General features: G+C 31.9%; 2 protein-coding genes across 2 annotated transcripts in view; both read right to left on the bottom strand.

The window, feature by feature from the left end:
- Positions 1-6,746, bottom strand: part of LOC132734494 (uncharacterized) — a 15,270-nt gene extending 8,524 nt beyond the window's left edge. Inside the window, exons 1-7 of the mRNA XM_060721237.1 lie at positions 6,612-6,746; positions 5,545-5,637; positions 3,963-4,057; positions 2,614-2,790; positions 1,898-2,041; positions 1,020-1,133; positions 232-489 (exon numbers count right to left, since the gene is read on the bottom strand). Of these exons, the coding sequence (XP_060577220.1) occupies positions 232-489; positions 1,020-1,133; positions 1,898-2,041; positions 2,614-2,790; positions 3,963-4,057; positions 5,545-5,637; positions 6,612-6,664 (934 nt within the window). The 5' untranslated portion in view covers positions 6,665-6,746. The remainder of the gene's footprint in view (positions 1-231; positions 490-1,019; positions 1,134-1,897; positions 2,042-2,613; positions 2,791-3,962; positions 4,058-5,544; positions 5,638-6,611) is intronic.
- Positions 6,747-18,777: 12,031 nt separating this feature from the next.
- On the bottom strand, positions 18,778-56,720 carry LOC132734493 (uncharacterized). Its single transcript, XM_060721236.1, has 53 exons — positions 56,609-56,720; positions 53,599-53,679; positions 52,878-52,933; positions 52,169-52,345; positions 51,111-51,254; positions 50,517-50,639; positions 47,963-48,211; positions 46,428-46,569; positions 45,770-45,986; positions 45,376-45,528; positions 44,688-45,036; positions 44,199-44,502; positions 43,809-43,935; positions 43,314-43,544; positions 42,760-42,960; positions 42,053-42,330; positions 41,754-41,910; positions 41,260-41,475; positions 40,549-40,714; positions 40,070-40,335; positions 39,582-39,782; positions 39,183-39,324; positions 38,750-38,781; positions 38,382-38,523; positions 37,809-38,032; positions 37,377-37,544; positions 36,911-37,094; positions 36,501-36,615; positions 35,850-35,980; positions 35,404-35,621; positions 34,811-34,916; positions 34,437-34,553; positions 34,022-34,157; positions 33,627-33,807; positions 32,357-32,630; positions 31,887-32,094; positions 31,220-31,245; positions 30,578-30,807; positions 30,319-30,381; positions 29,260-29,400; positions 28,614-28,782; positions 28,184-28,328; positions 24,820-24,941; positions 24,213-24,491; positions 23,790-23,993; positions 23,099-23,302; positions 22,538-22,877; positions 21,988-22,373; positions 21,325-21,543; positions 20,927-21,022; positions 20,406-20,731; positions 19,936-20,137; positions 18,778-19,692 (listed from the first exon to the last, which is right to left on the bottom strand). The coding sequence occupies exons 1-53, from the start codon at positions 56,659-56,661 to the stop codon at positions 19,403-19,405; spliced, it is 9,711 nt and encodes a 3,236-aa protein (XP_060577219.1). The 5' UTR covers positions 56,662-56,720; the 3' UTR covers positions 18,778-19,402.
- Between the last annotated feature and the right edge of the window lie 4,042 nt (positions 56,721-60,762).

Below are 60,762 nucleotides of genomic sequence, written 5' to 3'. Positions count from 1 at the left end.
CATACGTTCAATCTCTGATTTGTATTATTGAATCCATAGTTAAGATAGATATTATGTTTTAATATTTATGTTTTTGCTATTCCAGCCGAATATGGTATTGATTTTAATAGTATCATAGTTGTACAAAATAGATACTTTTGATCAGGCGTTTAAGCGCAGTATGATCATATAAGAAAAGCAATATAAAATATGTTAGCTACAGTTTCGCAATTTGCTCAAAATATGCATTACCTCTCACCAACGTCAAATGAATTGACATGTCCTTTATTCCAAATAAATAATTCTTTATGTAATTCGGAATAGCCGATGGATCAAAGTGTTTGATGGCATAATTTGACGAGGCATTTATCACTATGTCAGACCAAAACCCATCATTTGTCCACTTTACCGGAGAAGACGGAATTCTTTTTTCAACAAAAACAGCCGGTTTATTAGAGCCTCTCAAAGTCAAAACTTGTTTTAATATTTCTGGAGCCTGCTTTGATGTAGCTGGAACATATTTTAAAAAGTTGATGGATATATTATGAATATATATCTTTTGCAAACTGGTTACATTACTTTGATACAGCAAAAGCGCAACATACTGTTAAAAATCCTAGATCTTATGTCTTTCTTAGCAAAACAGATCAGATGCTGGCAATGTGGTTATTAAGTCGACTTGTTTAAATTAATATGATATATATTAATTAAACACACTTTCTGGCTTAGCATGTACTAATATAGTTTATCTGTAATACCATTTAAACATAATATTTCCATTCATTTATATAAGAATATATATTTTGTTATTGTTAAGAACATAGATATCAGTCTTTATTATATTTATTTTTAAAGTACTAGACTAAATGTCTGATACGAAACGTATTTGGTAAGTTTACTTTGAGAAATTGACAGAGAACTTGTTAAAATGCTATGCATTAAGACAATGTAACATTTGCTCATTGTGTTTGGCCTGTATCCTGTATTGAATCAAATAACTTCAATTGTTGTTCTAAGTTCAAATAATATTACACATATACCTTCTGCACAATCTGAACCAGTGAAGCCTTCAGTGCAATTGCAATTGTCTAAATGCATATAACCTGTACATTTCCCCGGAAAGCATCGAGCACCTGGCACCCAAGAACACGCTTCTGTTAAATGAAAATTGCTTTTGCATTTAATTATAACATTTGTCACCCTGTTTTATGTTAAGAGATTATGTTTTGACGTTAGAGATGAAATAAATCTTTTATTTCATTGACAACATCTTCAATATGTCTTTTTCATATGTTCACGCCCCTTGTACCGTCTTCAACAGAACATGAGTATTTTGATGCCAAAGTAAAAGATTACGTGTGCTCTAAACGAGTAATGAATGGGTACCCTAAATAAAATGTTATTTTAAAAAGGGTAAGAGGTCTAAAATACAATAAAATGGCATCTATTATGGACCTTTACGCTAGCCTTTACCTTTTATTTATCAGACATTCATGATTACTGGATAAATTTCAAATTGTGGTTTCATGTTCTGTTAAAACATAGCCTTTTTTAAATCAACAGAATAAATTGGCGATGAAAAGCGAATTATTAAAATTATTATGAAATATGATTCACGAATGAGAATAATACTACAGCAACTGTGACATTGTTGTCGCAGCGGAAACATCAATTTACAAAATGCAAAATTATTTTTAAGTGCAAACTGTCTTCTTTACATGCCAAAATCTATTATCGAAATCCTTTAAAAGGACTCCATGTCGGGTTTTTGACAATACGGGACAGGAAATCATTTTTGGACATTTCCCCTGGTTTTAACGTTACTGGAATTTTAGTCGCCGTAAATTCATAAGTCAAATAAATAATAATGGTTGTTACTTAAAACATATGCTACAAGTGTAAGTAAAAGCAATTTTACTTCGACAGCGCGTATTATCTGGCTTTGATGTGTAAATATTAAACCCAGGTTTTTCTGGGACGTACTCTCCCTCGCAATATTTGCATATCACATGTGTTGGTGAATTACACGATTGATGTTTGCAATGGTCTGGTTTTCGACACTCTGAAATATTATTTATAATTGTTAAAAAGATAAATTTTAACCTCAAAGAAAGACGTTAAAAATAACTGACGTTTTTCAGTTTATTCTTTATAGTGTCTAGAAATATGATTTTCATTTACTGAATTAACTTCCGTAAAATTAATAAAAATTCTAAAAACTGAGAAATATGATACTAAAAGACACAAATAAAACAAAAATAAGATGTTTAAACGAAATTATAGAACAACATGCATATTCAAATTCCTGTGAAAATTAAGAAGATAAATATAATATATTATTTCGAAGTAAATGTGAAGTTTTATAATTTCAAATAATATTGAACATTGCTTCAATTAACAGACTTTAAGATATGATCACAATGAAGAAGTTTTAAATAATATATATATTTTTTGTCGTTAAATAAACATATTCTATCTATGCTAGATGTATTCGTTTGAATAAGATACACTCTTTTATTGTAAGTTAATTAATTCTCAGAACTACTCAAGTTTTGTAACAGAGATTATCCAAAAATAAAACAAAAAAAAGTAAAGATTGAAATAACTGTTGTAAGTTTAACTATCACATTCTACCTTTGCAATAGCCACCATGTTCCGTTACAGGATAGTACCCATCATTGCAAAATTTGCACACAGAAGGCGCAGTACAAATTCCACCGCTGTCCCTTTCAATATAGCCTGACCTGTGTTCAACATGCCCAATATTGCGGACGTTGCATGGTGAACCAAAATGTCCGTAGCGGCATAAGGCTTAAAGAAACGAAAGTGGAATGAGATAAAGTAAGAATATATATAAAACTTTTTAATATGCTTTTAAAGAAGATAACATTGTTATGTAAAAAAGATATTGAAATAATGCGATTTGTAATATCAAGTAATAACCATATAGTTTCATTAAAATGAAGAACCTGATAGAATTTATTTATTCATGTTCCAGAAATATCTTCTGCATTTTGTCTTATAACAAAAACAACTCATTATCGCATAGTATGAATAGTAGTTACTTTTTGTAATGCATGTTATTTGCTTAATCATTATAGGTATATCATTTAATTATTATACAAGAAAATGCTTGTGGCCAGTCATTTAAGATAAATGAAATTGAACATTTTTCCTTTTAATCTTAGAAATTTTGTCAACGTTAAGATATGAAATAAAAAATAAATGAGAAAACATCCTCTGTATCAGATCATTCATTATTTTATATATCAAGAAAATAATTATACATGACGTTTTTGTTTGTTGCGTTGAATTTAGATGCATGACATAAAGTATACTCATTATGTTTTTTTACTTGTAATTCTTCTACTTTGTTTTTCAACGTTTACCAAGAGCTGGCTATTTGCATGATCTAACCAATATAATATAACTAATATATATTAGTAATACCAATATAACTGGTAGTTCATGTAGTTCATAAACTGAAATAGTTCATTGACAGTATCAATGAATGTTTTATCAAATTCCGCCTGATTAAAAGACAAGCTATAAAGAATTTCGATAATTTTCCTTTGTGTTTACCTGACTTGTTATCTCTTGAATAATATTTGTGTAAATATTGAACATATGAACATTTTAACATTATTTCAAGAAACTAAGGGTTTCAATGCTTTAAAATATATATAACTTTAAAATATGTTTTAATTTTGCAAATTCAGGTGCATACATTTGTAATCTTAAACTAAAGAGTTACACTGCCCTCCGAATTGACTTGGCCGATGCTAATCTAAACATTCAGATAGAAATCAAACACAATTGTATCGGGTCTTCATCAGACATATACTTTAACCTCTTTTTCAGAAAAGCATTAAACCTTTTAACTTTGGCATATACTTTTAACAGTATGTCTCAGAACAGAAGTCGCTTAAAAGCTATAACAATAATAACGAATTACATTTGATTACAAGAAAAGATACACATACGTCTTTTGCAGCCGTAGGGAAGTTTATTGACTGGATTCTTGGGTCCAATATCATCTCCATAATATCCATCACAACAACGATCGTGTTCTGTGTTTCTTAATTCAGAATAAATGAACATTTTAAAACGTTCGTTGATGTGCTAGAACAATAAGGTAAATGAAACAGAAACGAAACTACGAGGATTGATCAAAAAGTTCATGGCCCGATGTACTTGCGTAGTCAGAGAACCCATCTAATGGTCTTACTTTTCAATATAATCGCCCTTTACATCAATGCACGTTGCCCACCTGTGCTCCAACTTGTTTAATCCTTCAAAATAGAACTCTCTATTTTGGTCCTCAAAGAACTTATTGACCACCTAAATGACACCTTCATTGCTTCCAAAACGTCTACCACGAAGCTTGGTTTTCAGTTTCGGAAACAGGTAGAAGTCAGAGGGGGGCAAGTACGAATAATATGGGATATGGGGAAGAATTTCAAAACCAAAGTCATTTGCAACAGCCATCGCAACTTGAGATGTGTGAGCTTGCGCATTGTCGTGCAGGAACAGAACGCATTGAGTCAGTTTGACCCCCCTTTTACTCGCAATTTCATGACACAAACGTCTCAATTCGTCTGCATAGTACGTACCGTATATGGTACGACCTTGCTCAAGATCAATCATGATTATCCCCTGACTATCCCATAATATTGAAGCCACCATCTTCCCTGCTGATGGTACCCTTTTGAATTTCTTCGGAGGGGGTGAGCCAGGGTGCTTCAACTGCATGCTCTGTTTTTTGGATACTGGATTGAAGTGATGAACCCATGTACCATCCTGAGTTACGATCCGGTAGATAAAATCAGGTTCATCCTCGTAGCGAGACAAAAGATATATTGAAATTTTAACCTGGTCCGTTTCTGGTCGTCAGTCAACTGTCTGGGGACCCATCTGGCGGAATCCTTTGACATGCCATATACATCAGTCAGAATTGCATGAACTGAACCAAAGCTTTTACCCACTTCCCTAGCAATGCTTCGCAGGTCTCGCCTTCTGTCGCAGATGACCAGATCGTGCACAGCTTCGGCAGTTTCATCTTTGGTGGCCAGGCCGCTCACCATCTCCAATCTCCATGTCCCTCTTAAATTCTGCAGCCCATTTTTTTGACATTGCTATAGGAAGGGGACTCCTTCCCAAATGTATCCATGAAGTTTTCATGGATTTCCTTGGGGACATCCTTTTCTTACAGACGTACTTAATGACAGCTCTGATTTCAACTTTCTCCTTTTGGTCTAAATGACACACCCCTCTACTAATCAAAGTGTGTTTTATGATACTTACTCTGTGTAAAACCGCGTGTTACTCGGTCAGTAATCTTCAATCAGATATCGGTATCGACGTATCGTGTGTGACTGTCAGTGTAGTGGCTAGAAGTATATCGGGCCGAGAACTTTTTGATCATACCTCGTACATGTATAAATACAATCATGACTATTATACAATTTGTACAAATTTATGAATAAAACGCTGTCAAAATTACATAGTCTAGCCCGGTTATGAAGCATTTTGTTATAAACTGTAATACATTCAAACCATACTCACACTTTTCTGCAACTACCCCATCCAAACAAACCACCGCATGTTTTCCTTGTAGTGTTATACTTTGCAATGCATGGCTCGATATCATACGAATAACTAAAATAAAACAGTTCTTTCTCATATTCTTTAATTGCTTAATAGTCATTTGTTAACCATCGAAATATCTAATATGGTGGCACTGCGATGAATGTAATAGGAAAACATGATAAAACAAATATATGTTTGTGCCAACGTAAACGTGATTTGCCGTAAATTGTTATGCTTTTTGTAAGGTGATACTCGTATATCGGTAAAAGTGTACATAGCGAGTTTTCATCAAAGTCTTATGATATGATTACTATACGAGTACTTCCTCTGATATACATATTTTATTATTTTCCCATTCTACTTAATGCCAATTTTTCAGTGTATCAACTTCCAGTTTACTGATAATGATTGTAAATCATTATATTTTGTGACAAAACCATATGCTTAGGTAGCCTGCTATGCTATGCTCGACGTAATCATTCGACTATATAATTCATACATTTATACGTTTTCGTTAGATACAATTTGTTTAATATAAACACTTTTTAGTTTCGAAACGTCGTCTTCATCAGAAATTGACGTTTATAAAGTAACGAATGGCGTAACGTCCGTTGTGCTTTATCTTTCTCGAAAGAACATAAGACCTTTTCAAATCATTAACAAACTTTAAAGCAAGTAAACGTTCAGCGTATAAAGAACATATTGATAATCGTATTAATTCAGCGTCACGAGATTTTGTAAGATATTGTTATTCAATTGTCCTGTTTTTAAGTACATTATGATAATCATTTGTTTTCCTAATGTTTTCCTTTTTTGGTAAAAAATATTGAATGTCTAAGACTAATGTGGAAAAAAGGATCAGTACGAAAGGTAGTTTGTTAATGTTCAATTCTTGACAAATATCAGTCTGAATGTTTAGAGTCTTTTTCTCGTCATTCTTTGATACAATTGTATTTTATTAAAAATATCATACTATTGCTTTATAACAAGTTTTAAATTGTTTTTAAGTCATAAAGTTATTATTACTAAAAAATATATTTTACCTGAAACTAAATAGAATGGTTGAAAAGAAGAATCTTAGCACAGTAGGTCCCATATTTGATAAAGAGTTGTATGAAAAGAGCACCCAAGTTTCAAGTGTAGCGATTACATTTTATTGTCAATGTATCGTTACGCTGTTGATACCTATCAGCTGTATAAATAATAAAATTGATTTGATAATAACATCTGACCTATACACCGTAGGGAACGTGTTACAGTATCGCGTTTTTCGGTTACAGTATAGAATTTTCAAGATGGAGGATTATTTATGGGAAGAGAGGTAGGTGATTTTTATTCAGGTCCATACTACTAGTAGTGTAGTTTCTAAAAGATGTTTATGTGCTTTGCTTGTAAGGAACAAAATCCGGTATCTAGTCATATATTTCTTCCGACCCTGCACCGCAGATTTATCTCGATATGGTCTCCTAAATGTGCAGATTTGACGGTTTAAAAATTTGAATCGAGAGACCAACGCATTTTGATCCCATTCCGACATTTTTTAAGCATGCCTAGATGAAGTAAATCTACAAAACGTTAGTCCTTTATGTTTAAAAATGTTTATAAAAGTAAATGACCAGTTGAACCTATTTTCCTGTTGGTAAACTGCGCTTGAAAAAATAAACAATGTTACAGTTTAGAGCGAGGTTAATTTTGAATGGTTACAGCATAGACCTAGCGACTTTGATCCAATTTTGTTACAGTTTATACCCAGATTTCGGTTACAGTTTAGATACTTGCCAAATTTCAAACAAAGTTCGTGTATCCATTATTTTTATGAAATAACTCATACCTTTCTATTTAAAACATTCTTGAAAGGTTGTATTACTTTTTTTCAGCAGAAAAGTTATAGTTTGCTATTTTTCTTACTTTAAGTTTCAGATTGAGACTTTTTGCAGAATAAGTAATGTCCTAAGTAAGGACTGTTTTCACGACAACAACAGTAACTTTTATCGAATTGTAATGAGAGAAGAAAGATTATTGCTTGATTTCATTACACATTATAATAATGCCTATTAGTAATACAATAGAGAAAAAAGAATCCTTAACAGAAGTCCAACATGGAAAACATGAAAATGTTGCAGGCTCAGTTTGACTTAACCTGTTCATGGACGGTAGTGGTAACTGCAAGCTACCGTTCACGCCTCCTAGCACCGGCTTCAGCAGAATTCACATTAAACATGAACTGGTACACTTCAGAGTGTTTAACATCTGTGGATGTGTTCATATGGCGGTTATCATGGAACTATCAATGTGACACGTTATTGCTATTCTATGAAAAGCGGCATATTACCCCCCAGGTTAAAAATTGCGTGTGCCATAAACGAGAATTCAATGAGTGAAACTAAATAAAATGAAATTTTGAGAGGGGGTCGGAGGTTATGAAGCCTGCATACCATAGATAAGCTGTCAAAAGACACAATTAACAATCAGGCAATTCCCTAAGAATGATTAAAAAGTATTTAAGTGAGCAATACTGCAACCTTAAATTCTATTTTAAGTTGGAATTTCCATCTACCATAATGTATTTTGTAAGTATTTAAAAGGGTTTATGAACATTTTCAATTTTGTTGTATTAAAATTTCTTTAGGGATTCTGTTTAACTCTATTTTGTTACGTTTGGCTTTTTTGGATTTTAAGTTTCAACGATACTGAGGTCATGTGAAAACATTCCTGCTTTAGTGTAAAGAAAGACCCCAGATACCCTTTGTGAAACATTTCAGATAGAACCACCGACCTTCCGTAAATTAGCTTGATAGATTCCTCACATACAAAGAATCCAAAGTTATGATTGGATTTCAACTACAGCAGTAAATGAAAGATGATTTGAAGTCGACGGCCTGATCCCGACTCTGCCACTATTATGTAACACCATCAGGCTCACTAGAGAAGATATTGTAATTGTCTGACCTTAATTTATACTCTATAACTTTCAATATTATTTTCTTTTTCAGAAACATGAAAACTTTGAAACTTACTTTTACATTTATTTCCTCCAATATTTGAAGAGCTGAACAAACAATAACAGCAATTACATACAATGTACATGATGTAACAATATAAATATTCGTGACATTTAAATATGTGAAAAGAATTTATATTGCATACTTGTGAGTGACTGTAAAGCTTGTTAGAGTGCGAGTCCTAGACGAAACGAAACTCTAGAAACTTCTCTCTGGTAAATGAATGATATATAGTTCACTTGCCTATTATTCAAAAAGTTAGACAAGTTATCTGAATATAAGTGACAAAAAACTGTAATTATCAAAAAAAATAAATTATTATATGTTTAGCGAACAGTCACTCGACAGACGATCATGATCATGATTTGATTTGAATGCTTTTGGTTCGAGATGAGAAGTCTTTAAACATTGCCTTTTTTTCAAAATCTATGTTTTGGGCTTTCGTATACCCGATTGCAACCGAAACCATTTGAACAACTTAATTGGTAGAAAGTCATGTAAATTTCATCACATTAAGTCAAGTAGTTATACTGAGTGGATGAGATTGCACACACATGTGTACGACAGACGGACGAATAGCCATCGTGCCAATAAGCTCACAGAGATTTAAAAGTCTATGTAACATTCATACATTTTACCTAGCATAATTATATAGAAAATATCAAAGTCTAAACTGTAACCGAAATCTGGGTATAAACTGTAACGAAATCGGATACAAACCGCTAGGTCTATGCTGTAACCCTGCACAAATTACCTCGCTCTATACTGTAACATTGTTTATTTTTTCAAACGCATTTTACCAACAGGAAAATAGGTTCAACTGGTCATTTACTTTTATAAACGTTTCCTAACATAAAGGACTAACGTTTTGCAAATTTACTTTTTCTAGGCATGCATAAATAATGTCGAAATTGCAGAAAAATGCGTTGGTCTCTCGATTCAAATTTTCAAACTGTCAAATCTGCAAATTTATGAGACAATATAGCGATAAATCTGCGGTGCAGGGTCTGAAGAAATATATGACTAGATACCGGATTCTGTTCCTTACAAGCAAAGCACAAAAACATCTTTTAGAAACTAAACTACTTGTAGTATGGACCGGAATAAAAATCACCTACCTCTCTTTCCAACAAATAATCCTCCATCTTGAAAATTCTATACTGTAACCGAAAAACGCGATACTGTTACACGTTCCCTACGGTGCTATAGTAAGACATCACATTTACTTCCTGACGGTAGATTATTCAATATAAGCAATACGACATCGGAAGATGTGACAACACATTGGTAAGTTTTAATTTTATTTACTCTGTTTGGATTTTTTCAAATATTGATATTATAACTGTTTTCTTGTCACGTAACATACATGAGAATAATTAAGATTTAGTTAGTTATTGAATATACGAGACTATTAGATATGGTTACAACCATACACATCATCTTCATAATGTATTGCAATCTGTGCGGTCAGTTTTTTTCACTTTACCCACTAATGTATTACCTAAATTGCTTGATTTTTTTGTCATTTACATAAAACAATATATCATCATTTAGACCGTTATGATTCCATCTTTGATGCTTAAATGAGAAGCTTATTAACATGTCTACAGTTTATTGTAAATTCTTATCTGTAATGTTTCATTGTTTATATTTTTATAAATATTTACAACTGTTATGTAATAGCTGTGACGGACTGCATTCAATATAATTATAAACAATCATTCGTTATGCACTCTTTTGAAGAAAGAATGCCATACTAATTAGCAGACGGTCGATCTTTCGTCATAACATAACATTGGTTTCGCGCACAAACAAGCCATATTTGTGTTTTAAATTTATTCAAATTTATAGAATGTTTGTTGTTAAAACAATAATGTCTGTGTTTGATTTGCGTTGGAAAGATGTTTTTTGTGAAAAGTTAATTTCTGTATCAATTTGATTTGCGTAAGACATAGGATGTTTGTTGTTAAAACATCTTGATACCTAATATTGATTTGCGTGGGACAGATGATGTTTTTGTGAAAAGTTAATTTCTGTATTTGATTTACGTAAAACATAGGATTTTGATGTGAAAGCTTAATTTCCGTACTTGCGTGGGACATATGATATTGGTGTTAAAATTTAATTTCTGTATTTGATTTACGTAAAACATAGGATTTTGATGTGAAAGCTTAATTTCCGTACTTGCGTGGGACATATGATATTGGTGTTAAAATTTAATTTCTGTATTTGATTTGCGTGGGACAGATGATGGTTTTTCTTTATTTGATTTGCGTAAGACATAGAATGTTGCTGTGAAAACCTAATTTCTGTACTTGCGAGGGACATAGGATATTTCTGTTAAAACTTCATTGTTTGATTTGCAATGAACATTGGATGTTGTTGTGAAAACTTAAATTTACCATTCGTTACATTAATTTCTGAACTACTGGGATTTGCCAAGCAGACACTTGTTCGATGTTAAGACGTTTACTGTTGTCAAAAACTAAACATAATGACCTTTGATCCTACTTTTTCATTTACTGGAAAAAAAATACCCACAAAAACACACACACAAGTGACAAACAAAAAGGTCAATGTTTTAATATATTTAATCGTAAAATGTCTTTTATCTAATGTCGTTTAGTCATTATAAGTATGCCTAAAATACCTATGGCAACGCCACATCGGCTCAGATAATAAACGGTTTTAAGCTTCTCACAAGAATTGCATAATGTTAGAATAACCTTGAAGGTGATACTGGTCCTTGAAAAAATAGTAAAGAAGCGTAGAAAGTTAACGTTCTCTGTGACTAATGAGCTTGAAAAAAAGACCAACACGCGACTGTGGTGAGGAATGACCTAATCTTGTTTTTGGAAAGAAAATTTGGTTGCAAATCTAGGAATAGTTAACTATGGTTAGCGCAATCTATTAAAATTGAGTATGTTTGTTTTGGTACATATATTGTTCTACGATTAACAGTGTTTTTGGATATGCCTTAAGCACACCGTATTACCGGCGCCAGTGATGGCAGATCACTGCAGTGATGGCAGATACCCGAAATTTACTGCTCGGTACATGTAGATTATAAATTTGGTTGGTATTATTATATTACACAAATGCGGCCCATTCCATTGCTATGAAACTATTTTCCATTGACTGGAGATACTATTAGGTAATTTTGGACTCGTTTTTTCCTGTTTTTAGACTATTTTGAGCAGGTTAAAAGTGACAGCTTCGGAAAAATCCGTGAAAATGTCTGTTTTTTTGTTCAAAATATCTCTAGTTTTAACTAAATGGCAGGATTTCGTGTTATCAATATAGTCTTTCATCCATTGGGGTCACGCAAGCCAAATATCTACCCCGTGTGTTTTTTCTTGAAAGGTTTACAGACGTTCAATCTGTCAAGGGTATACGCATCATTTTTCCGCGTACCGCCGATAATTTATCATCCTGCGCGCAACACCGTATCATTCTTACGTAATCTTCTGAAAAGTGCAAGAGGTCAATTCAAAAATGACAAAATTTCTTACTTATATTGATTTTATTTTGAGAGTTTGCATACATCACGGAAGTTTTGAATTATTCATCTATGTGTGCAAAACATTTTGCAACAATATTTGTCTATTGTAACCTGAAACTAATGAAAACACTTTAATACATGTGAAACAATTGTGTTCTTGATGCGAACATTTTTCATCCTTTTCCGAAAGTAAAGCTGTCGGAAGAAGTATCATATGCCAAATTATCACAAAAAGCATTGACCCGAGCTGATAACATACCAATTTTATACAAATAATTCAAAATAATGTTGTAAAATCAAGAAAACGTTGATAAACATGGTACCGCATCATGCAGAACCATGGCACCGCTTCTTTTTGCGCGGTAATACTGCATACATGTACTCTAAAATATGTTTAACCAGTTTTTTGTTGTTGTTTGTGTGTGTGTGTGTGTGGGGGGGGGGGGGTATTGTTATTTTTTTAATGTAGGATTGACAAGAAGAGGTAGATGTTGGTTATCGGTTAGGGTAAGCGGGGCAGTGGATTACCTGGGCCTGGAAGCAATCTGAACCTATATAGTTTTTTAAAGATAATTTCTTGTTAAAATTCTTTGCTTTCGTAGCAGTTGCATTTTATGTCTGTATGAAGTTGAACTTTTCTTTGGACAACAGAATTGCATAATATTTGCAGATAACAGTCATTGAAATTTTTCTCAAATTTGTTAACCCATTACGCGATATAGACGCCTTTTAACGCCTTTTTCACCCGCCCCCTTTTTGTTGTCTCAAATGGTGAAAAAATGCCTTATTTAGGCCCCAACACTTGTTTTTGTTTGATAAATGTTGTTAAAAAATGGCCACTTTTTCGGCGCAGCCCCCAACCAAAAGAAACATCAGGGGGGAAGGGGGTGTGCCCCCTTATGTTTGGGGGTTTGAAGGGGGGGGCGGAGTCCCCCTCATCGCCAAGAAAATTTTGGACTTGTGAGAGGCCATAAATGACCCCAGATTGACATAAGGTAACGTGTAACGAATGCTGAAAAGCATCTGACTCTATCTCAATCCATTGAGAAGTTGCAGCACTTTGAAATCAATTTTGATGGAAAAAATCAACGCAAACTAGTGATTTTTGGCAATTTTGAGATGTCCCCTCGTTGCCATGGTAACAGAAAATTTAAGCCTGAGCATGTTGTTGCAAGGGCAATAGTCCAGTCAACATTTGAGCCAAGTTTGATTAGTGTTGAAGCAGTTTTTATAGTATTATAGCAATTTGAACTTGTAACGGGAGACTTTTCAATGAAAACAGCCATTTTTCACAAAATGCTCATGAAGTAATAGGTTAATACAACACACAAGCAAGTCAAAGCACAAATTTCTAAAATAGTATTTCTTTTTTACATTTGGATTTTAGTTACTTAACTAATTAACTGCGCACGTAACTTACGCATGTTACTGAATTTATGAAAGGTGGCAACTATGTATGGTGGCTGAATTGGTACATTGCGCGTTGCGTTGTCGATAGCGACGACGCAACCTATATCGTGATCGCCTTTTCGTCTTGTCGCTAGCGACAATACGACAAAGCACCAAACGGTGCGTTGTCGCGCTGTCGTCTTGTTGTCCTTTTTCTAGCGCGGCACAGCAAAACGGCGCGTTGTCGTGCGGCGTGTTGTCGCGATGTCACATTGTCGCTCGGTTCAAATTGAAGGATTGGCTTATCAGCCAGCGACAGGGTGACATCGCGCCGCACGAAAACGCACATTTTGGCGTGCCGCGCTAGAGACAGGACCACAAGACGACAGCGCGCCGTTTGGCGCTTTGTCGTGTTGTCGCTAGCGACAGGACCACAAGACGAAAGTAGGACAACGCGCTGTTTGGTGGTTTGTCGTGTTGTGTCTAGCGCAAACTAGACGCGCAATGCGTACCAAATCAGTCACCATAATGTGCTTGAGTTATCCTCCCTGTATTATTATACGACTATAACCCCCACCACCACCAGCAGAGCTATTCAAAAAGTGTATTCTCACGTCTGTAAGATATGGTGGCTGATTTGGTACAATGCGCGGTGCGTTGTCGAAAGCAACTTTTCGTCTTGTTGATAGCAACAACACGACAAAGCCCCAAATGGCGTGCTGTTGCGCTCTTGTCTTGTCGTCCAGTCTGTAACAAAGCGCTAGCCAAATGGCGCGTTGTCATGCAGCGTGTCATGCGGCGTGTTGTCGCCCTGTCCCTTGGCTTATTGACATGCTCGATTTTTTTCGTAAAGTTTTGTCCGCCTTTCTGCATTTTTATAGTAGCAAGATTTTACATTCTCACAAAATACTTTCGCGCTATTCAACATACAAGAGATTTAGTCAATCTTAACAGGCGATATTTCACTGCCTCAAACAGGACACTATAGAAACCGATGGAAAGTAGTGCGTATCTCATGAGAATATCTAGTTTATCGAGAAATTGGATGGCCATTTCCAAAACCAAAGTAACTTTTGATTTTAGTATTGACGAAACTAACATTGTTCGCTGGAAGATGGTACAACTCTAAGTGTTTTTTTATATCGTCTATAAAAAACAACATTAACTTGACCTTTACTGTACCCACATTCTGTTAATTGATGACAGCCATTTAAGCATTGTTTATCATAAATGAAAGTGAATTATGTCCGATTGACTAAGTGCACGAAAGTTCCGTGCGAATACAATTTACCTACACCTTTCACTGCCCAAAGCTTAAAAGCCTTGCAAATATTTTCTATAGTTTTATATTTTCAACGTGAACATACATAGATCTATTTATAATTAAATGTGTTTATTAATTTATCGGTTCTTTACAATTAAACGTCGTATAAGTCAGATACAGTTACTCGTATTTTCTTCAAAATTGTCTTCTTATGTCTGTAAGAAGACAATATTGAAGGAAAACGCGTACTGTATCCATTACATATTTGTGTCGGCATGCTTGTATTTCTCCTTTTCGTTCCAGTTATTCATAGACTATTATATAACTTTAACCACAACAATTTAAGATTCTTGCGCAAGGAAACATGGCGCCTCGACAAGCAATGCCATAATTCAAAGTCCACCGTTTCAGTCTAGAAGTCTCGGCTTCGATTCCTTACTCTTCCAATGTATTTACTCAAATTCTTAAGTTATAACAATATTTTATTTATGAACATTTCATTTACATGATAATTGACAAATATTAAATTGCACGGATTGAGTAGGAAGCTTGAATTTTTTTAGAAATCTCTCCGGAAGCACGATCTCAAAGAGTATGTATAAAATGGTAACAATTATATATGCATGTTTATTTTAAATATACATAACATTTTCACTATAAACTTGCTTCTTTACATGCATAATAAAGTCAGCAACTTGCAATCAAACCGATCTTAATAATAAAGTAGAGACTCAGATTCTTTCGAATGTGACATTGGTCCAATGTGTTTTCACCGGACACACACAGAACCAGGTTTGCTTCTAGAACTATGACTAGTATTTATGCATTTTCCTCCGGTTTGTAAATAATTAATGTACATCTACATGCTTCGCCCAGATGGGAAACAATAAATAAATACAAATTAAATTATTCACCATTAGGTTAATGATCATGATACGCTGCAAGTCTAGCGCAAATGTATACGGTGCCACAATTTTCGGTGCGGACCCATGATGCGGTACCAAGAACTCGGTCATTTGTCACGCTTTTATGACTTTTTTAAGAAATTAAATAAATTAAATGTGTGTGCAATATTTTTTGTATGCATATCTTTGATGATTACAGTTATATCAAATAAATATTTTGATTGACAATATAATTTTCTCCTTTTAAAAGTTTTCCAAATGGTCATTTTCCCCAAGCCAGCTCTAGCTGTTTTCATTAAAACAAAGAAATCGTACAAGTCTTTGATAAAAACTAGGTAAAGACATAAGCTTCAATGATCATGATATTCCGTAGACACACTTTTATGAATACACTTACTTCAAAAGTGTGACTTTCAGGTCGTTTTCTATCATGCATGTTGTGTTTCAGTGTTTGTTTTGTCTAAAATGATACGGTGCTGCACGCAGGATGATAAATTATCGACGGTACGCGGAAAAATGATGCGTATACCCTTGACACCGTGAATCTGGTCCGGTCGAAGAAAAAATGCTGCCGCTGTAGGCAGATACTCATTTTAAATGCTACCGTCGATGACAGAAATACCATGAAAGTGGCCAACATTCTGACAGAAAATCAAGGTCAATCTTTTATCAATTCCTCTATTCTTTGCGCCCTTTTGGTCGGAATTGAGACTTTAAACTACCATTTCTAATATTTTCTCAAGATAGAAAAGTTATTAATGCGATATGTGCATCGAAGAAGCTTTTTAGCAACACAGTTACATTTACAAAATGTGATGATTCAGTACGACCAAATTGCACTATAAATAGAGCAATTAACATGACGAAATTCATTTTTCTATATTCATGCATGTGTGCTTGATCTGTTGTGTCTGTCAGTTACATGCATACAATACCATATTTATCTTAAGTTTAGCAGCGCATAATTCACTCCCTTTTCAAGACATAACGCCAGTTTGCCTTTGAATTACATTTACTACAGTACTAACAGTAAGGTGGACATACAACGCGATTTCAAACATGAACATTTAAACAAATGAATCCACGTTGTCATGTTTTTCAAGAACTTGATAATATAGGAAAATATTTGAACTGTCGATAATATTCTCTTAATTTCCATTTTACATTAACATACATTGTTGTATGATACACTGATGTCCACAGATCTTGTCAGTTGCAAGGTTAATAATCTCCCTTTTATTACATCGATTAAGTATCTTATAATCAGCAGCATTAACGCCGACTAAGTAAATTTCAGCCTTTATATGTCATAAAGCGATGAACATTATTACCTCTAGAAAGTAATGTCATATGCTAGCGAATGAATATCCACTTACTGAAGTTACAGCTGTAATATGCAAATGGCGTTAACGTTATGTCTTGAAAAGGGAGTGAATTATGCGCTGCTAAACTTAAGATACATGTGGTATTGTATGCATGTAACTGACAGACACAACAGATCAAGCACACATGCATGAATATAGACATATGAATTTCGTCATGTTAATTGCTCTATTTATAGTGCAATTTGGTCGTATTGAATCATCACATTTTGTATTGTAACTGCGTGTTGCTAAAAAGCTTTTCCAATGCACATATCGCATTAATTACTTTTCTATCTTGAGAAAATATTAAAAATGATAGTTTAAAGTCTCAATTCAAACCAAAAGGGCGCAAAGTATAGAGAAATGGATAAAAGATTGACCTTGATTTTCTGTCAGAATGTTAGCCACTTTCATGGTATTTCTGCCATCGACGGCAGCATTTAAAATAAGTAACTGCCTACAACGGCAACATTTTTTCTTCGACCGGACCAGATTGAACGTCTGTAAAACTTTCAAGAAAAGACACACGGGGTAGATATTTGGCTTGCGTGACCCCAATGGATGAAAGTCTATATTGATAACACGAAATCCTGCCATTTAGTTAAAACTTGAGATATTTTGAACAAAAAACAGACATTTTCACGGATTTTTCCGAAGCTGTCACTTTTTACCTGCTCAAAATAGTCTAAAAACAGGAAAAAAACGAGTCCAAAATTACCTAATTGTATCTCCAGTCAATGGAAAATAGTTTCATAGCCATGAAATGGGTCGTATTTGTGTAATATAATAATACCAACCAAATTTATAATCTACCTGTACCGAGCGGTTAATTTCAGGTATCTGCCATCACTGCAGTGATCTGCCACCACTGGCGCCGGTAATACGGTGTATTAAGGATAATAACAAACGTTTTGAACAGAAGTGAATCACGAAACTTTTATGAACACTCAAGACAAATATCTCGGCTGTTTACTTACTTAAGATTTATATTGGTTTTAAATTGTGATTAAAGCACACACTGAATTTAATTTCTATGATTTGTATGCTGCCTGTAAAGTATTTCTATCGGTGTGATTTAGATAATCATATTAAACGTAACTGTAGATAAAGCATGTCTAGTTGAGAAAAAGATAATTAAAAAGGTTTAACACAATTTATATGAACATATGTAAAAATACATTGTCACAGGTACGGTTTGGATATGCCTACGTGTAGTATTATAACAATTCCCGTAGAATTTGACAATAATGATTAAAGAACTTATGATATTAAGAATAGAGCATAAACATTTAATTTCTGAATTTATAAAGAAACACGATTAAAGGAATATTCGTGAACGTGTTTTATCATCAAACGATTTATTTTTAACGGATTAGGTAAACATTATTGATGGCTATGATTACGTCATTTTATTTATCAAAATCTACTATATATCTATGAAATATATATCTTGTTCAAGCATTATTGATAACTTTGTTTATATAAAATTTAAGTTGTCAGGAAGACAAAATACTCTGATCATTTTTTACAAGAAGAAATGTCTTCCGCCTCTTGATAGTTGATAAGAAATTGAAAATATGATAATAATATACAAGTATAGTTTCATACCAAAGTAAAATATTTTATTTGCTGTTTTTTTTTCTTATTATACGCATAAAATCAAATTATATTCTTCTTGAAAAGTGTCAACATCAAACAAATGCATTTTGTACTATTTTCACGAACGAGTTTAACAGAAGATAGTCATATAGAGTTCAACATTTTATAGATCAAAAAACGAAAATTTATTATTATTTATTTATTATTATTAACTTATTCATTTGAATGAACACACATGAAAATGCTTCCGTTTTATGATCCCAAATACGAATTTGTGAAGAGAACAGATAGCATAGTAGACGTAATAGAAATTTTGATGTAAGTCTATTTATTTTGAATTTAAACATGTTTTAATTGCAGGAATAATGAATGGGATCTTTGTATATTTTTTTTTTTATTCAAAGGTAGTGATTCTTTTTTCTGATTTGATTGATACACTATACTACGTTGTTCTCATCTTTTCAAAATTATTAAGAAACAATTGGTAGGTCCAAAATTTATCTTTTTGATACATAAAATACTTGCTGATGGTCTATTTCAATATTATAAAAATCAAGAGAATACATTTATGTTGGTTTTAATTGAATAACAAATTTTGTTATTTTCATTGATAGGTCAATATCCTGTTTTAAAGAACTGTTAAAAGAGCACAAAACCAACAAGTCATAGACTAATAATCTCGTTGTTGGGATTTATAATGATCAGGAAGACAATAAATGTACTAAAACATAGATACATGTATAGTAGAATAATTGAAATCTTTACACATTAAGGTTGTGTCATGTCACTCATTATCCTATTCATCAAACTTAAGGCAATACAAAGAGATCGCCATATGCAGTGTTAAACAACCCAACAGGCGATATTGCTCTAACAGAAAAGCGGACGGTCACACCAGCAATAGGCATTTCCTTCGTGTCAAGAACTATTTCAATCCGCGTATCAACTGTTTCCTGCCATTGAACGAGATCTCCTTCTCCACCTTCTGTCAACCTTGCTGATACTTCAAAGTAAAGGGGATTACTTGAAGCAAATACGTTTTCCCATGATGCAAAAGCTATAGATGTCTGTTTTATCCAGTGGGTTTGAATTGGTGATCCTGAAGTCCACATGAATAAAATAATATAAATTGAGATAAAATGAAACAAAAATATCACGACACAGAAATTGAAATAAGACAATCGTTTATGCATAAAAACACATTGGTATAAAAGAAAGTTGATCAGTGCACTATTAGACATCAATATGAAAATGTAATACTGTCACTACTATGTGGGTGACATTGATTATTTTTAACGATACAAATCTTTAAGCTTTACAAATGTTGTAATTATCTACTGACCAGTGAGACTCGGTGGAATAGTGACTAAATCGAATACGCTGGACGTTTTCTGACTGTACATTTTCACTTCATTTATACCAGTTACTGATACAGTGTATTTTCCGTCCATCATGTTCAGTCCTGTAAAACTTCCGTAACTGTAGCCAGAAGATGAACTTTGAATAATATCTGACGCCGACACTTTAACTCCGTCAAGGGCAATCTAAAAAACCATAATACTATACTAAGATATACTATACTTTTGCGGATGTTTTGTTTTCTAAAGGTAAATATTAGCAATAATGTTTAACTTTCAATGAATTTTAAAAATTGCCTTGAATCAGATAAAGAAAATGCATTCGTGTCCCTGCCGATTCATTTGATGATTAAATCGAAACATTGTTTTTCTTCGTTTTGTAGGCAATACACTTTTAAAAACTTACATTAATCTTATTGTTATGAGATAATGAACTTGTTTTAAAGAAAGGTACCAAATAACTTTCAACGCCGTCATCAGACTTGAAGCCTGTCCATCGAAACCGTATTTCAGTCTTGTTGCCATGGTAATGACCTTTAGTCTCGTACTGGGTTTCCGAGGATGTCAGTAGCTCTAACATAACGTCATCAACAGATGGAGGTGACTGAATAATTTTCACCCCATCAGATGAACATGTGTGCGTTAATCCAGCGCCATTTGTACATTTTACAGTAGCATACACCTTTTCTTGAGGAATGCTGGTAAATAATTTGGTTGTATTCTTTTGGTCAGGTTTGATTATGACATAATTTTGAATAGTGGTATCACCCATTGAAGTTCCTACAGAAAAATGTGAAATAATTAATGTAAATTTTCTGATACCATTTGAAACAGTATCTGAATCAACAACAAATCTGCACCAAATATTAAGCAAGACTACCAACACTGTTTATTTTATAATGAAAAATGCAATACAGGGGGAAAGAAAACAATGCGGTTTAGATAACAAAAAATACAGTTTATACAAGAACTTACCTAATGCCCAGGAACACGTCTCTAGTCCAGACTCCGGATCAGATACATCCCAGTGGAAATCCAGTTTAAGCCCTCTAATGAAATCAAAATCTTGTCCTTCAAATACAAATATTTTCTACGAATATAATGCACGGCAGAATATCTTCAGAGGATTTGTATAATTATAATCTTCTACCTTATTTCGTGTTTTCGCAATAATTACATAACAATATTCAATTTGCTTGCTTAATTTTTCATTATTGAGGCATCACATCAAAATGTTAATTTCTTGAGAACATAAAAACCATCGAATATCAGGAAATATAATTCAATTAGAGTCAAATTATTTTTAATGTCCATTATTTTTAGACATGTTATATTTCTGTTTGAACCTACCATGTATTTCACTTCAAACTTACCAAGTACGGGGCCATCATTAACAAAATGACATTCCGGTTTTGTTAAGTCGATCATAATTGGATGTGAGTAGCTCACCGTACGTAGTCCCGCAGCATTGATTGCAATAACTGTTATATATACCACAGTGTCGTGTTCCAGTCTAAGTGTGTTGTTACTAGCAAACGTTTGTCGTCCAACATTGACAAATGTTTGTAACTGAGTACCAACCTTAACAGTGCCTGTTGCAAACATGATAACAATCAACAAAGATAAAACATATAACATCAGGATAATATATGAATGTATGAAAATGATATGCAGGCATATAGAATTACATATTTAAAAGAGGAATGTACTTTTCAATGTTATAATCACACATAGTAAAACTTATCTTAGTCATATTGTTAAATTGTCATTGATTCAACTTTATTCAATAGTTTGATATGAAACTCGTTAAAATTGTTTACTTCTTGAGGAACCAATATCTAAAAAATGTGATTCAAATCATCACATATTCATTAAAAAAATATGTGAAAATCAAGCCATGGAAGGTCGCTTATAAGACAGCAATTATTTGTGTTGTCCATAGACGGCAGTGGTCAATTTAAGTTGAAGCAACGGTGTGATCAGCATTCAACATTGACAATATTACTAGAGATATTCAAGTTACATCAAAACATTACCAATAGCCCACAGGTACTCAAGTATATCAGTTTCTGGATCAATGAAAGACCATTCAGCATGAATAGATGACCAATCGTGAACGAATACGGTATGGCTATGAACATGTCCGTCTGCCTCGTCTGTTTCATTTGCTGATACTTCACAAAGTTGAAATTCAATCCCGTCGATAGCAAACGCGGCATGCGATTTAACAGTGCCAAACTCTACTATGGATGTATTAGTATCCAAATGGAAATAGTAAATATGTTTCTGCCACGAGTACGTATCAGTGTTAGGCTTACTGTACATCATAAACACGTGTCTTTGATCATTTACCTGGGCGTATCCTTCAACAGCTGATAGGTGCAACACTTTTGATGGTATAGTTGATGTATGAAATATCAACCTGCAAGGAAATATTACAAGTATGATTTTGATAAAAATAATTTCATTACATCAGAAAGACTTTCAACCGAACAATTTAGGTTTACATTTGATATTTCTTAGATGCCACGGAGTTGAGAATTGAAGATTGTTGATTTCATAAATACAGTATGAAAACGAAATAACCTGTATTTGCTATGCATTTTGGTTTCAACTTTCTGTGAAATCGAACCCTGTAGATGTAGTTTTATAGAACCATGTTGTGCCATGTTTGACTTCTCGAGAGTAACGCAAGTATCTCGAGCCAAATCCCACTGTGATTCTGTTATATTATCACATATTGTAGAATTGTCCTCATGATTCATGATATTTTCAAAGGATGAGTCCGATAAGGAATTCGGTTGACATTCAATACGTTTTGCCCTGACAGGAGCTGTTGTATCAATTATAAGTCCATTTGAAGAAACAAGCTGAGACACGTGTCCTATCACATCCCGAGCCCTTACCTCCCCTCGAACAATGCCACCTGGATTATAAAAGTACTTCTATGATTTTAAGTATATTGAATGAAAGTTTCATACATAAGTGCATGCAGTAAAGTTTGGATATCAACTCTGAAAATATGTAGTTTTCATAAATATTTGAACATGTATATACAGTAGCTTTGAAGAAGCATTCGGAATTATGTAAATTTGCATGCAATTTTACATTATACATTGTAATTCCTGATAGATAATAAAATTTTACCATGTTCTAACGGACTTTCAGGATAAAACTTGATACTTGTGGCGATCCCAACCGGTGCAAGTGGTTTTATATCACATTCGCCAGGCATGTCCCCGGAGGAAATACAGTATTCATAGTTTTTGATACCAGATTCGGTATCAGAAAACCCATGCCAGAAGGACTGTACTCGGTCGGTGTCGCTTGTAGCGTGCTTGTCTAGCGAAACTAAAAATAACATTATTATTGAGATGGAAATATGAAACATGAAGAGATGATAATTTTGAGTTATAAATAATAATTAATAATGAACGTTTAAAGAAATAACTTTAAAACACAAATTACACAGTGGACCATAATGCAAGCCTATTAAATAAAAGCTTAAACCCGACGAAAAGCAATATGATAGTTAACCCTTACTTAAAATCACAGTTTTTTAACGTTTTTATTTTGTTAAATATATTACAAAACGTATGCCACCATTCATCACCATTTTCAATTTTTTAGATTTGTTATATTTCTTGTTTTTCACTTCTAGTCTTGATGAAAAATAGTAATGATGGTATGTCATTCTTGCATACGGTTTGTAAATTGCTTGAAGTGCAAATATAATTTATCAAATGATACTATTAAACGATGGTCAAGACCAAAGTAGCGAAACATTCCTATTATTTAACGCTAATATTTGCTATATAATTGGCAAAATATCATATACCAATTCCATCCATGACTATCCCTGGAGATGGTGGATCTACATCAAGCATAAATCCATCAGATACCTCCGTAGTATGTAGACCAGCTAGATTAAATGCTTGTACGACTGTGTAGTACCTGGTATTTTCTTCGTAATTTAATCCTGTTATGTTGTAGCTTGTAAAAGAGGGCTTCAAGTTTTTTGTTATTGCATGCAAATCATGACCTGTGAAAACATTTTCATGAATACTTCTTGAGGTCCAAAATAATTATCTTAATTTTTTTATCTGCAACATTATATATATGTGACATAAATGTGTATACCAGTGAGCAATAAACAGTTTTAATCACATAATATTATACAATTGAGAAACAATTCATTATCAAGCGTTTTAATTTATTCTATTTTATTTTTTTGAAGAAGTAATTATACAAATATATTTACCTCCAGGATGAGTACTTATGTACAAATGATACTTAGATATTTGGCCTACAAACTTTCCCGTCCAATCAGCACGGACTTGAGTTTTTCTTGTTATAAAATCAACGTCCCTTTTTGACTCTGTAGATAATTCCTTCACTGATCTTCCATTTGTAACAATCGACAAAGGGGGCGTGTGGGATATTGTTAGACCATCACTTTTAAATATAGCGTACGAATCACTGTTATACCAGGCTCGAACAAAGACAGAGTACGATGTATGTTCAAGAAGAACATGTTTGCCTGAAATATAAAAAACTAATTTTTTTTATACATTCAGATATATTAAACTAAACATACTGCTTTATTTGTATTTACTGTTAAAAACACAAGTTAATTTAATTAAAATGTTTCTTAGATCTCAAACTTTAACTTTAGCAATGTCCATTCATCTTTATTTAAGATTTTGATCAATATCTTTATTTAAGATATCAATAACAAATGTATATATATCTGAATGAATTCCAGTGATTGCATGAACAAGTTATTGAAGGAAGAAACAATTAATTGCATTATAAGAACTGTAAACATGATACTAGATTGATTGTATTGCAAAAATCAGCTGTTATACCTCTATCAACAGTGAATACGATATCATTGTCATGACCTATTTCGTGCCATACTTTGTCCTTAACTTTATCAAATACACCAATTGGATCGTCAAAGTCACTTTCACCTACACTCCACTCGTACCTTAACCAATTACAGTAATAAAGCATATTTTATCATCAATATCCTATAAATTCAGCTTCTTAGAATGAGTTAGTTTGATAATTTTATCTCCAGTACGTTATGCATCAATTAAACTTTACTGTAGCAATTTAGCATTGTATGCATAATATATAAAATAATATCGTTAACACTTTAATTCAAATACTAGATAGTCGGATGTGACAATTTACAAAATGTGTTACTTGACATTTTGAAAAATATTATTTCACATATTAAACTTACACTTTTATATTAAACTTGAAATGTTAAAGGGAAAGACAATGTTAGAATAAAAACTTGATATCAGAAATAGAATACTACAAATAGTAAATCTGCAAATTTTCTGCCTTTAAATAATAACATTAAACGAATGATAACAAAATTCAAATCGCTAAATCACCGATTTCTACAAATCAGTAGGTGCGGCCATGTTTGTGTATTGGCCGAATAAAAACAGGTGCGCGTGACGTCATTTCCCCACATCTGTAGATTTATGATAAATCTAGTAAAATCATAGCGAAATATAAAGAATTGACAAGACAAATTAATTTTAACAGGATGCTTAGAGAAGATTTTTTGTTCAAAATGCAATTATATATCCAAAAATAAAAAACAAAGAAACAAATAAAAAAATCAAGAAATCAACTGTCTACAAATAAGTCGCACCACTTCAGACCAGCGAAGCCTGTTACTCCAAACAATGATACGTTATTAAAGTCTCATCTTAATTTTCGAGAAGCATATTATACAGGAATATAAACAAATATAATTAATATGTTACATTACATTAAGCATAATTAAAATACAATAGAGATAGAATTCTAAACATTTATCAAAGAAATCAGAAAAAGATTATATATTTCAAAAACTATGTGATCCTCAAGCTTAATGATAACTGTGAAATACTATTTACCACGTGGTTGCGTCAGTGTGTTAGTATGTCATGAATGTGTCATCTGCTATTTTGTGTATATTTCATTGATAATTAAAGTTTGTGAATGACTGTTGAATATTACTATTGGCAACGTCGTTCTTTGTTATTGTGTAAATTCTATAGTGGATTTTTTCAGCTGAAATGTGAGTATTCTTAAGAATTTTTTTTTTTATGTAATTATACAATATTTCACAGATTTAATAAGTACACGTGTTATTATTTAACAAAGTTTCACAATTATGCAATTAAATAAACAAACACACCAACGCATAATATTGGCTGTTAATTATTGAACGGCGATAATTATCACTTTTATAGAAACCTACTAAAACGTGTTCTGAATAGTAATTGTATTTTTGCAGTTTGATTCTGACTTTCAAATAAAAAGGTGTGAACATAGATTATACTTGATTTACACATTTCAAAAATATAAGCAACTCTTTTGAAATCAAATGTCAACGTATGTTGCTGCGTGGTATTTATTTACATCGTTATCGTAGCCTAATATTAACTGCAGGCAAAACATTTTTATTGGCTGCTCAATAATCTAATTTGCATAATTCATTCACACAATTGCTGGTGTCTCATACTGTGCATTATCCATTTTAATTGTTCCTAATTTGCACCAAATGTCCATGTCACACTGTATACTGACGATTTTTATTGCTCCGTGTATGCCTCTGTGGAGAAAGCATACATCGACAGACCTTTTGATCATGAAAAAAGCCATGCACAATGTTTCCCTGATTGGTTAATCAACCTGTCAAATATTCTGATGACGAATTAGACATCTATTTTTTTTTACATTTCATCAGTGATTTGAGTGACCTTAGGGGAAATCAAGCTGCACATATTATACTGTAAATTACAGCATTTCTTAGTATAGCACATTTTTTCAGTTTTAAATATAAAGTAGATTTATGATTTTTTTTGTTTTATTGAATAAAATTTACGGTTATAGAAGTGCGTATCTGTGTGGGAAAGGGATTACGTGGAATAAAGCTATAGAGAAATGGATAAACTCGAGAATATGCGTAATTACAGGGGAATCTATTGGTACCAGTTTTGACTGGATGACTAAAAAATTCTGGAAACAAAGTGATCCCCTGGAAGCATTAATCACAACAAAATAACATAAGAATTGCAGACTCGGTTTGATTGAGTCTGTACATGAGGGATAATGAATAAGTGCAACATCCCTCACGCCCCCAGCACCGGCCCGAGCGGCACTCAATTCTCAACACTTTATAGTGCTGGCACCAATGATCCCGAAGGACCAGAAAATATAACAACACTGAAGTGAAGTACGGGGCAACTTTTTACGGCTGCCACACAGCACTTGACACCTGCTGTTGTGAAGTACAAAATTCTGGAAACAAAGTGATCCCCCGGAAGCATTAATCACACCAAAATAACATAAGAATTGCAGACTCGGTTTGATTGAGTCTGTACATGAGGGATAATGAATAAGTGCAACATCCCTCACGCCCCCCCAGCACCGGCCCGAGCGGCACTCAATTCTCAACACTTTATAGTGCTGGCACCAATGATCCCGAAGGACCAGAAAATATAACAACACTGAAGTGAAGTACGGGGCAACTTTTTACGGCTGCCACACAGCACTTGACACCTGCTGTTGTGAACCCAACGGACAGTTTTGTTTTCATACGATATTAGTCTGGCTGCCGATTTTCCTGCGCCATTCTCATTTTTTAGTGCCAATGGCGCAAAATCGCGTCCTCATCAGATCTCTGCATATTAGATTTTACTGAAAAAAGATACATGAACGGCGATGTACCCGATTCACACATACAAAGGACAGCTTGTCTAGCGAAAATTAAGTACAAAATAAAAGGATTTATTGGCAATTTGAAGGAGCTTCTCATTCAAATTAAATTTACCAAATGAATTAAGCAGTCATTGCTTAAATCATGTGGTCAGGGATCACCAGCAAGCTTGATCATCGAACAAATGTTAATTAATGTCGCGGCGTATTAAAGCAATTCAGTTCAATACGATGTTTTTATAAACTTGATTGATTATAACATATAAATAAAAACTTGAATTGAAGATGATGATAATTATTAAGTTAACGGACATGTAACAACCATCCATAAACACGAATTTCTCAGTTATACGGTTGATTTCAACAGAAAAACTGTCATGGTACCTTTTTTAAATGATAAATATTTATATAAGACAGACATCACTCTATCCATTCCTATTCCTTTAAAGCTGAAATATATCAGATAAGTGCTCAATTGTTCCAATGTAAGGTTAAGCGTCATACCAAAGGGGACTGTTTCCCACTAGATGTGTCAGTCTCCATTTTGCAGCAAGAATACTATTAAATGGTGAATGAAGAGGATGTGCGTAATTGTCTGGAAATCGTAGATCTAGGTAGTCTTCAATCTCAATAAAAGTACTGTTTTTACCTGTGGAAAAAGACGGTTTGCAAACATATAGTCATTATCAACGTAGGTGGTTGTCCTGATAATTATGAAAGCATTCCTTTAGAAAATACCACTGCTAAGTTTGAACATCTATAACTCAAGATATGTGCATGTAGACAATACACAATAAAACAGAAAGGTATATGACCACTGTTTCTCTTTTTTATTAAATGATATTCTTCAAATGAGCATAAAACATTTAACTCTAAAATAAATACCAACTAAAATAAATACCAATATAACTCAAAAAAGAGTGCTATCACTTACTGGAACCACTTATATCGTTACACCGCTTGTTACTGTGGCACATCTTACCATGTGGAGCACACACGCAATGACCTTCACATGAATAGCTTTCGCATCTGCGAATAAGCTCCATTATGCCCCCGAATAGCAAGTTAAATTGAGAATGGACAATGTCACTGGTGAGTCCAACCTGTCAAAAATCAGTTAATAAATATTGATATATATTAAATGATATATTGACAATACCATTGTTTTTCATTTATTTAATATTCAAAATGAATGTGATACTTTTGACTGCATACACCTCGTATTATTATTGTACATCCAGTATATGTTATAGAAAAAGTTTCAAGAAAACAAAAATCACTTTCTTTTAAATGCCATGAATTTTGTGCAGTTCCTATAAGAACTGCCTTATAAATATCTGGAAAAAAGTGATCCATTGGAAGCATAAAAACAGCAAAATTACATGAATATTGCAGACTATAAGTTCATTTCATAAAGCAACATAATCATACTTTATATGTACATAAATCTTATGCAATTATCTAAATCATATTATGCAATATTAAAATCTAAATCCTTACAAAGATAATTTTATCATTAAGAAACCTGTTTATTCACATCTTTAAAAGTGTTAGAATTCTTAAATGATTTAAGTCATTACATGATTATTGGCAGTAACACTTATGAAAACTGTCATGTTTTCTCGCAGCTTTTGTGTATGGAATTTGAACGTTTGAACTTTTCCATCTTCGTGAAACGTTGCATTAACATCGTGTTTTATAGTCATTGGTGTGTAAGGCACCTATGGATTTATATACAAATAAAGAATCGTTATAATAATGTATCAAAGTTAAATGAAAACGAAGAAAACGTATGAGATGTATACATGAACACAAAGGTATATGTAAGTATTACTACAAACAGTGCATAAAAGCATAAACTCAACATGAAACACAATAAACACAATTACTTGGACATTTAAATGAGGTCATCTAAATATTTGTTTAAAAATGTGTTCTATAAATGACCTTTAAAGTGTGTTTGTAATGACCGTCGCCATAAATTTAAAATAGAATTCATTAACCCGCATTTATCACGGCAATATATTACTACCGGGTTTCTCCACTTATTATTGGTTATTGGTCGGCCTAAAAAAAAAAATCCAATAATAAAAATTTTTAAAAAACCCTCAAAAAATATCATTAAAATCATTGCCAAAACTGACTCCCCAAAGTTAAGTTATATGAATAAATTTGAGTGAAACCCCAAAAAGACCCAACCCAGATTAAATTTGATATGGGTTCCACTTCACCCAATCTTAGGTTGTTGCTAAAGTGTGCGTGTGTATTGATGAAATTTTTCCTGAAATCAATATGAATTTTATTTAAAACAGTTACTTTGAAGGTGAAATAAAAACATTTTTGAATATTTTAAAAGGAGAGGAGTCTTTTAAAAAATTTTTTATGTGTATAAAAAAATAAAAAATTTTTATGGATAAGAGGTTTAGCTCATACCCTTTCGTTTTTTTATTTAGTCATTCTGTGGAAAATGAAAAAATGATGCTTGGGGAAATTATTTTATTGAAGTAATAAAATAAAAAAATTACATATTTTTATTATCCTATTTTTAAACCTGGTGTGGGTTTGGTATCAAAAAAGTATTTTTAAAAGTGTGATTTGGAGCGAGTTTAGCCCATTACGGGATATAAATTTTAAAATGCAATATAATTCCCGGGTTGAAAATCAAGACGGTAAAATGTGTAATCTCTGACAATACCATCAACCTGTAACAACAGACAATTTGATCAAAGTAAAAACATCCATTCCAGTACACATTTACCTATAATTTAGAATCAGAAAATTTGAAAGTTATTTACTACATGTATACAGTTCTAGTATCTTTTTATATTGTAATTATGTTATTGCAAAGCGTTATTTCAATTCATATCTTTTATGAAATAGTTTAAATATAGCACTTACTTTAGTAGATGATAAATTAAAATCTCCACCCATATGTGAAGATATAGAAAGATGTTGAGTTTCAATAAATGACTCTTCGTCTTTGACATCCCAATACACTCTAAGAGTTGTCCTTGACACGGTTGTTCCATTTTTAATCGTCCCGATCTGTGCCATTGTTAAGTTAGTGGTAAATATTGGTGGGGTATCATCAACAATGAAACCATTAGATGTGGCTTCTACATACATTCCTATGTAAAGGAAAGATAATGTTTTAAACAAATGTACCAGTTTTTCACGATATTATAACGCTTCTCTTTCCCGATAAATCATTTACAAAAACAATACTTTGTCATGTTATCAACATTTCTTCAACGTTTATTTCGGTACCTTCCATATAGAAGTTTTAAAAATTGCATAAGTGGCATTAGAATATTGTATTAAGGAACAATAGTTATTTTCCTGCCCTTTTTTATAAGCACGCACAGACGTAAAAAGCCGAAACCCTTTTGGGAAAGTCTTTTTTTATTCTGACTGAGAAAAATAAAAAACCCCTTTGCCCGTGTAATCATAGCAGGTATTTTTTTATTGGGGGCCACCCCTTTTTAGTTGTTTTTTTTAATCTCCCTACATGTGTGTATATCGACTGTGGGGCAGTAAAACTGCCCCCCTCACAGCCCATATAATTCCTGGTGTATAAGAAAGATATATTTGCTAGTAAACATGTACATACATATCTAACAGAGACCAAGGAAGTATACAATCCTTGCGGTAATGTTTTTTATACGCATCAGAACACATACAAATTTAACAGAAAAATAACCAAGAAAGTATAAAACCTTTGTGCAAATGCTTTTTATGCGTCAGAACCAACAGCTATAGTTTAGTTCAATACTAAGTCATTTTCAATTAATTTTATAAAAAAACAAAACAAACAAAACATAAAAAAACGAATATACAAAGGTATATATATATTTGCATTTCGTTGGTGAATTTAAATTGCCCTCCGTGAATAATTTCAGACACAAGAAAGAACCTAAGTTAAACCAACGACTTTCTTCAAGATAGGTAGATAGCTTCGTCACATAAAAAAATCACACGACGTCCCATACGGGATTCGAAAAATGAGTGAGAGGAAATTAAAGAAATTTAGATTTACATTATAAAGAATATTAGATAAAGTTATATACTAAATACTGTATTGTGTTTTATAGCAATATGACAATTCTGCAATGAGCAAAATCTCACACATAATTTTAATGATAATGTACAACATTGTACTAAACACAGCCATAGGAAAGAGCTAGTATTTGTCGACCATAACTAAAACATTATTTTAAAGTATTTCAACCTAGATGCTTGGTACTGTAATTCAGTTTCTAAAGGCCCATCTGTCAATATTCCACGTATTGGTGGAGTTGAATCTACGACAAAGCCATCTGATGTTGCAGATGAACATAGTCCAGCTGTATTGCACGCCGATACAGTCACATAATAGTGAAGTCCTTCTGATAATTGCAGAAAAGTAAATTCAACATCTGTAATATAAAAGCAACAACAATTGTTCACAAGTTGACCTTATTTAGTCGCTTTTCATGCTTTTTATTTAATGATTTGCAATTATAGTTCTCAAACAGATATTTGTTAAAATAGTTAACTACTATTATATTTATAATGAAGGGTTTGAATATCATATTGTTCTATGCTCGTTTATCAGCATTTTATGTGTTGCAACTAAAATTTTATATTACACATATCAACTTCGACTGATTTCATATTTGAATAAAATTTACACTATACCTGTTTTAATACCAACGGATTGTTTTACAAGAACATCTTCACAATCTTTACAGGATCCTATATTCACAAAATATTCGACCATAGTACTATGTGGGTCATGGAAGCCTTTCCAATGAGCTTTTAATGTTGAATGATTCTCTATGTAATCTACATCGATACATGACCCGTCTATTCCAGGTGGACCATCGTACACCTTACCAGAGACCGGTGGAGTTGCTTCAACTGTAAATGCCCAGGATGACGTTGCTGCGTATAACCCTGCTTTATCATGTGCCTGAAAATTTTATTATAAAACTTAACAAACATTATTTGTGAATCTTTTTCCCTCAATGTACAATACTTATTATAATTGCCCTGGAATATTACGACCATAACTATCAAAATACATTACTTATTATAGATTGTTAGCTTTAGCCAATTCCAAGCGAATGGCCACATTATTTTCATTGTTTTTGTTGAAAGCGTAAATCATAATACGTTAACTTAGAAAGGAAAGGGCATTGAGTTAAAATCCCATTGAATGATACAATCATTTGATTAAACTATAATAGTGTTGTAAAAGTTGTTATCAAAAAGAAGAAAAAAAAGAAGCGTCATTTTATTTAAATATAATGACATTAAAAGGTTATTTTCATTTATATAATGCCATTCGGTTTTCACTTGATAAAAATACATTTTTACTGTCAAAGTGTTGTGTGAAAGCATGTGTATGCTTAAATATCTAAATTCATTTAATCCATTTACACCACCTTTGCTCTGGATAGAACAAAAATGTCAAAAATACAAAATGTAAAAAAGGACTATAATATTATTTTGATATTAAATTTCAATCTTATACATGTATATCCTTTTTTGTATTTATGCCCTAAGTACACTTTTACTATGACAAATCGCAAAAGACAAAAATAATAATAATTGTACTAGTATTATTGTTCTTGAATTGTAACCACAGTAGTTGTTAAATGCTCAAAGTGTGAAAGACAAACGCCGTACGGAAGAACCAACTTTCAGGGTTTATATGATTTTTATCTTTAGGTGCTCTTTTTTCAAATAAATCATGAACAAAAATATGTAAACCGATGGTTAATGTAATTTTGTTCTTGTTCATGGAATGCAGCTCATAATTAATTGGATGTCGGCTGAAACAGGCGGACAGACGGACGGCAGAAGGAACTGATAATGTGAAATTTAAAATCAATTTGAAAGTAAAGGAGGCATAGTTCTTAAGGAGCAAGTTCGTTACAAGTATAATTATACCACAGATAGTTACCTTGACAGTCACGAAGTATGCATGACCCTCTTTTAACACCAAAGGTGTGGTTTCTGGAGTTTTTGCACACTCATCCTCTGTATCATCAAATGAAAAAACATCGTCATATCCCGCATGTGTACCTACTGCCCAACTATAATGTGAGACCCCGCTCTCTAAATCCACAAACACATTTTGCCAACTGAAGCATAATTTTAGTTTATGGTCACAAACACAATGATTTTGGATTGACATTGGTTAATTAAGCGTTTTAAAACATAGTTATTACAGTCTTATTATCATTTAATTCAATTACACATTGTTCTCTACTTTTATCACATTAATTGTGAGAGTGTATTATAATTTGGACTTGTACTATTGATTTTCTAGAGTTTTTGAAACTGGATGATATTTACCAAGCTTCTACAAATTCCGTGTCAGAAATATGCCTTGATGGTAAAGTAATTGTGGCGTTTGTGAGTTGTGGTGGTGTTGTATCTACCTTTATCCCTTCGGATTTTGCATCTGAGAACTGACCCGTAAAGTCGTAAGCTATAAGAAACATAATGTACATGTACAAATAAATATTCTGTATTAATTGTCAAGTGCAAATTTAACATAAGCTGAAATCAATTTGATACATTGATTTCTGTATACTCTTGTGCACACATTTATATAAAAAAGTGGTCCAAAGTAGCCGATTGTAAAAATTGTTTCTTTATTTTGCAAATATATTTGTAGACCTACACCATTGGAGGTTGGAGGTTAATGTTTTATCTCGATGCGACTTCCGAATGATTGAAATAGAATCTGCTTATTAGTAAATTTTACCAATAACTGTAGCAAAGTAGGTATGTCCATTTTGAAGCTGGAGGTCATGAAATGTCTTATGATTCGTTAGTCCAACATCAGTGAACGGTTTAATGTCTATACCGCCTGAGGTACTTCCTGAAAAGTTTTACAAATGTTCTTTATATTGATACCGTATTAGACACATGTAGCACCTTATCATTATTTTTACCCTGTAATAAATATCAACTGGTGAAGCTTATTAAAGCGAAATATGTTTTGATAAATATACCATGTAGCACTACGTGATGTTCAATTATTTGTCAGAAATAACACAAATAATTACACGTCCGATCTAAGCTATTTCTCTGCGAGTATTAATTTCTGTTTAAGAGCTAATAAGATACCCTTAATACCTAGAGCAACCTCATAGTGTGTAATGCCACTGACATGAGCAGCATAGCCTTCCTCTTCAACATCTGTGAATGAGTTCCAATGTACTGATAGCTCAGATATTGATGTCTAAAATGAAACGAAAAAGATATTCTGATATTAAATCATCCAACAAAGTTTTTTTGTTACATATTATCAAATCAGATACTTTGAACTAATAATAACGGTAAATGATTATGAATTTTTAAATAAAAAGATTATGTAACACATTTAATATATCCAGATGTATCTTCAATTACAGCTATGTTCAATTAACATAACATAAACTGTTTTAAACATGTTTCAAATAAATTTCTTTCAGATTTTGAGAAGCATTCTCTAGACAAAAATATAACTATGCAATTGAGATTCTATGAGACACTTGTAGTCTCGGATATTATAAATTACAAGAACTAGCATACTCCTGCAGTCGGAAGAACTTTATTACAAGCAGTGCACTCAGTTTAATAATGCAATTAAAAAAGTGTCTGATTTGTTTGTCAAAATCACTACTAATAGTTTTATTGTGAATTACTATTTAAACTGTAATTAAAGAGCACAATGAACACTATTGTACTTGAAATAAGTCTTCTTTCTCATTCCCTATCCACACATTGGCTGCAACTGGTGCTGTTAGATCAACTGTTATCCCGTTGCTACATTCGTCAATCTCCTCTAATTCTTGATCCCAAAACTCATGTTCTATCTTAGATGCATTAGCGTGAATACACACTATATAGCGTTTGCCATGTGCAAGTTCACCAGAATTGAAGGCAACATTGACGAATTCGTTGTCTAATAGGGTAAATAAAAATATATGCTCATTTGTTGACAAAAAAGCTTTAAAATGTAATTAGATGAAGAAGAATGATATTTAGTAACAATTTCCTGTATATCGAGGATATAATTGGTATAATGTATATTGAGTTATAACATGGAACATGTACTGATATTTTTTTCTTTTGAAATCGCTATTATATTAATATTTGTATATACATTGTATGTATTGATAATTAAGCAAACCTGTCTTTCCACATTTGATAGCATCGGGGTGTTCGCATGGATCGTCCAAGTTCAACTTCTTTGACCGATCGTAAAACACTGTCGGGTCATCCACCTTTACTAATAATACAGCCCATGTGTATTGCGAGTGCCTAAATAAAACAAGCATACACAGAATTCAAACCTTGATCAGGTATATCTTGTTTTTCGCCAGATTTTGCTATATTCGCGGAATCTAATATCGCGAATATATATATATACTAAAATTCATTTCTATTTGATTTAAATGAAATTCGCGAGTATTACATGTGGTTATGCCTAGGTATCATTTTTTCAAATACAAAAAACAAAACAAAAAAACATGCCATTTTTTGACAAAACGTGTAAACATGTTTTGTATTTTTGTTTATTTTATTTATTGTTAAATTTTTTTTCTTTCACACCTTGTATACAGGTGTAGAAACATATGCAGCGAGTCAATAAGAGAGATAGAGGGAGATAGAAAAAGGGAATATGTTGCAGATACAAAATTGTTTAAATTGTATTCGATAAATTATACAATTAGATAATTGCAAAAATCACGAGATTTGAAATACGCAAACATAATATGATAAACGGTATTTCTTATTTTATAAATGCTCTCACAAACCATAATAAACTTGGCATTTCTACCTTAATGTAGGCCACACTGCACTTAAAATGTTGCTATATGGGGTATAATCTCTGTCAGGCTGTTTCCAAACATCATTTTCAGTTAAGAAGATTTCTTTTCCGACATGGTCGTCTTCTGTGAAACACAATTTTAGAATGAGTGTTGAAGGTTTTGAAACGCGGTGTAATTGCATTAAAACATGGGAAACTAAAAATATTTCAAGAAACCGTTACATATAAAACGATTTTAGGCACCAGTCATTATTTGACCAATTGTAATACTTTTGATTTAAATCAATTTTAAATCATCTAGCATTTATTCGGTTATTATTACAGTATATATAACATTTAAAGATCGGTTTTATTTTCTTTTACCTGAAATGCTTAGAAAAAATATCATAATAACAGATAAAAAAACCTGAACGTCTAACCTGTCGATAAAGGGTCTCCGACCGCGTCAATAACCACACTTGGCCGTACTTGTTGCAAGTCCTTACAATTTCTGATTTCTGAAGATTTTGTAGCCGACAAACCAGCTTTAGTATACCCACGAATAATCAATATCCAACACTTTGTGAAAGTAATTTCTTCATTAAGGTCTATTGTGAAATTGAACTGCAAATAAATAATTTAAGTTTTTAATTAATTTAGTTTTTCTTATTCTTTCAGAAAGTTTAAATGAATATGTCATACATCTCTTCAAATGCTACTTAAATGTTAGTTGTTTTTAATTAAGATTGTAAATAAACTTTCTGATCTACGTCTTATACAGGACTTAACGTTTCCTATATGATGAGTGGCAAGGGAGGTAATTGACCGGTATTTCGCTATATGCATTTTGTAGGACGATTGTAGCGGGACCAATTTACTATGAAACGTAAGTGGTTATCAACTTACCGAAGTATCATATTTGGATGGTTTATACGATAGCCGTGTCCATTTTGTTAGTAGTCGTCCTAACACAGATTCATCTGCAAATGCCCATTCATAATGACCCATGACGTCTTTCGACTTAGTAAGATCTTCAATATCCGAATCTCTAAAGGGTTCCAAATCGACTTCAACCTAAACATTGTAATTAGTTTTTTCTATAGGGTATTGCGTAATTATATCATTAAATATTGACAGCTTTTTCAAGACATTTAGCTCTCTTCATTATTTGAATAAATCAAGATAAAGAAATATCAAGAAAAATGGTAATATTTCATTATAAGTTGATCGTTTTACTATGATAATGTTATATTTTAAGTTCTACTGTTTCGCTTATAAATAGGTAAATAAAAATATCTATTGAAATGCATTTATGATTATGATAAAGTACAAATTTACCAATGTTGTATTTGCGGTATATATAACTGACATATTCCCAGTTAATGGGGGATTTGGAACAACAGTAACACCGTCACTATGTACTGGTTTGAAACAATATTGTCTTGCACAGAATTTCAAAGATATTCTATATGTTCGACCAGGCGATAATGATAAACCACTTTCTTTCATGTATGACGTGCTAGTTCTCAATGGTTCATAGTCACTATGAATCTTCCATATATCTAAAGCAGTGAAAAAGATAGTGAAGTTTTTCTTTAAATCTGGTTTGTAGCTGTTTATTTTGAATCATGTGTCTTCTTTTTGTATTCAAAATGATTTCTAATTTTAGATACGCACATACTAAATATTTTGGATATTCAAAATAATTAACAAATACATTTACTGATTAATTAACCAAAGATTATATCTAAAACCATGGTCGTGAATGAGACCATGTCAACTGCATGGTAAAACCGACTGCATGGTGACTGAAAATATACATATTATTAGAATTCATCTGACTCAAAAGACAAATTTTATCGAAAAAAAAAAAAATACAAACACAAGAAAACCCCAAAACAACAACATTACTTGCAACAGGAGCTCGTTCCTCTACAGCCCAGTGTATATCACGTAAAACATGTTCTCTTTCAGTTGGTAATTTCCAGTGTGCCTGAAGCACATTTGTTGATGCCTGGAAATCTCTATCTTCTGTACACTGTAAATGTTTGTCCTATAATAAATAAAGCAATTATTAAATGTTTTACTTCTTTCTGCATTAAACATTTGCAACACACAATTATCAGGATGTGTGAATACTTCTGCAACTGTAATATGTCTATATTCTTATCAGGCAAGCGAAATTTATATAACATATTTTACTCCCTATTATCATTTCAATGTCAAATTATCAATTTTATGCATATCTTTAAGATGTAAGTATGCTATATTATCTTTACCTCGTCATGATGAGACGTCGTCAAGTTGATATCTGAAAATTACCAGAAAATGTTATTTGAAATTAAAGAATGTGTTTTACCTATGCTTTGTAATACTACATTTTTATGGAAAATATATTCACATGCTAATCAAAATTGTAAGTAAACAATCCTATAAACGTTCACTGAAATTTTAATCAAACGTGTACACTGAATTTTTAATCAAATGTACAAAATGTATGTAAAATATTCATTGTATAATCGCAATAACGCTAGCCTACGGTACGTCGGTGGTTCTACTCAGTTGCCCATTTGGGCCAAGAAAAATGTACAGAGGGGCACCTGAGGTTTTCCTCCACAATAAAGATGGGAAGTCGTTATATGACTTATACTGTGCGACTTAAAAACCAACCAAAAAGAATAATGTCAATAACAGCAGATAGTATGTACAAACCGGCAACAGAATCATTACAAATAACACCATCGAATACATCGATTCCGCTTATTTGATCCCCTTCTACAACAACCGTTACCCCATCAGAGACTGCGGTAACATTGCCTGCTTCTGTGTTGGCTATAACAGTTTGGTAATATATCTGAATATATGAAATATAGGATCAAAACCTGCAGTTTAACAGTCATTAAAAACTTTTAAACTTCAATTATTCTAATAAACATATAAAGAAATTTTAATTTCATTTCATAAACGAATTTGCAAATAAAATCATTTGGATTTTAATGAAACCTCAGCCACTATCATTATGAAGTTTCAGATGACCTTTTTGCATATAAATGATAAAGAAAAGATCCGTATATATTTAAGGGAATTAAAATTTATGTTATCTATTTCTACCTGATAAGGTTTTAGATTCAGACCAGAGAATGTATATTTATTCCCAGAAACGCTATCTGCACATGTTATGAAGTCTTTGGAAGTAGTGTTAGAAATGCAAACTGTAAAGTTTATATCTTCATGTGGGTGCTCAAAGCCTGACCATCTCGCTGTTACTTTAGAGGTACTTGTTTGATAGTCGATGTCATCAATGTCAACAAACTAAAACAGTTTGTTAAAACACAATTAATACAGTTGAAACAAACTTATAAGGATTGCATGAAATAACAGTCAGTGTTCTATTGTTCCAATAATTAGTTAAAACTAATACAGCACAATGTTTTCCCCTTAAAATATGCCGTTAAAAACTGATTTATGGAGGTTGTGTGCTTTTCCGTCTGAAATACTTATATTTTGAATCGAGTTAATTAACATTTTATTAAGTCGGACTGGATATTTAGATTTTGAAAAAGCAATACTCTTATAAATTATTAGAAAAAAGATTACACCTTTGACGAACTGCCGTCGATATCATGAACAATGCCCTTCGATGCCAATTCAATGTTGTGTCTGTATGGTTTTGAGGAAGCTGTCACAAAATGACCTGCCGTATCTCTTACTTTAATAGTAACAAAATAGTCAATTTCACCATGTAAGTGCCATTGAAGTAAATGCGTTGATAAAGCTGAACAAGTCGGCGGTGTTAGCGTATTGCAACTTCCCCCAGTAGATATTCTGGTAAATGGAAGAATGTCTTTTCCATTTCTTGTGGTTCCTAAAAATGACACACATTACTAATTAGAGAACATGAAATGATTGTATCTTTTTACGAGTAAATTAAAAGATTGGACATTTTATGCTGTTGAAAAAAAAATGGATGTAACATAATTTTTTATGCCAGAAAGAAACACGAAGCTTCAAGAACATGCAATTGCATATAAACATACGTATATATTTTCATCAAATAAACAATTGTTTGTACACTGACCAATAGCTATTTCGTATCTCAAGGCATTAGGATCTCCGTGATCTGTGAAAGCATCTTTGTTCCATCTTGCTATCAGAAAAGTATCGCTGTTTGTATTTTCAACAGAAAGACCGATTTCTCCAGAAAAATCTGGCTTTGATGAGTCGTACACAAACGGTCCAATTGTCTAAAAATGAATTTTAAAAGACACAGAAACTGTCTATGAATGTATTATCCATTCGTTGATTACGTGATTACAAGGCATTTAAGTGCACTGGCCCATAACGTTAAACACACCGCTAAAGAATTATATATGACTGTTGTTTGTAAGTATTTAGCAGACGATTCGATTTAACAAAAATCTATAAATTCTAGAACAAAATATCAGTGCTCCTCATATAAATGTTTATACTTAATTACTAAAGACTCTTTCAACATTTTCCCCATTTGTTTTGTTATACGAATAATGCATTTCTATGTTTTTCATCAATATTTGAAATACGCTCATTGTAGACCAATCCACTTTTAATAATTATGAATGATAAGTAATAATAATATATTGAGATAAAACAGCTTACATTCTTGCTTTAATTAATCTTTAGATATTAAAAGCTACAGTGCTATCGTTGATACACATTACGTTTTGCTTATAAAAAAGTAACACAATGAAACGTTTAACGCAGCTTACATTGTTAATTAATTTTAACATTTCTTACAAAAATGACTGTTTACCTTTATGTCTGTGACGGATGATTTCGTAATGGTTTTTATCATGACAAAAAACTGTTCCCCGTCAAAAATATCAGGATGAAATAAGCGCATATGCTGATGATGGTGTGAAGAAGTAAAGTCCATAACATCTGGGAACTTAGACTTCTCAGACGCTATTCCTACTTCGTAATCATGAACGCTTCCGGCTCCAAAAGTAACATTCCATGATATATCAATCTAAATTTACAGACAATTAAACAATTTCTAATCATCGACAAACTTTTTATTTGCAACAATAATAAAAATAACAAACACGTTATTAAAACAAAAATCCGTAAAGTAACATATATGTGAATTGTCTGAACTTCTTTTCAAACTACGTATTGTTACTAGATAAAATTCACTGCAGTGTATCATTAATTTACAAGATTGTACTTGAATATCTTTTGTTAACTCACTTACACTTGGTTTAATGATTACAATTTTACTTTACTGTTAAAATGAAGTAAATATACCCTTGAATCAGATGTAACATAAGAAAGTAAGTCTGAGTGGACACCATGAAGATTGTTACATTCGTCATTCAAATAGGTTACACTCATCGTTCCGTTAGAATGTCTCTTTTGAGGGTAGAGTTTTATTTTGGAGTCCGGCACTAGCGTTGCTTGATCTCTATCAACAATATCAAAATGATTACATAAATTCATTGATTTCAATACAAATTTGAAGACATGTTGCAATAAACGATTAATAGAAAACAGCATTTCACTTGTTATATCATCAATGACAAAACTTGTTTTCAGAAAAACCTTACCTGCAAGTATTAGTTGGATTATCAATTATCTCCAATTCACGGTTTCTATATAAAACATAAACTGTATCATTAAGATCACTCTTGATAAGACCGCTTGCCGTTACTGCATCATGAAGTACAACTTCTGACACTATTGCCGGTAAGATGTCTATCGTAACACCGTCAGAACAAACAGCTTTACTATGCCCAAGTGCGTGATTATATGCCATGACAGTGAGAAAATATTTGCCAGGTTTTGGTGTTGTAAACTCAGCTCTACTGTCGTACGTCCAATTCACCTAAATTGAATTTTTAATATTCAATAATTTACAGTCTATCTATTTATAATTTGGTCCTATGAGTTGAATCACCGACGTTCAGTAAGCTAGATGGGTGGCTGCCTCACGAATATTTTATTGACTTAAATGTTATATAGACATATAATCACTTATGAAGTAACCAATAAGAAATTTACAACATGTTTATTAGCAAATGCAATTATATGCATTAAACTCTATGCATGTATAATAGCTCTTAAATTGCGCCATTAAATGTTAAATACTTTAAATCGATTTAGAGTTTTTTAATTATGAAACAATCTTATCATAACAAAATATATTGAACAAAATCAAAAAGAAAGAAATAGGAAACATTGTATTATAACAATTTTAAACAGGGACTATTGTTCGTTACAAAAGCTAGTGCATAAACTGTTGTATTGGACTTACTTTTGAATGAATATCGAGCTCATTTTCATGTAAACATTGTTGACCGAAGCCAAATGTATATAACCACACTCCACTTTCTTTGTCAAAAAAATCATCCCAATAACCTTCAAGCTTTAAAGACTGCTGAAAGTCAACTTCAGCATCTCCTGGTATACCATCGTGTACTCTGCCCTCGTGTGGTGGGGATGTGTCGATCGTAATCTTAAGGAACGAATATAAAATCAAATCATTGGACGCGTATACGTTTATAAACTATGAAAAACTATAACCTTAGATTTGAGATACAGTAAGATTTATTTTATTATAATAATTGTATTTTTTTCAAAAACGCTTAATAATAATCTTATGTATGTGGTAGAACTCAAACTACATGTATTTTAATTAAAACATTTTGACTGACGTTTTGAAAGGAAGAATAAATAATGATTAAGTGAATAAGTAAAATATATAGAACTAAATCGCTAACTGAATTGGCATTAAATTCAATAGAAAAGAAATATAAAAATAAATTTGATAAAATATCTAATCTCAACAAACATAATAAATGACAGCACCTTTTTGTGTTCGGTTGTTGACAATCCAGCACTGTTGATGACAGTTACCTCTATATAATAGTCGTAATCATGATCACCTATTTCTTTACCAAAGTGTAAACCCCCATTACTACCATTAGAAACTGGTGGTTTGATCTGATAATGTCTATGAAAACATCCATTATACGGAGAACAGTAGCAGTTTGGTCCTCGAGGATATAAACCATATTTTTGATTACATTCCTTTAAATCCTTAAAAAAAATATTATATCAATTCAAAAAGCAAACACAAACATAATTTTACTATGATAACTAGAATTACTTTGATAACAAGCTTTCTACGAAAAATTCAGAATGCAGATATCTCCACTTATTAATTTCATTTCTTTTTTTAACCAAAATACAGAACATTTAATTAATGTAAAAATGATAATGACAATTATATATAAAACCCAATATTGTATTTTAGTTGTTGTATTGAATATATTTTTTTTTGTGATTTTGAAATATAGTTACCGTTGTTTCTCCTTGTGGAGGTTCATGGGCGTTACCGTGTACTACAACATCGTTCGTAAAGTTATCAAATATCTTCCACGACACCTCATGTATACCACTATGATAATCAAATGCTTCCCATTCAATTCTGTAAAAGAGAAACATTTAAATGTAATTTTATGTTTGATTTTGAATGGAATTAACGAAAATGTATCAAGCATGTAATTTGTAATCTCTTACCAATACAGATATTGAGGTTTAGTCAGTAAGTATTTTTAGTTTAAGTATTGATGTTGTCATATCGATATTTAAAGTTTTTGGCCTTAATGGTGCACGCAAATTGAGGCAACACATTTTAAGTTATCTAATAGGATATTGCGAATGAAACTAAATGTTGAATATATTTATTACGTCAATTCTTTCAATTCCAAAACACTGTGAACGCTGATATTGACTAAATCTCCCTTTGTCAGCCACAAATTTTGTATAACTGGAGGCGACAGATCTATCATCACTGTTACATTGTCCTCAGCGTATTCCCCTATAGCATCATAGCCGCGTACAAAATAAGTCAATTTCTTGCCGTCGATCAACCTTTCATTTGTAAATACCATTTTTTCATCATGAAAATATTCATCAGGTACTCTCTGGAAGTCATTGTATTTTGAAATTTTGTTCAGTTCCACAGTGTACGCAGTTTCAAATCTAATTATCCCTGAATGAAGAAACATATAGATATATTCTTGATTTCATTTTATGATCAACAACACTATATTTGATGAGCACAGTAACATAATGTTTTACTTCTGCAAGTCTAGATGAAATTGTCAGACTTTTCAATAGAAACTACAAGATTTAGAATTACCGTAATATACATAAATGATCATCCATCTTATTTACCTTCAATATTGTCAATTTTGTCTACAGTTCTACTTGATCTTCCCTCGCGATCATCAAGGTCTCTCGCAACCTCTTTTATTTCTTGAACTTCATTTAACCAACCTCCGTTGCTATGTCTGTCATTTCGAAATCTCCCTGGCCAAGTAACTTCAATACTGTCGCTGTATTTATTTATCCAGCCGGTAACTCCAGCTTGGTACACCTTAGTCCTGTCACCGAAAAGGCTAACAACAGACGCGTTGTCAAACAAAATAATTCGTCTTGCAACCTTATAATTTTTTGCACGATCATATGCAAGAATTTCTATGGAATATGGACCAGGTTCTTCTAGATCAAGTGTAATTGAAGACTGAAAATGTAATAATGTTTTTATTGTTATTATTTTTTTTTAATTCGCAAGAAGACTATTCTGAGTATTATAAATAAGGGGTTGACATTTTAAATGAGAACACAGAGAATAAAATATAGAGTCTATCAAATAGAAACTGTTTTCTAAATGGAGATCCTTGATGTTACATGTAAATATCTTTGAAAGAAAAACATCTATTTGAATGGTCTAAGGTTAAGGCCAGACCGCACATTTAACTATATATCAATCAATCTTAATCAAACTGTATCATGACCAATGTAAAATAGGCATGGCGATTGTATTTTAATCAAATGTTTTTCTTTTTCAACTTGTTCTTACTTGAGAGTTACTAGCGTTTCTTTCAGGTAGCATATGTCCATTTGTCAGTGGACCTCCGTGCGATTTCATCTCCAGTGCATAGATATTAAAGATGTATTCCCCTATTCCCGAATCACTATCAAGCCATCCATTCCAATACACAGTTACTTTTGGCTGAAAATGAAATTAAGTAACATATTCTCATATACATGTATGCAACTTTAGCTTATTAAATTAGTCACCTCAGTATAAAATCCAGCATGTATTGAACATATTTTTATTCATTAAATTGTTTTGTAAGCAAAACATATAGGCTATTCAATAAATGGCATCAAAGTACTTTAGAATGTGTTGATTCATAATACTGACTTCGGATAGTATATAAATGTATTAATAAATTGTTTGAAATACAAACCTGCGTCAAGAAATCAGTAGCTACTAATGCATCTTCAGTACAATTATTGCTTTGTTCAAAGCAATGTACAGGAGGGAGTATGTCAACTCCAACTACAACAGCCTCTGTTTTGGCTATTCCAGTTAAACTATATTGCCGTATGGGGTATGGTATGGTCACACTTCTGTCTTCATAATAAACCTTTCCACCATTTTCAGCTGTAACGCTAAACTTGATACTAGAATATACAAATTTTAGCTTATGATTAAGCTGATCGTTATCAAGGGTTAATAGCTTTACGTTATTGCACTGATTCGAGGAATGAAAATGATAAAGAATTAAATTACACAAGCTACTAAGTATCTTGACAAAAGGCTTATGTAGCTCTTTATATGTACGAGTGTGAAAATAATGACATCTATAATGATGTAAAATGCAACTATGAAACTATGATGAGCGTCCTTAACATGAAAGTATCAATGATGAATACAGAAAGGAATGTTTCTTATGGAATCTTTCTAAATATTAATGACATTACACGCGCAACACAACATTTATCTTGATAATATATATTTTTATCACATTTCGTTCGGAATTATCATTAAACTTGGTCAAAGAAGGATTAATGTCTCCTATTTATATATTATTAATTGCATTTGCAAATATAAAAAAAAGTTACATATCCCCATGTTGAAAGTTTCCTTTAAACAGTTTCTTCCAAGACGATATCATATTTATTGGCTTGTTGGCAATCGTTTCATCACAATTCTCGCCGAAATTAATGCAATTCCCATGTATTGTCCAAACATCAACCTCTAGACCTTAAAAAAATACCATGATATCAATATTGCTACATAAGAAGCAGAGAATGCTACAAGTAATACAAATACCACGTGTCGATTCAATATACAAAACAATAAGAACAATTGCTATCAGCCAACAAACAAATGGCTTGAACAACCTTACTTCCTTAATGATCAACATTACTTTTTGTCCAATCACATTGTAGAATTTTTCAAATTTCTGCTAAGTCTAACTTCGGTTAATGTGTATTACCTAAAAAAAATTTACTTAATCTGTCGTCTAACCAGTCTAACAAATTTCAATAATGCATTATATTGGGGAGGAGTTAGAGTTGTGGTTTGCACTCTGAATTGTAAAATATCTAAGGTTAGCAAAACACTGCCAACGTAAAAAATTAAGCGAGGTCAGGTGTTCTAAATGTTAGGATACAATCAATTAATTTATTACATAGATAATACATGTGGGGCACGCAGAGATAAATGATTACATAGTAACTTTTTTATATCCTTTTAACTCTCAGAAAAATGTCTGTTATAAATTGCTGACTAATTTAATTTTTATATTTTCTAGAAAAGTAACCAAAACATTATTTTCTTTCAGTCGAAAGTAACTGCAATAAGTAACAATCCTTGATATTAAGAATACAATGTTTACATTTTTGGCTGGAAAACTCATTGTAAATGGACCCCCTCCATCTGTAAACTTAAATTGACATACAGAAAAAAAGGTTAACTGTTTTTCAAATGAGCAAATCAATAGGGATTTTAAATGTTAGTGAAGAACTTGAAGCTAACAACGAATTTGTCTCACATTTTCCATTTATTTTAAAAGGATTTACACATTTCATTAACTCAATTGATTTTACCTAATTGCATTTTTTTCCTCGCTGTTTTTTCCCCAGATATTTTATAGAAACATGATAGTCTTGCTGTAGATAAAGGTATAAATTCTATGACATTTCAGTAAAAAATGTGCCTAATTATATGTTGAAAAGGCCATTTATTTAGCTTTTCTAAATGTGACATGTTAGAAACTTGACAAGGTATAGACCTTTTTTAGAGCGAAAGAGCGGAGCTATCGGTGATTTAGAGAAATGCCTTGTTTTTGGTTGAAAAAATAATGTTGATCATTAAATAGGTTAATGTTTAATAATACACATTAACAAAAATAATTGGTCGCCTGCCTGCGGCAGGCTTGACCAATTATTTTTGTTAATATGTATTATTAAACACTAACCTATACTTAGATATTATGCTATGGTTGACAGTTTTGCAAACTATTTTGAATTAACTTCATTTAAGATAAGATGGACAGAGCAGATACAAAATTAAAATTTCTAAGTCTGTTTGTGCATAACATATAAGGAATAAACAAATCTTATAGTATAATAGTATAAGATATACATCTTACCCCTTGACAATGTCAAATCGATCTTCATAGCCTCTATACCAATACGATACTTGTTTATATAGTTCGGCATATTTCCGCTATCAATTTCAGGAACATAATTGGATGAGGCATTCATCGAAATATGCGACCAACTAGTTGACCTTGTCCAGAATGTCAAACCAAGCGACTTGTCAACAATGAACTTAGGTTCAGGAGAATCTTCCAGGGTTAATGATAGATCCTTTATTGTTGGCAGCTTATGCGAATTCGCTTAGATAATAATAATAATTTTCTATTATTGGTTATATGAACAAAGTTCAACGATGCGTCTAAAACAATGTACGAAGGATGATATAGAATTACCAAGAATTTGTTTTTTAATTCTTATAAATGAGGTGTTCATGACATTTCCACTTGCGTAACGTTTGATGCTACATCCCTTAACTTATTTCTAAACAATATATTATTGATTACGTTTCAAGCCACATTAAATAATAATGGAAATGCCACATAGGCGCAGCCAAATAAAAAAAAAGAACATGACCTACTGAAAGTTTTATAATACACCAGAATTTGCCACTGCAAAATTTCACGCCATTTGAACATTGGATACCTGTGTTATCAATGTTGAACGGTTAGTAGTCGTAACGATTTTGCTTTTATTCGAAAACGTTGTCCATAGGGTGTCCGAAAACGGCGCTTTCATTAACATTTGTCGGACAGGTCGGATAGTCTCCTTCAAAAACACCTAATGTGACAAAAAGACCCAACACAAGTATCTTGTTAACAAAGGTTAACGAAATAAATGACGATATTTCAGAAAGTTGGTCTTTTCTAAAAAAAATTATACATGCCGTTTGTTGGATAGAAGAATACGCATGACGTTAACGTTCTCCGTCGCTGTGGCGCTTGAAGAAGACAAATGTGCTTTCATTTGCAGTCTTCAGAAATTTTAATCCGATTCTTTTTTTTATAAAACTCTATTGATTAATTGCATATATCTTTATTTTGTTTTTAGTACTTATTTTATTGATCCAAAACTTATTCTTAAAATTTCATTTATCCGACTCGACGGATTTCTAATAATAAGCTAGTCAACAAAAACGACAACATTTTAACATCTTCATCATGCATATCATGCACACTTTTATATTTAATCAAAAGACAAATATAAATCTAATATATTTTATGCCTTTAACTTTAAAGCTACTATCCCACACATTGTAGTTTGGACGTTTTGTAAAATGTCACCAAAAGAAAAAGAAAAAAAATGGCACCACAGACTCGTACATTTATATGGTACTAGATGATAAATACATGTCTTGTCCAAACAAGACATAAAAGTACAGTTTTTGCAATGTTTATGATGCTGTAATTTTTGATGCTGCAACGTTTTATTTTGTAAATATTGACGTTTGTACACACACCAGTTAACTAGTTGCAAGGAGATACGTTTGTTACCGGTAGAGCAATTGTGTTCTTGCCAGCAATCGATTGTTGCACAATATATCATAGAAAATTATGTTTATAAAAAAGAGAGAAAAAAGAAGAACATATATCGGTAATCCGTTTAAAAACTCACATATATATAATAAGTTCTTCCTGCATCAAGCTGTCCCATTTGCAACATGTTCACAAGTGTGATAAAAAGGTTGTTTATATCTGTGTCAAGTGAAACATAACAACAGTTTCATCGTATTTATCTCCTGAAAACTGCAAATTTTACTTCTATGCATAATAAATAATAATTAACTGTAAACAAATATGTTGATGTCCTCAGACCCCATTTGTGTTGGAGAGTAGCTTGAATATACGTATGTTTTTTTTTCTCGATTTCCTGCACAGTCCGATTTGTTTTAAAACATTCAATATTTATATGTTTGAGTGAATTGTCTGCGCACTTGAGGTGACCGTCATTTGGCATTTACCAACAAAAAAGACTATGAGAACATGATTATTCACCCAACGGGTTATAAGGCATTGACCTTATATTGCGTAAAGCAGCAAATACTTTGAAAAAACATTTTGGTATGTTTTTGACATCACCGCTTGGGACAACGTTTAGACTGTGCCGTATGCGCATTACTATGCTTAGATATGCATGTGCTGAGCATGTGTGAATTTTTTGTGAGAAATTTGTTTCCTTGTATTGAGGATTTGTTACGCATTAATATAGTCTTGTTATATGAACCTTTAATTTATATTATTTAATTTATTACTTATTTCCGGGTATATCTATATCATCCCTCGTACATAGAAATAATGGACTATTGATCATGTGTACTATTATTAAGCATCAACCGGTTTGGTAGTTAATATTGGCATATTATTTCTTTACATTTATACATTCATGTATATTAATCGAACCATAATTTGTGTCTACATACTACACTTTTATTTTGAAACATGCATTAAGATACACTAACTACTGCATATTCAAAAGTGCATATCTATTATGATCTACAGATAAAAAACATAATATAAATGACTACACAATGCAGTTAAGACAATTTTGTTTGCTTAACCAACATCTTTAATGTTACGAGTCACAAAAATAAATCATAAGTGAATGTACCTGTGGCGCAATCTCTTCCTCCAAACCCAGGAGCACATTTACAGTCTTTATCAAGAATCATAAACGTAGTGTTTGAACATGATCCTGGAAAACACCTTGCCCCTTCTTTCCAAGAACACGCCTCTAAAACAGATTATGCTTAGTTCATATCTCAAAAAGTAATCTATGTATAACTATTTTTTGTCGACTTGATATCATATTGTATTACATTATCAATCACTTCCCATCTTTAACTCAAAAGTACCAACCTAAGGACACAAGACTTTATAAAGGTACTTTACAAATAACAGTTGAAATAACTAAATCTACACTCTACACATATATAGTTGTCAACATTATTTATTATAAAAATGTATGTTACAAATGAGGGTAACTGTTTTTGTAAAATAACAAACACTGTATTTTGAACTTGCTGTCCTTTATTATTTGATAATCGTAATACAATTTGATATGTTTGGCGTATCATTTCAATCAGTTCACTCAATCATGTGTACTGGATAATTTATCATATCAACTAAAGAGGCTTAATAAAGCAAAAAATGTATTTGATACATTGTGATGTGTTTGTGAATCTTGTTATCATATCGAACTTACTTTGACACATTCTGTCGTCTGGCTTTCCTGTATATTCGTTGAAACCGACTTTATCTCTAGCATGTTCACCAAAACAATACTTACATCTGCTGTTAGTACTTGTTGTACAGAAAGGAAAGTTGCAGTGTGCTGGCTTTGGACAGGCTATAATAAATATGAGTATTACCTAACCATGATACATTTTCGATATTTTTAACGTATTATTTCAGTTCACTCAATTATGTAAATCGGCAGGACTTCCTTATGTACATTTTGTAATGTTTATTAATACAAGTAGTATCAAACTACTATTTGAAACAGTTCATTTTACAAATCATTTTAAGCAATACCTCCCGCAAATTGGGCATTATGTTTAAATAAACATAACCATGTTGTTAGGCAATACTGTCAACAGTAAAATATTACTAAATATTGCAAATATAGCTGTTGCCTATAGATAATTCTATGGATTATTTTCAATAGATGGTTGATGAACTTTTACATCTGCAGAAGCTTGCGGATGTATTTAAAAATTGGGTTCCAAGAGCGAAGCTTTTAATGAGTCTATGGGTTTTTTATTTCAGATATCAATGCAAAAAAACTACCGACCCTCAATTAAATGGAATTTAAGAAATTAGGTACACATATCAGAAAGCTGTTTGTACATGTAATAATGAGTCAATCATTTACAAAAATGCAACAACGCTGTGTGCTCGAGTGATTATGTCCGTTGATGTTTGTTGTCATCTCCTTTAATGAATATCAACGTGCGCTTAAATTTTGCAAGAATGAGTGTTAGAGTATAATGCTAAATATACTTTCTTTATGCAAATTAGAATTTGATAAAATCGTTTATTTCTGCGATCTTTATTAATTTTGTACCTTAAAAAACATTTAAAAAAACACGAAAAGGTTTTTCATTCAGAACGAAGCAATATCTTAATCTGATTATGTTTGTATTTCTTTTAAAGTGTGAATTTTGATATATAGAATAACATACGTATCATCCATTTTCAAGATTATCGACCGACTGCTTATACACTGATCCATTCCATGAAAACACATTAAAAGGTAGTTACCTTTGCAATAACCGCTGTGATCACTTACAGGATAAAACCCCTCATGGCAGCCTACACAGTATGCTGGACTGACACATGTCCCTCCACTGTCCCTCACTATTATGCCACTTTTATGTTTGATATATCCTTCACCAGGAATGTTGCAAGCATCCGGAGAATATCCTCTGCGGCATCGCGCTTTAAGAAAGTATTATTTTAAACTATTCTATATATAATGGAAAGGTAAATACGAAACATGAAAAACTATGATTAAAAAGTATAAACAAAATCCTCAAAGATTCATGTTTCATTTCTTTTTTTGCAAATTGTGTGACACAAAAAGCCAGCAAAGTAAACATAAACATAAGGGCAAATCAAAAGACCTTTACACTGTAAGTCGGCAATAAATGAAAACAAAATCATGTATTTTCTACTTTTATTAAAATCTTTATCGTTCTAAATGGATTTGACTTGTGCATCTTTTAATCTTGACAAAACATTTATCATATTCAGAGGAATTTTTAGAAATATTTACTGACTGAATAACAAACATTGCAGACAATGACCAGGCGACACGGACGTACCGGCTATCCATGAGAATACGTTGCTGCCCGCAGATTAGTGGAAAAAAGGGTGTCTGATTAATAAAAAATAATAAAAATTAGTAAGAAATGCCAAATCAAGTATTACAGAGATAGAATTCGATTTTGAAAGAAGTTATAAAACATACGTATGTGACAAGCCCATCCACTGTAACCAGAACAGCATCGGCTATGTTTCTTATACCTGTAAGACATTTAGACTCTTATAAATACCAAACAGATATAATGATAGTGAAACATATATTTCATATGTACACTAACCTATACACAGTGTCTATTCTAGGATTCGAAAAACAGAGGGATATATATCGAAAAGTGAGAATTTATTGCATTTGTCGATCTTTTTCTTCTTTCCCTTTGTACCCCCCTGCCTCTGAAAAAAGGGGAAAATTCTCAAAAATACGAGTGACTGCCCCATCCCCCCTTTTAAAATAGACACTTTATTATACGAATGTGCTTTAAATGAGCGTCACATGAATATTGAAGAAGTTTAAAAGTGCAATAAAATTACCAAGATTGTACTATTTATAAAATGAAACTCTATTTTAACATAATTACATATCTTTGTCTTTACGACAAAGAGTAATATACAATTGCATCAATTTATGGTCCAGTTTTTTTATGACTCCAACCAATAATAGTATTTGACAATACATGTACTAGACATTGCTTAAGATTTTTTTGAATAGATAACAGCAATGGCAATAAATATGTAAAATCATTTTTTTCCAAAATCTTAAGATTTATATAATATTATCACATCGATGCATTAGATCATAAAGCAACAATAATAAAATATTAATTATTTTCTATATCAGAGCGCAAAAATAAACAATTGACTATTCTTACACTTTCCCACATCCTCTCCAAAACCACCAACCACTGCATACTTTCTTCGAAGTCGAGTAGTATGTATAGCAGGATTCATAGCTGCAAGACAAAAGAAACTCAATAACGTTTTCTTAGTGTTAACAGGTTTGGACATTATCAAACTGTTGAATGTTTTATTAACAGAAATAAAAAAAATGATACAGTTTTATCATCAACAGCTTATTAGCGAAATATATATGACTGTTGAATATCAAACATTCGTTTCTTATTTCTTGAGCTAATTCATTTCTTATTAAGCCTGCAGATACTTTAATACTTAATACAAAAACTTAATGTCAAAACATATGATCTCATGTAAGTCGGAATGCACACTTTTATGCCTTTTGTGGGTGACTTTGAACCACAGCGGGTTAGAATCCTTAAAGATATTTTGGAATCTTTCATGTTGCGGAAAAGCCGATGGTTCTACTGGACAACCGAGTGTATATCCACAACTTAAAAGTTTCGGTGTGATTTTAAACCCCAAAACAATTATAATTTAATTATGGACAATCTGAATAGATCAGCGAAGTCGTTGTTATGGTTCTAAAAACACTTCTTTGTCAAAAGATCTTTATTCTATTTTTTCTTAATATGAATTTCTTGTAATCCTTGACATAAAAGTAAATTAAAGACCAAATAACACTTTTAGATTAAGTATACAACATTTAAAAACTGTTGACTTTTTAACCATTTCAGCTCATAATATACTAGACTCAGGAATATTCTTAAGGCACAAATAATATCTTACACGAGAAGGAAAAATAAAAAAGGTGATGATTGTTACCCTTAGTTTTAAACAGCATTTTAAAAACTTAACTACTTTAACTATTTATGACAATGTTAAAGTATTTTTTTTTATAATGGGATTATATTACAATTACTAGGCTATTAATTATTTTGAAACTGATATTCAATTTTGTGAATCACAATTCATATTTATATAGCATCTAAACTTTACGGCTATTCGATGTACAAATCTCACATTCAATATTATCAAAGAATTAATCTTCAATCATACCGTTCAAGACTTTGTGCCTTGTTTGTAATCCTTCTTCCAATCGCTGTATTAAAGGGTAGTTAAATCAAGTTACCGGGTGGTTGAAATATCAATGTGCATGTCTTAAAAATTTATTAGAAGGAACAAAACAGAGCAGATGTTTTTGTAAGGACTATTTGCTTCATTTCATTGCTATTCGACATTATTGATACATTGACTTGATTTGTCAATTTGATCTTAAAATAACTTTGCTTGATAGGAGGGAACGAATTTATTTTCAGATGTTAAACAAAATGTATTAAAATTTCTTTCAACTCGCTTTCAACTTGCTTGTCACATACTCATATCTCTGTGGCCATTTTATAGTTCATTTGGAATTTCGAGGGTTTGTTTATCTTTTTAAAGCATTTCTTTGGTGTACATATATACAAATAAAAAAAGATTACAAACTCTTGAATTTATTTAGAAAATAACTACGTACCTTTTTAAAGTTAAGACATATTAAGTGATTAATTTTTCGCAAGTAACACAGACGAATAAAATTTAAACTCATAAATAAAGTGAATTGCAAATTTTAAAGCAAAGTAAAGTGGGTTTAACAGTAACCTGTCTATATATCATGATAACAAAATATTGTCTCAAAAAAAAAGAAAAAAAAAAGAAAAAAAGAAAAAGGAAATATATGATAATTAGTTTCTTTTAAATTGATTATTATCAGAATTTTTCTTTAAATGTAAAATAGCAGAGAGATGAAAAGTAAAAATTAGATTTTTTAAATGCCCGTTTGCCTTTCGATACTCGGAGGATTGTGTTCCAGTCGATTTCAAAGACTGTTACACCAGGCCCATGTGGCCTGAAACACATGCTTTTATCCGAAGACGAGGTGGCCAAATTAGATACTAACTTAAAATAAAGTATTCAAAAGCAAACATAACAAGTCTTAAATTTTTAATTTCCACCCTTACGATATTGAAAATATAAAACAACATTCTGATAATGATCATGTTCTAATGGAAATTAGGCCATCGTGCAATCTCCTTTTGTTTGCAAATTTTGATACCAAATGCTTACATAGGTATAAAGATTTCCCCTGAAACCAAGTGCTACTCAGTAAATGTATTAGCATTGGGGAATGCTTTACATTACAATTGTCTCGTATAACAAATGTTAAAATGTTATTCTTAAAATAAATTAAAACCTTCAAACGATTCAGTGCCGAATGTAATTTTCACATTTATTTACATTGATCGGAACTGTAAAAGTCCTTGGTTGATTCATTCCATATCCAGATTTTTATACAAGGCCAGTTTTTTCAAATTGCTCCATAACAATATTTAAAGCGAATTTTCTAAAAACCAATTGTAAATTATTTTTAAGATAGAAATGAATTATATGCCAACAATAAATAAAATAATTTTAATTTTTGATACAAAGAATTGTAAAAGTGTAGCTACTAGAGCGACGTTAAAGTGTAGCTACTCGAGCGACGTTTTAAAAGTACAACTTAATCCAAAATCTATTATTGATATGTAACGATGTGTGAAAACTGCATTGAAAAATGTAGTTAATCAAGGAAACATTTATGTGCTATAAACCATTTATACATAGACTTGGTACAAAAACAAAACGATGAACTTAAAACTGTCTATTTTATTAATTATGCATACATTTTGTGAATTTAATGAAAATGTCAAAAAAACTGTACGGATGAAATTTTGTATAATTTGATTGATGTTTTTAAACAATACGGCATTAAAATATGAAGATTCAATAATTTGAAACAAAATACACTCATATTTAGCACAAAATTTGGTATGATGATGATAGTACCTTCAGCAGTGATGATGATGATGATGATGATGATGATGATGATGATACTCGAACATCTTGCTTTTTTCTTGAATTGAAACATTTTTACATCGATTTATAATATAATTATTCAGTATTGTAAGGCAGCTATCAAGTAGAAAATGTGTTCCAAATGCTTACCTGAAATGAACAAAAGAAATTAGAAGAAACAGCCGGAGAAGGTTAATTTCCATTTCTCAAGGCACAAAACACTGCTTGCTGCTACTGCATCGTCTTTTACTGAACAGTTCTAATTACTACGTACGTGCAATTACAAATGTTTTGATTTTGTAGGGTCTCTCTTGCCAAGTTTGGTATGCAAACTTGGCAAATGTTACTGATTGGTAGATAAACTAAAACCAATGAAATATAAAGATTATCACTTCCGCCCTATCGATATTGACGCTAATAACTTCGACTTGTTCGCATTCAAAGAAAACTTTAAGGACAACATGACAACATCGCTGTAAGTACAATTCAATTTTAAATTGTTGATTTTCTTTTTAACAAAATTGGTTACAAAACTGGTATAATGATATTATATGAGAAGATGCATTTAATATTTAAGCACGTATTAATGTAAAGTTTATTTCAGATAGACCATTAGTGTGTAACATACAAACATAATAAAATGATAATCGTAAATAAATAAATAAATAAATAAATTTTGAGAAAGTGAAATATATGAAATATGTGTGTTGTTATGAAACTAACGAAATTTGAAACACTGAGTTGTAAAATAAAGTTTGTTATCATGTTCAATAGATGCTAATATTTTTATTAATTGAAAACTTCAGAGTGCTTTATTATATAAACAAAAACTATAATAGCTATAATTTCATTTGAATTGTGATATCCATGCATTTTGGCAATAGATATCATATATTTAACTCATCGGTCAGTACACGCTTAAATGATATTTATGATATCTCTGCTCTAAATAAAATAACTGCTGTTTTTGCCATGCCAGTTTGAGGCAAATTCAATCCATATTTTTACGCGCTTCAAGAAAATGCAAACTATCTAAAATTGTTATATTATTGTATAGCTTTAAAAGTTAAATGTGTTTTGCTTTAATATCTTTACTAGTTTGTTTCTAAAAGGGCATGCAAAGTATAAATATACCATGGCAAATTGGACAACAGAAAAAGAAACATCATCATTAATACCATCATCGTCATTTTCATCAACATCCCAATCTGTATTCTTCACATCATTATCAGCATAATAATTATCATCATCAACATCGTCATCATCATCCAATTTAAAATAAAAATGATAATTATAATAATAAATAAAATGCTAATAATAATCATCATCATCGTACCAATTATCACCGTCATCATTACCATCATCCCTACTCAACCATCATCACTATCGTTACCATAAGCATTCACTTGCAACAAACGTCATCATCATAATCTTCATCATCATCATCAAAATCTCCATAATCATGAACATTCCAATTATCATCATCAAATTCATCATAATTATCAACATGAGCAGACCAATCGTATCATCATCACTATCTCAATTCACATTCTATTAATCATCATCATCAACCATCATTATCATCACCACCATCATCATCATCATCATCTTCTCCATCATCATCGCTGTAATCACCATCATCATCACCATTTCAATCATCATCATAAACATTTAATTTATCATTATTATTTGACTATTTATTAAACTCATCAAAACGACAATATTATTTCAGCACATGCTATAAATTAAAATAATAATAATATCATCATCATCATCACGCCATTAATCATCATCATCACCTTCATTTAAATGTCTATCACACTCATCATCACGACGAAATTATCATCATCATCATTATCACTACTTTCTCATTTACTTACGTTATGTTGAAAGATATCTGTAAACAAACAGGGACATGCCGGATATACAAATATAATTAAAGATGTTAAGCTCGATTTCTAGATATCCTAACTATATTATTTCATTACACAGATAAGATATGGAGTAAATACCGAACTATTCATCGTCAAAACGTAATTTAAGAAAATGAAATGAGCGAACTTTAACTTATTATTAGCGGTGACAGTGATAATTATTTATTCGGATATGTTTTATTGACAAACGATAACAGTCATAGGTGTATCGGATATGCTAGGGTCAATTTATAACTGCTATTTTTAACCGGGCGGAAATCGAGGATCACAGATCTATTTTAAATGTCGTTATAAACGGTTCCAAATTTTATATAATTAAAACAAATAAGGTAAACAATTATGTCAATTTTCGTATAGAAAATGCACATTTAGTATTAAAGATTATGTAATTATCATTTGCTTCATTGAAGCAGCATCATATATGTCGCTAATAAATATAAAACATTGGTTTGCTTACTTTGAATGTTCATTGCGTTGTTAATGAATGCAAAAAATGTATAAAATGTGTGACAAATTTAATAATAATAAATGTTTTGTAAAATGTGAACAAAAAACGAACCTGTTATCAAGTAAAACAAAATTTCTTGAAGGTTTTTTTATGGATTAAGAGGAACTTATGGGTCTGGATTTAAACGTCTGGTTGTAAATGTATTTAGCTAAAGCAAACATGTCGAACCAATACGAGAAAGCTCTAAAAGGTCCAATTTCTTTTACATTCCTCTTAGATTATCTTTTTTTAAGTTCCATTAAATATTTTAATCGGCAATTCTTGTTAAGGATATCTAAATATTTGTCTGTGTCTAAAGTTACTAACTATACGTTTCTTATAATAAATTGCAATAACGGACATGAAAATTTTGTCTTATATTTTGAAAAAAAAATAAAAAAAAATAACAACAACAACAAAAAACAAACAAACAAAGATATCAAAGATATCAATGGTGGTTGCCTTCATTTGCTATTTTCATTTCAACTTTGGTACTAACTGTTGCATAGCTTTACATCCTTTAAGACGCTAGCACAGGCGTGTCCATCATAATTATGTTATTAATTTCAGTTAAGCTTTCGTGTATTTTTATTATATCAGAATTTTTTATATTCTGTTTAAGCTGGTGATACGGGCGAAAAAAATGTTAAGTGCCTACAATACTAGTAGCTGTTTAAAACAGAATTTGGAAAAGACAGTTGTCACGTTTTCCATTTCAGTGCTTTGCTATTCTGAAGTTTAGATTAAACTATTATATTACAAGTACGTAAAGTAAAGCATTTATAAAGAAGTATATAACAAACGCAAATGGGTTGGAAAACACGTCCTTTAAACATTACACGTAACCCTTCCATTAAATTCTGAACTTCTGTGTTTTCAATACCTGTAAAGATATTGCTTAACTATGGCGACGGAAATGCGTGAGAGAATTAAAGCGGAAGTTCCCAGGGTGTAACATTTAAAAGTCCGAGGGTTTCTGAAGACTATTGCTATCCTTGCATGAATGTATTCGTTTCATTCGCTAATTTATAAAGAAACTATGACTCAAGCTTTGCTTTCCAAGTGCGAGCGCGATGTCATTTGACAATTTTGTAACAAAAAAAAAAAAAAAACCGAAAAAAAAAAACAACAACAAAAAATAGAACAAACAAACAAAAAAGCACATTAGATCGTCGGTTTTAATCTTTTTAATTGCGACTTATTTATAGATTTACAATTTGCAGTCAATCTTCGTATTTAGTTACTGCTTTGAAAGACTTATTTACTATGGTGTTACAGGATGTTATTGAACAATAATGTATAGGATTAAGGTTATAGACTGTATATTAACTTGTTACCAATTGAATTCATCATTATTTGGTTCACTAACGATGTTTCTTATTCTTAACCCACTTTTATATTCTATACATTTTAAATTGCATTTAATTGTGCAAGGTACCGCGAGGAAATTTACTTAGATTTACTCTGGGTGTTCACCCGGGTACAATTGTATTCATCATGGTATACCATCACATTTTCGTAACGTTGTATTGTTTAAGTATACAAATTAAATTCTTTTTGCCTCACTTTTTCCATTTTCAATGCATACAGAGTCAGAGTTTTCTGGTAAAGATTTGTAGCTGTTGTAATTTATGTTTGATGTAGCAGACAAACCGTATGTTTGGTATTAAACACCGCTTGTGTTGCTAAGTCTAAACTGGAATTTAAAGTTATCCAGGTCTCAAACATAATCTTTTGTAATTGTTCAACCTATTTTGCATATCGCTTCTGGTAAAAAATACCATAATATAAATCAAGAAAAAAACAATATATAACTTATTTTGGAGTTTGCAAACAAATGTTTATCTATCGTCAAGCCACTAGAAGTTGGAGTGTGATGATAC

Source organism: Ruditapes philippinarum, unplaced genomic scaffold, assembly GCF_026571515.1.
Source record: "Ruditapes philippinarum isolate M1 unplaced genomic scaffold, ASM2657151v2 ctg3440_1_1_1_1, whole genome shotgun sequence".
Classification (NCBI taxonomy): Eukaryota; Metazoa; Mollusca; class Bivalvia; order Venerida; family Veneridae; genus Ruditapes; species Ruditapes philippinarum.
This window is presented reverse-complemented; position numbering and strand designations above follow the sequence as displayed.

Excerpts from the sequence above, each read along its gene's own strand:
- LOC132734493 (XM_060721236.1), bottom strand. The coding sequence starts at position 56,661 with ATGGAAATTAACCTTCTCCGGCTGTTTCTTCTAATTTCTTTTGTTCAT. Across the intron at positions 44,503-44,687 it reads CAAAATTGACAATATTGAAG|GGATAATTAGATTTGAAACT; the intron begins GTAAATAAGATG and ends TTCTTCATTCAG. Across the intron at positions 22,374-22,537 it reads AAAATGCATAGCAAATACAG|GTTGATATTTCATACATCAA; the intron begins GTTATTTCGTTT and ends ATTTCCTTGCAG.